Raw genomic sequence first — 72089 nt, 5'->3', positions numbered from 1 at the left:
TTTTTTTTCCCTTTTGGAAATCCAATAGTAAAATGAAGATGCATATGTATCTCTTTTTTATCTTAATCTAACTAACTACATTTACATAAAATAAATATCTAAAAAGATCTATTCTTACTACAAAATTTATGCTAAAGCCTTACCTAACACCATCTCAAAAAATAGTGTATTCCACTATCAAATAAGCTTAATAATTACTTCAATAGCAAGGTTTTGATTGACGATTGTAGTGATATGAATTATTTTTTATACTAAGAGATCGAAGGTGCAAATGACTCACAATAGACAAGTCTAAGGGGATGAGGATATTCCTTAGGCCACAAAGGTATAACAATATCAAGTGGAATCGACTAGATGTCTCACTAGTACTAGAAAAAGCCAATTTTCAATTCCCTTGATTACAAAAAAAAATTACTTTATTTTGCTTCTATTCTTTAAAATATGGTTATTTTTCTCTCTTCTCTCTAGTAAGGAAAGACAAAAAATGGTAACAAAAATAACTAATATATCATAAATGTTTAATTTTTTAGTTTCATCCAAACACCATTATAAAAAATTCCTAGAAAATACACCAATACTATTACATATTAGCATGAACGACCATAAATAATAATAATTATCATTATCATTATCATTAGTGATATTCTCATAACAGTTTTGGTACCAATATAAACTTTCTTCATATATGTGTGTGATTAACACAATTTCTATATGAGTCTTTTGCTTTTAACTTGAGTTTTTGGAATCTAATATTAAATTGTTTTAGTTGAAAAAATAAATAACTTCCCTTTCATAAATAATTACATGATATTGATGTTGCTATGTCATTCATTAAAATTCATCTAAAATGACTAATATGAAGGGTGCTCTTCATATTATTTTTTAAAATTAAAATGTTAAATATAATAAATTATTAATACACAATATGATTTTATTTCACGGTATCTATTAATCAATTAAATCCTCTCAACCCTCGATGTAATTGATTTTATAGACATTATTCTTTATACTTATTTGTAAATACTATGGAAATGTTGGTTATATAGAAGGAATATATTTGGCTAATTTACATAAATAAATTTGATAATAACTTAATCTATTCATTTTCTTGGAATGATATGGGAAATAACATATGAGTATTTTGGACTTCTTGCTATGCAAGGATTTTTTAAGTGGTCAACTGTAGATGGTGGATAGATTAGAGGAAAGTGATAGAGGTCATTATTGCAACTTTCCCAAATTCTCCCAAATTTCTCACGCGGAGGAATCCCATTGAAAGAGAGAATAATTGGCGAGAATTGCTATCTTGGGTGAAAAGATAAGCTTAATCGAGAAAAATGTTAAGCTAGGTGAAAAGATAATAATAAACATAGATGGAGAGAACATACTCTCTTCGGTAGAGTTTCCAAGAAATAGGACAAGCATTTTCATCTTAAGAAAATGGATAGATATTTTAGAGGAGAAGAGAGGGGAACATAAGAAAAGAGAGAGAATTATCAAAGGGGATGTTCCAAGGGATTTAACGCTACATTTTCTAACACTAGTTTCTATAGTGGACTTGTTAGAGGTGTTGGAGAATGTAGTAGGGTAGTTATTAGTTCAAATCCTCCTTAACCTTAATAAATTCTTGTGAAATTTAGTTTCCTTCTTATGGTTCTTTATGAGATATTTTAATCAAATAATTATGAAGAGAAAAAATATTAAGGACAATGGACACAGGTATTAGGCTCAAAGCCAGGGAAAAACCCCTCCAAGGGGAAAGTTAGAAAGAATCTCTTCTCTTCTTATATAATCTGCTTCAAATGAAAAAACCAAGACCTAAAACCCTAAACCAAGTCCTCCTCCAAGCCCCAAGTCAAACTTCCAACAAAACCCTTGAAATAGGTCAAAGTCTTCCAATGTCAACAAGTCTCAACATCCTTCAAATCAACTCTAATCCAACTTTCTACCCTACAACTTTTCGATCGTGCAGAAACCCTAATGCCACACCTGGGGATAAATGTTATATCTCCTTCCTTTGTTCTATATTTATTCTTCTGTTGGAGACTTTAGGCTACAATTCTTATCCTTTCAGCAACATGATTTTGGACCTGGAATTAGCTGTGCAATTTTAGACTTGTTGTGTCAGGTCTAGAACCGTAGATCCTTCACACATTTGAGAGTATATGACCCAAAAATATATTTTCCTTTTTCCTCTTGACTTCTTCTTGCTTCCTTCACCTTCTGTTTAGTTTTCTTGATGTTTCTTACTGCAGATCAAACTTCTTGCTTGCGATGATCCAATTAGTGATGAAGGAGGATGATGCTTCTTGTATATATATCCTTTTCATAAGGTCAAATACCTTTCTCTAGGACAACTTGCCACTGACAGGGTTGACTTGTGCTTGGAGGCTCATAGGACTTTCGAGGCTCAAAATTAATATTTTTTTAATGTTACAACTTTCCCAATAGGGCCTCATATAATTGACAGGGACTCTTCCAACTTGAGAAAAAACATTCTTTGAACATGAAAAATCAAAGAAGTAGGAAGGACATGCTTGACCTACATGACCATCAAAATGGACCATGAAACCCATGCTTAAGTTAAAATTTTTCTTTCTTCTTTTCCTTGTAACATGAGATATACATAATGCTTTGAGTACATTGACAATTATGAAGACTAAAACTAGTTACATTATCCAACATTCCCTCTTCCCTCCGGATGTATTCATAAGCGTACAAGTTGTACAAGGTTATTCTCAAATTAAAGAGTTATCATAAGAAGAGTCAAATTGGTAAGACATAATTAAGAATCAATGATCATGATGATCATTGTCAACATATTAAGGTCTTAGCTTGCCATTCTCTTTCTTATACGAGAGAATAATGTTGGGAGGATTTGTCTGAAATACCACACTATCTATACAAGGAATATACCTAATCTGGACATTCATTAGGTATATCCTTTTCTGGATAGATTTTATCTTGGATCCCCAATCCTCAAAGAGTATCAATCCTCTTTAACCACTCTTGTCTTAGATACCTATCAAGTCCTCAAAGAGTGTTGGTCCATTCCCAATCTTGGATTGTTTTATTCATATTCTTATCCAGTCCTCTATTCTCCACTCTCCCTACATGGCCTTCACTTGGACATACAATTGTTAGTCCTATCCTAGTGCATTATGTTATGCCTCTATACTAATAGGTGTCATATATCATGATTGAATTGGTTTAACTCGGAAATATGTTCATACCTTTGCTTGTTGCAAATTTTTTCCATATTTGTTAAAATATCAAAAAAATTAAAAACGTAAAGAGGGTATGCCCTAAAAGAAAGTTCAAAGGGCAAAAAGAATAAAGAAAATGTCAAAAAATGAAAGAAAATGAAGCTCGAGAAAAAAATAAAAAAGACCATGAAAGTGAGCAAGTCAAAATTCCACTCCTATTTACTTTTTATGCATAATAATGATTGTGTGCAACTTGTTACTTAGGTGACAATCCATGGTAACCAAATAGTGTAATCTTGGTTAATCCATGTCTCAATTTCTTGTTTATAGAGATAGAGAATAAAATCTGACCAAACTATTTAATCTTGGCAGATAAGTAGATAGGTAGGGTGAATAAAAGGAGATCAACAGTTTAATTTGAACCCTTGGATGTAATAATGGTAGATTTAGATAGATTGCTATATGTAAAAGAAAAGAAAGTGTGATAAGGGTTTTCCCTTTTAAGTGCACCCTAATAAGAGAAGAAAAATGGTAGGATGTGTAGATAGGGTAAGTAGATGACGGTTTGTATGATGAATGATTAAGTTAAAAGCTTAAATCTTTTGCTTTCATCACTTGGACAAAACATGGATAACTGTAAAGAGAGCATATCAAGAATTCAATGTCAAATTAATTAACTTCCTCACTCATTTTCCCCTAATTTTTACTAATTTCCCCTAAGTACTAAAGGCACCTACAACCAGTTAGAGGGGCTTAGAGCATTTCTCTGACTTTTGGAGGGACGAGACCCTCATCCCACTAATTTGAAATTCCTAAAGTACTTAAGCACCCTACATCAATATTTCCCCTTCATAAAGTCATTCATCCCCTTTATAATGTTTTTCCTAAGTAAAATCCCTATTTTAACTTAGGAAAATTTAAACATTCTATATATAAAAGCCTCATATTCATTTAGACTAAGTCATAAATGTTATATTATGAAAATGCTTTCGGAAATGTTTAACTTAACATATTTCATATCCTACAAGGTCACATTAACTTTAACTCGTATTATTATTTAACTCCCAAGAAAACAAATCACCCCTTTCTTGTATTGCTATTTAAAATCTCAAAAATATGTATCCCACCCCAATGGTTTGAAAAATAACCATAATAAATATTGATAAATGGGACTAATTAGTCAACCTGTGATTAATTAAAAGCCCAAACCCCCTGCGATACTAATAAAGGATTAATTAATAATCCAGATTAATTACTGACTTATCGTCCAATCACATCACCCCCGATATGATTAAAGCATTTAATCGTGTCTAGGCCCCTGCATTTAACTCCCTGCCACTTTCCAATGCCGAGTACCATCTAATTAGATCTCCTAGATCTGATGGCCATCACTCATATCATGTGGGCCCTTCGATCGAAAGTTAAGCGCGCGATATGGGTGTTTTTCCAAAACTCACCGATGCAACATGTCAATCAATCAATGGAATTGCGCAACCCTCCTCCAAAACCACTTGCCTCCCAGAAGCGATGCAATGAAACCCTCTTAGTGCCTCCCATAAACGACAAAAGGTCCCGTCATTCAATTGATACCAACTATCATTGTCATTAACCCGCCAAAATATTCACTTATGCATAAAAACAAAAAAGATCATTTTTTTCCCTTTTTGTTCGAGAAAACGACCTCTACCTCCCATACACGCACAAAGTACATCCCAGTCCAGAAACTGAATTTTAACCTTCAACCGCCAACAGTTGCTGAACTCCAAAACTACTCTAGTCTACTATGCGCACTCGCAGAGTCATCACCATAGCCAATTGTCCCTTCGACCATCTGAAATAGTTATTTACCATACTTTATTCCCGAAAACCTTTTTGTGAACTGAACTTCCTCTAAATTGGTTTAGAAACCCAAAGTTTCATTACAATCTAGTCGCTAGCTTAGTCTCATTACTTCCTAGGACCTCTGCGTCAGCAATATATTGAAAATCCCCATTTTCATCCCTGAATACACAAGCACCAGGGATGGAAACCCAAGTTGCCCTAAACGTTGCTCTAATCACTACTCCTCATAGGGATTCGGACCACCTTCCCATAGCTGATAAGGATTTCCAAATTAAATACCTTACATTTGGTGACCCCTAAAGCTATACTGTAAGTACTGAGACAATTATCTAAATAAAGGCAATAAAATTGGTCTTTGGGAATCAAACCTCCCTAAATATGAATTTTCCATTGTCCATATCTTCCAAGATATTGTCCATCAATTCTATGAAAACTATAATCCCAATCTGGGAGCTGTGATGTCCCCCATCCAACAAATCCTTTTCATCATTACAACAAAATCTATCAACAACATGTTGCAACTGCAACCTGGCCAAGACCTTTCCCCCCTATCCATTGTTGATTTACTTGAGAAATCCTCAAAACTATCCAGCCCAGAGATCACTCAAGTCTAACAGACCTTCATGGAAGAGAGATACATAAAAAAGGACCCCCCTTCTTACATGACATGTGCTTTTACTGGCCTGGGTAGGGACATTATCTCCATGATTGCTTGCATTCTAGGTTTTACAACTGATGAGTGTGTAGATGAACTGACCTTTGTCTCCATGACTATCTTCACCCTTGGTCAGCCTCCTATTGCTAAATATGACTACGCTACATTCATAGTTGACAAGATGCATGACCAATTTAATTTGTCCTTGAATTAAAATTTGAATTAAAATCGAATTTAGTCTTAACAGCTACTTGGAGATAATTGATTAATTCATTTTAAATTAATTAGTTGGAGAAATTCAAGTTAGAATTCTTTTTGAAGTCATACAAGATTTATCCCTTAGATTAAGGAGATAATATTGAGTTATATTTTAGTTGTAATTAGTTAACTCAGTTTAATGAGTTAAGTCCAGTTAAATTAGTTCCAAACTTTTTGAGGAACTAATAGAGAGTTAATAGTCAGTTGATGTGTGCATGCACTCAACTAGTGCTAGTCTGGTTAATTGAAGATTACCTCATTAGAAACTCATGCATGTCTATTCTAAGAAAGACCCGGTTGAGATTAAAGCTAAGGATAGTGTACTATTAGTTGCATGTGTTTTCTCAAAGAGAAGACTCATATATGCAGTCAAGGATCATTCCTTGAGGAATCTGCAGTTCTCACAGTGTGTGTGATGAGAGATCATCCACTTGGTTGAAGGTGAATCATCCCAAAGGAACAACACAAGGAAATAGGAGCTTGGAGGACAGAGAAGAAGGCTTGAGAGAAGCCAAGAATGCCTGTGAGCATCTGTGAGGATTGTACCGAAAGCTGGCTAGCTATGAGAGCTAAGGCTTTGTATAATTCCTATGTATTTCCACCATGTGTGATAATACAAATATTGGGATTTTGAGCTGAGGCTTTCCGCAAAGTATATTCATGTGTATTTTGCATTGATTCTTCTTCTTCTGGTTATATTGTTCAGCTCGATCTTTAAGCATTTGCAAATTGATAGTAGAAATAGGTTATAGTATTATGCTTTGATTTATATTTTATTATCACGTTAACCTGCATCAACTTTTCTACACAAAATTGATATGGGAATTATGAGTTTGTAGTGTTGCTCCTCAAGTTATCGAATGCACTATTTGATTTTGTGTGCCTCGTGAATGGTATATTTTATAATTATTTATATGATTTTTTTTTTGGATGGTATCCTCATATATTCCAAATCTACGGAAGAGTATGAGCAACATTTAAGGATTGTGCTTAGGTACCTGGGGACATAATTTGCATGCCAAACTAAGTGCTCATCTTTTCAAAGAAAAATTCATTATTTGGGTCATATTACTTTAGAACAAGGCCTAGCAAAAGACATATCAAATATTAAAACAATTAAAGAGTTTCTTAGACCCAAAAAATGTGATAGAAGAAAGCTTTTTATTGGGTTTAACAATTAATATAGAATATTTATTAGAGGTTTCTTTGGGATAACCCATTCTATTACTTCCTTGCAAAGGAAAAGTGTAAAATTTGACTGGTCTCATAAATGTGAAGAGGTCGTTAAGGATTTAAAGGTGTTGGTAACAATTCCACCTATATTGAAGATATATAACCTAGATGAAGGCTTTCTCATGTCCACATATGCATTTAAATTCAAAGGACTTGGAGGAGTCTCATGCAGAATGATCATGTGACTTGATATGAATATGAGAAGCTCTAGGAGGATGAAAATAATTATGCTAGTCAAGGTTTCTACTTGGAAACCATTATACTGCCTTAGGGTGTGGACAAATTTTCTCATGGGAAAGAGATTTAGGTTACAAACTAAATATAATGGGTTCAAGAATTTTTTTGGACAACCACATTTAAATTCCAAACAAATTAGATGAATGTAATTTTTGGATGATTATGACTTAATTTTGCTTGGTTGATTCACTCAGTAGGATGGGGCATGCAGTGTATGCTACAAACATAAGCACATGAAAATGTAAATTAAAAATAAAAAAATTTGAGGCTTAGAAGTTGCAATAATGATACACGGAAATAAAAAGAATCTTATAGCAAGGTTAAGTGCAACCCAATTATAGGTATTATAAAATGGAAGACAATGGATTTGCTTTGTATAAAGGAAATATCTATGTACTGAATTACAAGGGCATAGAAAATTTAGTGTTGAGTGAAATGCAAAGAGAGACTTATCTTGGGAACCTTGTGTATCAAATTCCAATATCAATAGTCATAAAATAATACTGTTAGTTAGGTTCGAAGAGAGAAGTGGATGATTATATGGCCAGGAGATTGGAATGGAACAATATTAAAAACTCGGCATAGGCACCCAATGGGGCTAATATAACCACTACCCATTCCTAAGTGCAAATGGGAAATTGTTTCCATCAATTTCATTAAAAATCTGCCAAAAACAATAACTAAACTTGATTCTATCACGGTTATGGTTGATAGACTCAAAAAGGTTCCACACTCAATTTAAATGATGTCAACACATAAGGCAACCAATGTTGTTAAGATTAACATGTGGGAAATTTTCAACCTATATCGTGTTTCCAAGGCAATAATTTGAGATGGAAATACGAAGTTTACATCTAATTTTTAGATAGGTTTATTTAAGGGATTTAGGAGTGGTTTAAATTTTAGTACAACCTACCATCTAAATTTATATGGTCAAATGGAAAGAGTAAATCAGGTTACTAAATATATGTGATCTACGTGATGGAAAAATCATCAAAATGGGAAAAACATTTTCACCTAGTGGAGTTTGCATATAATGAGGTGTATCATCATATTTGAAGATGATCATATTTGAAGACTTGTATGGGAGGAAACGAAGAAGCCAACGAGTTAGGATAGTATAGTTTCTAGCACCATTATTGGTCTAGATTTACTAAGTAAAATCGAAGAGAGATGTTGGCTTCAGGGGGGCTGACCCAGGTTTAACACTAATTAGCCAAACAAATCCCTACACTACTGGCTCTTTAAACATCGGTCTGCACAGCACGGACCAAAGTCTCACCTGAAGCAATATGAGGGGATGTTGGAACCAAGTTTCCGCACCCTTGAGATGGTTGTGATGGCATTTGATCTGTTCTATCCCTACCTTTGTGCAACCCTAACCTGGGGCTGAGGTACTTCTGCACTACTATGGTAGTGTTTCGTGCAAATTCCACAATTATCTTAAGTGTTTGCTTATCTAGTCAAATACTTAAAGTTATCACCATGGACACAGATATTTGTGATTGCATTCAATTATTCAATGTAATTACATTCATTTGTGCACCATTCATAATAGAGGAACTTCATACACAATAATATCCAAACCCATCAATAGAACAAATACACAGATATTGTAGAATAACTCCTTTTATTAATATCTTTCAAGTATTACAGACCTTGTTTGTGTTGCAAACATAGTTGCAGGGGTCTGCACACTCAGCTACAGACTTCTACCCTAGGCCTCTATGCAAATAGCTGCAGAGCCTCTACCTACGCTACAACCCAAGACTTAGACTTCCTGCTCTATTCTATGACTCTCTTCTTCTTGTTTTCGTTCCTCTAACTACTTAGAGCTTAGCTCTATTTATACAATCCCATGGTCTGTGGACCATGTGTGGATATTATATAGCCGACATTACATTTCCAAAATAAGGGTGGACAAACCTATGACTCGTTAACACCTATGCGTTCCACGATCAGAAAATGTGGAGAATTTACACTTGGATTACAAAATTTGACCAAAATATGGGCTTTTAGCCTCAAAACTATCCTTGGGAGATCCTTTGCCCAACAGGCCCCCAACACAAACATCATGACTCACCCTCGAGTCACTCTGCAAGTGCAGAGATCTTAGCGCGAAGACCTCCCAGCTCTGTTTGGATGACCGCAACCTTGGTAGTGCACTGAGCAATCTCTTGCTGAAATTATTACACTCTCCGCTCCGTAACTACCGCTGAACTGCCACCCTACATCTTCTGTTGAGTTCCCTGTAGTGTCACAAGATTTCCTTCAGTGGAAGTTGTGATCATATATGCCTCGTCTATCCATGGTTGTAGGTGCGCTTTTAGGACCACTTCTTTGTGTCGAGCGACATCCACTTGTTCCTTAAGCGCCTTTGCCTCCTGCATCCATGCAAGCCTCTATGTAAGGGTGACCATCTGCGTGGTCCCTTTGACCTCGTCATATCTTTGTTGTAGCTTGCGCGGCTCTGTCTCCAAGCGCTCTACATTTGGGTCCTCCTGCAGGGTGGTCAAGACCTCGAATGACTGTTCAAAAATTCAAGTGAAATCTACTACTACACTATTGACCATCTCTATTGTTGTTGTAACAGCGGTGGCACATTGTTCCCTAAATTCTGGCGGAGTTGAAGGCTGATCCCTCAGCTACAATTCTGTGATTTGCAGGTTCAGCTTCAGCTAAATCCTGTCCATCTCCATTGAAGAGTCATGCACCCCTGTGGCCAACATGGGGATGTGCACATCAACCAGTTCTTCTGCCTGAGTTTCCAACTCCAGGACCATTCAGCAGGCTTCCTCCACTACCCACATGATTTTCTTATTCTTCTTTGGTCTTGGTGCCCTGGGTCATTTAGGGACTTCGACTACCACTTTAGCACTCTTTGGGGCAACTTATACTACCTCAATTTCTTACGCGGCTTCCTTGGTTGTTACAACTTCTATGTCCATGGCTTCTATGGGTGTCAACATCATTCTATTTAGGAGGTCCTCCATCTTCTTTGGCAATCTCTCAAACGGTGAACTTTCTCTCGAAGCCTCAAAATTCGCATGGTCCATACACACATGATAGCACGACAACTGAATTTTTAAAATGTTAAGTGCTTTCCATTAGATAGCCAATTGTAATTTATAGGGCCTTTTGAATTCAAATCTGACTGATTCCCCCATATTCGGCCCATTAATGCTAGATTGGTGGTAGATTTTCAACAATCTAATCCCTAAATTTTGCCTTAAGTGCCTGCCACCCACTCCATTTGGCCACAATATGACCATCAAATCGTGAACATTAAATTTAACATACACTTTCCAAAAGACCTGCACGCTATTTACATGAGTAGCACAACTACCTTCGCACTGTTGCAGACCCAGTGACACGTCCTTGCTTCGCACACACTTCCAATCATGCAGCTCCGTAACTCAGGCGGTGTAGATTATAGTCCTGCGCTTCCTTTCAACTGCATGGAGCGCTAAAACTTTGCTATTCTGATCTAGTCACCTGGCTGGATCGCCGGTGTGTGGCTTCAAGAAAATTCCATTTACCTTTCCTGGGTCATTACGACTTCCACCCGATAGACAAGCCTAAAAGCGGTTTGTTCCATCAACTTCTTGTTTTTCGTTCGATAAGCCCACAATACTGCAGGTATGTGTAGGTCCCAATCACTTCACTGATCATTGTAAACCTTGGTCAGCAAATTTTTAAGCACTTTGTTGAACGCCTCCACTATCCCGTTAGCCTATGGGTGATAAGGTGTTCTCTCCTAGTGATATACCTGAAATTCTTTTGTCAGTGCGCTAATCATTTCATTCAGAAAGTGCATACCTCGAACACTCCTCAAAATATTTGGACATCCAAATTGCATTAGTATATTCTCAAACAAGAACTTTGTAGCCATCTCACCTGTGCAATCCTTCATAGGTTGTACCTCCACCCATCGTGTCAAATACTCCATCGCGTTGATGATATACCGTGCACCTGTCTTCTTTCCTTGCAGCTGAATGGGTCCCACAAAATCTATTGCCCATTTCTCGAATGGTTGTAATGTTATTTGTGGATTCAAAGGTAGTTCATCCCTAGATGATGGCCTACCAATTCTTTGACACACATCACATGCTTTGTAGTAGGCTTTTGAATCTTGATGGAGGGTTGGCCACCACAACCCTATGCATAAAATCTTATGTGCGGTTTCTCTTCCTACATAATATCCTCCCATAGAACCTCCATGATTGTCCATGGGGATGTTTCTTCTCTCGAACTTCGGCATATATCTTTGCCATATCTCATCAAACCCCATTTTGTATATATGCCTAACAATGACGGAAAAATCTACCGCGTGCACCACTAATTCCTTCTTTTGCTGGAGAGAGTATCCTTTTGGTGCAGTTCCTATTGTTAGGAACTGTATTATATCCTCAAAATGACCATCCATGACATGCACTGCAAATAGATGCACATCATGCAATCCTTCTTCCTAGTTAGTAGGTTATTCCCCTATTTTGATGTGCGAGAGATGGTCTAGTCCCATGTTCAATTGTCCAAGCTTCACAACAACTTCAAAATCATACTCTTAGAACAAGAAGAGCCATCTATAGATTTAGCCCCTCAACACAGGCTTATTGACGTGGTACTTCAGCACAGAGTGATTCGTATACATCTTAAAATGGCCTCCTAGCAGGTAGTGTCAGTACTTCTGGAGCGCATACACCATAGATAGCCCCTCACATTCAGTGGTAGAATAGGTCTTCTCGACTCTGGATAATTTGTAGCTTTCGAACGTGATAGGATGCTCAAAGCCTTCTCCCCCATCGTGTGTCAATATTACCCCCAACACTATACATGATGCGTCGACATGTACACGAAACTCTTTCTTCCAATTCGGGAATATTAGAATCACGTGGTAACCATCTTTTCTTTCAATACATCCAAGCTTTTCTTACAATGATCGTTTGAGTAGAATGTGACATCCTTCTTCAACAATTTTTCCATCGCCCTGGTGATATGGGCATAGATTTTTATAAACTTTCTGTAATATCCCATATGTCCCAAAGTAGCGCACAACTATTTCACACTCCTCGGCGCTTCCAAGTTTAGTATCACTGCGATCTTCGCAAGGTCTACCATCAGTCCTTGTCTGCAAACCACATGCCCCAATAGGTTACCAAAAGTAATGCAAGACAGACACTTCTTGAGATTAAGCGTGATCTGGTATCATCGACAGGTATCTAGCATCAGGTGCAAGCTTGCTACATGGAAGTTAACCAGCCCAAATACAGTCCAGTCATCAAAATATACCTCTAGGAACTTATGAATAAATTCCTTGAATGCCACAATAACTATATGCAAAAATATGGTATGCACATCCTTCAATTCAAATGGCATTATAGTGTATTTAAAACAACCCCACTCAGTTGTGAAGGTTGTGTTGCTCCTATCTTCTAGTGTGATTTGATCTGGTGGTACCCAAAGAACCCATCAGTGAAGGAATATGCTTCCTGGCCACCTACATTGTCCAACACTTCATCCGTAAATGGAGTCGGGAAAGGATCATGCACACAAGCATCATTCAGTTTTCTGGGATCCACGCATATCATTATCTCATCCTTCTACATTTCCTCTTACACCACCATAGGGCTTACCCAATCAGATTCTTCCATAGGAACAATGATGCCTGCCACCATCATATTTTATAGCTCTAAGCTGAGCTTCTCCTTGTATTTCGGATTTAGGTGGTAAGGTGTCTACTTAACTAGCTTTGCGTCAGGCTTTAATGTGATCTTCACCACTCTTCTTCGATTATTCCTTTCAAATTAGTAAACCTGGTAGGGAATAATTCCTGGTATTCACAGAGCAATTGAATGACCTTATCCACTATCGTGTCATCCCAGTAGTCTCCAATCTTCATGAATTTGGGTTCCGCCTCTATACCAATGTTAACTTGTTTTATTTTCACTATCACGGTTATATCAAGGTTCTCAATCTGCAGTCCTTGAAACTCACAGTGGCCTTTTGTTTCCGAAATGTTAATCTTTCGTGGATCCTCATCCTCATCTTCAGCAGTTACATTATAAAATTCAAGCACATGACTTGGCTGAGTAGCCCATTCAAGCTAAATTAGCTCTGAAGGATCCTGTGGTATCCTAAAGATGGCTTCTTGCACCTCTTGTAGCACTTCATCAATACTGTCAAACTCATCATCAAAACTAAATTTCATCATGAATCCTTTGCGTAGGATATCCCACTCACTTGTCACATGGCATAGCTCTGTTTGTATATACCAATTCATTGGGATAACATCCAGGGTATGACAAAATAGGTGCACCCACTTAGGCTGGGGATTTTCTCCTTAATCCTACATCAATTTGGCAAGATGTGCGTGCGAATCATTCTACCCATCGTACTTGTCTATTAGTTGCACCTTAGGCTTCCCAAGTCATTTTCTCATCATCCTCCTACATTCACGCCAATCATCAAAGCTTCCCTTATACGTACCCCACCATCTTGTGGGCATAGCGCACATTGCCCAGTCCAAGGCCTAGAAGTACTGCTTTTCTGGTATCTCCCTTTCAAATGCATCCAAAAAGATATCTAACTCATTTAGACCATCATAAATAGGTAGGTTTATTGCCTTTGATGACACACAGTGCAACGACCAGGTCATCATGTTGCAATTCAGCGTAGTTACTTTGTGTAACTGGTTCTACCAACATTCTATTTCCTCATTGGAGTGTGAGGTGCAAGAACCCTAGGGATCCCATGTAATCCATACTTAAATTCAAAAAGAGTCAAGGGATCTCTACTTGAATGGTTCATGATGCACAATAATTTCTAAGGTTTTGCAAACGGGGTAGCAAGCTAAGTGGGCTTGATTATGGGGAAAACTCCACAGTTAAGCGCGCTTGAGCCAGAGGAGTTTTGGGATGGGTGACCTCTTGTGAAGTCCTGGTTACCAGGTGCAAGCCCCGGAAGTGATGATTGATGCTATGTGATTCATTTCACTAGTTTCAATCCCACTTCTTCACCCCTTTGAGCATCAGCCGATGCAATGAGTGCTAAGTGAACTATTCAAAAATCCTGAGAAATTAGTCAGTTACGACTACCTCTCATGGAAATGGTCATACGTGAATGACTTACTTAACGCAGTTGAATCCCAAAATGATATCTAATATAATGCACTGTAAAAACCCCCATACTTAAATCCATCCATCCGCGATGGGATTCACTGAATCTTGGTTTCACGCTATTATCTTATAGATGCAGTCCAGATCATCGTCACTCTCATAATGACAGACTGGTTTCGTATAGTGCAATCCTTCAGTAGGATCCAGGGGTATTAGTACACGCAGTGATTTATTCTCAAAGATCATCTTTCACTTCTTTAGATTGATTACCCTGTTTATATCAGTAGTCGAGTCGATTCCCAGGAGCACGGGGTAGGGATTGCTATCATTCACTATCTCTATAACTTCAAAATCCACCAGCTCACTTTCTCCCTCAATGTCCATGGTCATCCCCTGCAGCCGACCCATGGGGATGATTTTCTGCTGATTCACTATCCTTAGCTGAATCGGAGACATTTTTAGCGTAGGTCTCCCCATTTGCTCCCAAGTTTTCTTTACCATAACATTCGCATTTGACCCAAAGTCCAAAATTACCTGATCCATTTCATAGTCTCTTATTTGTGCGATCAGTCTCATCTCCCATCCCGTCCTCGTTTTATGCTTGCCAATTTCACGTGCTACGCACAGCTCACCTAGCACGGTCCTAACACATCTATTCATGAGTTCTTGTAACCCTTTCACAGCCTTACTGTCATGCAATAACTTCATACAAGTTTCCAGGAATGTTGTGAGCATAGTAGGGTCCATCTCTGGCTCAAGCTTGTCCTTGCTTACTAAGGTGGAGGCCTCAGTGAAGCTCTTCTTAGCTGACATGAAGGTTTCACGAGTGCACTCCAAATCAAACTTAGCCTCTTTCATCGAGGTTTGACGAACCCATGTACTATATTTTGGCTATTTCCCCTTGTCATCTCCTATCGCGATCCCACTCCTGAGCACTATATTTACGTTGGGATCCTCCTCCCATGGCTCAGGCCTCATCATCTACAGGTTCTGAGTTGGTGGAGGTGGTAGCGCCCCTTTGTCTCATATCCTAGCTATTAGTGTAGGACAATCCTTCATTTTGTGATCAAATAGAGTGCAATATTTACACAATGGATGCGTGGGATTGGTGCACTCCTGAGCATAATGTCCCAATCCCCCAAAGTTATAACATATTAGCTATCCCTGACCTCTATTGGGTCCTCCTCTACCTCGGCCTCATCCGAGCCCCTGAAATCTTGTTCACGCCAACCTCACGCCATGGTTAGGGACTAGCATTTCAGCCTAAACCCTATAGGCCAGAGTTCTTTCCATCATCAATTCATAGCTCCTGCAAGTATGCTCATCATGTCCTACCAACCTACAAAAGTTGCAGAAAAATTCTTTTGGTGCTTGTGCATACTTCTGTAGCAAGTGATAGTTATCTGTGGCATGTGTTCCAACTACCTGATAGATAGCACACCATAATGCAGGCCTCATGTTAGGTCATGCTTCAGCTTCTTGCCTTAAAGGCATCGGTCCTCCCACTGCAAGGTAATTCGCAAAGACTAGGCCATGGTCTTTGTCATGACCATGACTCTTGCATTTAAAGCACCATACTTCCTCGTGTACTTCTGGTCAAACCATCCTGTCCTGCTTTAGGCCTTACATCTCAAGGCACAGATTCTTCGGCTATGTAAGGATCTGCTGAAATCCTAGATTAGGATCTTGCATCAGAGTCTCATGTAGTCTCATGGAAATATCCAAGGCCTCTGCCTAAGTTGTTATATTCTGCTATGACAACACACTCCTTAAGTGGGGTAGTAGCGAAGACACAAACCACTCACGATATTGTCTATCTATCAAATTCATGTTGGCTTCATGGATTGCACATTTCAACCTCTGATCTACCTCCCAAGGCGTCTCGTCTAGTCGTATCACAATCTGTTTGAATCCCACAATCGACTACATCTCAGATTTAGGCCTGCTAAATTCCCTATTTAGTGTTGCCTAGATGTTTGCTACTCCAGCATTCGGGTTATTATTAGATTACTTAATATACTAGGTTATCGTGCAATCTTGTAGAGCACTAACCAGTGTCGCCTTCTTTATGTGATCGTCTGTAATGCCTTGAGCTTCCCATATAACCCTCACAATGAACCAAAATTGGTCTGGGTCCACATTTCCCAAGCCTTTAAACAAAGGAAACTTCACTGTATTTGCCATACTAAACCGTGGTGGAGTTGGAGGTGGTACAAGTGAAGTTGGAGGCAATGGTGGTGAATTAGGAGGTGGTGTGGCCGGAGGTCATATTCACGGGAATCCTTGTCTTATTAACTGAATAGTGCTTCGTGGAGAAACCTTCCCTATCGCTTCTTCATCCCTTCGTTGAGGTCAAATCAAGGGGCTATACTCTGGACCATTATTTCCTTCGTTTTTGTAAATTTTTTTGCTTCGCGTAGTCCTGAACATTAAGGTAGCTGCATAACCCATTTATCACACAACAACATTTTAATCCAAGTATTCAAAGATTTTACGTACTTACCTCGCAGTCCTTTGAAAAAGCATCACTTTGCCTCACTATAGTTTTCTAAGGTGTCAACCGCGAATTCCATAACAAATCCTCCTATGACACAATCGAGCCAATGATCGATAGCGCATGTGATCTTATCCTTTGATGCTTCTAACCTTTGCACTAGCTCTGGGGTCCATACAATAGGACTGTTAAGTTTCCACCTTCCTTGTCTATTTGCTGGCTTCGTGATCCACTGGTATAGCTAAATAGAGAAAGAGCAGAAAAAGATCTCATGGATCTCTGTATATAGGTACTAGTCCAGCCAATATTCCTATGTCAATCACAGATTTCTGTTCTTATGTGCCATGAATTCATGGATTTTTCTATCCAACTAGTCTCCAATCTCCTTCTTAGTTGGATTCAAGTGATACGACATCACACATCTCTTGTGCAGATTCTGCTATTAGCAATGATACCATTTGTTGGCTTGAGGGAGCATGATCCAGGTTCAATGTTAATTAGCTAAATAAATCCCTACACTACTGACCCTTTCAACATCAGCTCGCAGAGCACGGACCAAAGTCTCACCCGAAGCAATATGGGGGGGATAATGGAACCAAGTTTTCACACCCTTGAAATAGTTTTGATGTTGTTTGATCTCTTATATCCCTACCTTCATGGAACCCTAACCTGGGGCTAAGGCACTATCATGCTACTATTGCAGTGTGTCATGCAGATTCCTCAATTATCCTAAGTGTTTTCTTATCTGGTCAAATACTTAAAGTTATCATCACGTAAGAAGATATTTACGATTGCGTTCAATTATCTAAATGTAATTGCATTCATTCGCAAACCATATAAGAGCAATAGAGGAACTTCATACACAAAAATATCCAAACCCATCAATAGAACAAATACACAGAAATTGCAAAATAACTCATTTTATTAAGATCTTTCAATTATTACAGACCCTATTTGCCCTTCACAGACAGTTGTAGAGGTCCATGTACTCAGTTGCAAACTCTTATCCTAGGCCTCTACGCACTCAACTACGGACTTCTATACTAGGCCTCTACACACTCAGCTGTAGAGCCTCTACCTACACTACAACCCAAGACTTAGACTTCCTACTCTAAGATATGACTCTCTTCTTCCTATTGTCGTTTCTCTAACTACTTAGAGCTTAACTCTATTTATACAATCACTTGGTCTGCGGACCATGGGTGGATCCTTTACAGCCGACATTACATTTCGAAAATAAGGGCGAAAAACCCTATGATTCTTTAACACCTACACACTCCGTGATCACAAAATGTGGAGACTTTACACTTGGATTACTAAATTTGACCAAAATATGGGCTTTTAGCCCCAAAACTATCATTGGGGGATCCCGCACCCAACAAGAAGGTAACAGAAAATAAATAGAATTTGAAGGCTTCCCAAGATATACATAAAAGTTACACAAATAAGAATAGGTCAAAAAGGGAATTTAAAACTGGAAACGATGTATTCTTGCAAGTGAAGTAAAGGAAAAACTCCTTGAAATTGGGTAGTTGTGAAAAGTTTGGATATGCCATTTCAACTTCTATATCCAATTTTGAGATACTCATTTATGTAACAAAGTGTATTTTGTATTTGATGTTATGGATGTGAATATGTATACATGATACTACATGGTTTTTCCTCCTCTTTCTTCTTAAAATACTTCTTGAGAACTCAAGAGGGATTTTGGGGTTCTGATGCATTGTGTTATAAAGCACACATTTGTAATTAGATCCTAAATTTATGCCTCATATTGTAAGATGTTGAAATTATGATTTTGTTCTCATTGATGGGTCTTGCAACTAATGCCCATGGATTATTTCAAATTATTTTAACTTACAAACATATGAACAAACTTATATTATGGTCACCAAATTATTTGATAAAGGTTATTCATGGAAAGGCTCACTTCTCTATGATGAATTGTCATTTAGTTGTTTATTGTTTCTCTCAATGCTTTACATGAGAGACTATCTTTACACATGGATGCTTACAACTTCATGCGTAATGTTTCTCGGAGAATAATAGTCACTATGTGTGATTGTATTATTTTCATGAGTTTCCACTAACATGGGGTGTTCTACAATGTCCCCTTTTGACAAGTGTTTGGTGGGAATATACTTGAGCTAGAATTTTTCTTGTGTCTCTTTCCTATGTTATTTTATGTCATGTAGTGTGGGGATAGACATTTTGATTTCCTCGGTGATTTGTCATTGTAACATTATAACATTGCTAGATATCACATTGGAGGATGTTGTATTTTATGATGTAAGTACGATCATCGATGTGTGTTATTTCTCATGTTTGAGATTACATTAGGGGCATTAAATAACCTTTCATGGTAAACTAACCCTTTTTAAACTTAATTATATAATAATCATGTATTATATTCTTGACGGTGATGCATCCTCATTACATGCTTAGGTTAAGCATAAATTTTTAATATTATCGTAATACCTTGGTGGGGCTATTCTAGGAGATATGACAAATTTTACATGGTATGTCACTTTAATGGAGTGAACTAACCCATTGGTACATATGTTGAGATAGATCATATTATTTTTTTGTTATTTTTCTTGAGTGTAGAGACCATCGCCTTAGATTTTAGAATTGGTTTGTTTCTGCAAATTTCGTTAGTGATATATGTATTTGAACAATATTTAAGGAATTGTAGCCACCTTCCATCGTATTTCATAATTTAGTTTGAGATCCTCCCACAATGGACAAAAAACCATTGATAATCTTGTACTTTGAGAACTTATAGAAGATCCCAAGGTTGACCAAGCTTTGCATGTGGAACATCTACTTTAAGTCACATGTGTGGGGAGGTTGGAACACTCTAGGACATACCTATGATGATATTTGAGCATTGATTATAATATTGTTGAACTAGCTATTTCCTTACAATGTTAGAAGGTTGTAAAGTATTTGAAATTGAGCATAAAATTTTTCAAAAAAATGTCATTAATATAGTCACAATCTTTAATGTATAGTTAAAGCATTGTGGAGAGTTATATATACATTACCTATGCATAAATCAAAATAATTCTTCAAAAAGCTTACACCTATAATACAATCACATTTTATACAAATATTTTTATCATTACACATATATTCATGTACCTCTTAATGTAATTTATAATTTTTTAATTAAAAAATGTTATAATATTTTGTTTTTATTAACTTAATTGGACACATCGATCTAACTATTATCTTCTTACAATTTAATATCATATAAAAAAAACTATTTAATAGAAAAAACTATGAAGAGGCAATAAACCAGAATTTCCAATCACAAAACATAATGGCCCCATATTAATTGAATCTTCTCCTTCTATGAGCGGTTGGAAGGATGATTAATAGTAAAAATTTTGCGGAAATGACAATTATCAATTATACTTTTATAATTCAATCATTTTCTGTCAATCATATAGAAAGCTTCCGAATGCTGGAATATTTACCATTTGGAATGTTGGAAGCTTCAAAAAATTTCCCCCTATTATGGACGAGTTGAGGTTTGTGACAGGTGATTTTCGTATCACGAGTTTTTCAAATTTATATAATTTTAAATATATATTTTTTTTAAATATAAATATATTTATTAAACTAATATTTTTTTATATAAGAGAAATTATATTTTATAATATTATAAAAATATTTTATAAAATATATATATGTTAGTGGGGTAAATTTATGTTTATGGGTTAAAGTTTAATTGGAAAAAAAATACACTTGCAAATCCTTGTGTATTCAAATGATTGGAAGTTCAATATGACATTTCCCACTAGCCAAAACAAAAGATAGTAGTAATATATATTCATGAATATTGTTCTTCTATTTTCATACAAAATGCTTTTAAATTAATTTTTGTATTTATAATTCTTTTTTAACATTTTATAAAGAAAGATATATACAGGAATCAAATTTGAAAAGACATTACTTCAATTTGAATGATTAAATTTTATCGAACACTGAGACATTGATAAATTAAAATAAGTTATTCTTTTATGTAAAAGAGAAGTTATTTAAAACTTCCATACATAAAATGATTGAGTTGAGATGCTCATTCTACAATTCAATATGAGGGAATGTGTAATTTAGGTTTGGAGTTGACGAAAAAACAAAAATAAAATATTCTCTAAATAGAAAAGCAATGTAAACTATAATAAAAAAGTAAAAATGAATATGCTATGCATGCTTAGTTACTTGTTTATAATTTGATCTAAGGAAATTAAATGTAAAAAAATCTATGTGAGATGCATAAGAGAAATGCAATTCTTTTTCAAATTTTGCACACTAAAAAAAGTTTGCATCTAAATAAATTTGATCCTTTAGATTTATGCTTAAGATGGATCTATAATAATTATTTTACAAATGAATTGTGAAAAATGAATTCTTATCTTATTATTATCTAAACCTTAATATTATTAAAGTAAATATATATATTCCTTAAATAATGAAAAATGTATCTTTTAATAATAATATAAATAATCCCCAGATGCGGGTGATGGCACGTCAGACAGGGACGAGCCACATGCCCAGCATGTGCCGCCCCGTGCTAACGATGCATAGTAATGGTTCACTGCCGCCGAGGTTTAATGTTCAGCCGCCCGAGCTCTTGGCATTCAATGCTACGCAGGGTGAAGCGATGTGGATGCAGGAAGCAGTTATGGAGGGCTCTTATCGAGGGAATGTTGCGAGATTTCACAGGGAAGGCGGATCACTGCAGGCTCATTTGCATGGTAAGGCCTGGGTGGTGCAGGCTTGGAAGGATTCTGGATGGGTGGGCGCTCTCCTCCCTCAATACGCAGCCACTGCAATCCGTCATTGCGACTCTGGTGAATGCCTCAGGTGGGAACAGATCTCCAAGAGCAATTGGAGTGAATTTGAGGCGAAAAGCGAAGACACTCACTCGGGCAAAGTCTGCTCCGTGTTTGTTATTCCTGTGCGTGGTCTTTGGGCAGTTGAGTTCTACCCTGCATCAATTCGGGTACTGCAATCCTTTGGCAGTCACAGCGGGGACTTCAAGCCCACGAGCTCGGTCCTCGAAGAAGTTGAAGGAGACGTGGAGTCTATGGCACGATTGCAGGAAAGACAACCGAGCAGAAGGGGACCGGGGCGAGGTGCATCTTCATGCCCCCCTGCAGCAGATGTGCACCATCACTGCTGCTGCTGCTACTGCCACAGGAGGGCGAGAGCCACCCCAATTCAGGCCAGTCAGTTCATGGAGGTCGGTAGCTCCAGTGGAGGAGAGCCCATGCTTCTAGCATTCGGCTCAGTCGTTTTCACCTTGGGCAGCTCGAAGGATAACGCAGGAATCAGTGCACATATCTCAGTTCTCTTTACTAAGGTTCCTGAGGAGAATGAAGATGGAAAGCTACCAGTTTCGGATAAGCTACTTCCAGAAGGCAATCGTGAGGAAAGTCCAGTGCTGCAGCCACCAATTGAAGAAGGAAATTCTGGGAAAGAGCCCAAGCAAGCCCCTCCCCAACCTCCAGAGCAGGAACCTCTGGCCACTGCAAAGGATCCTATGGAAATGTGGGCAGGCATCCCTGAAGGCCAAGGCTGGAGCTACATCATTGAGGAAGAGCTTGAAGATTAATCCCCAGAGGCACTCTCCGGCTTTCTCTTCTCTCTCTCGGCTATGGTCTACGTCAAAGGTCTCGGCGGGTATTTGGATTATGCTACGTTACTGTGTATGTATATTTTCAGTTCTTAATCATGTCATGTGTATGGCGGTCATGCGTCTGGGCAAGGTTTATCGTGAGTTTTTTGTTGGAAGCCCCTGCGTGGGCCGTATAGCTATTGTCTGAGCTCAATACTGTTTTATGTTCTGGTATAGCCGTGTCATTACTGTCTTATGTTTTGGTATGTTCTGGAAGTGTTTTGGTATGTTCTGGAGGTGCTGCCCCTGCGAGGGAGCATTTTGTGTCAAGCTAAGCTATCCAAGGTGCCACAGTTGGCCCTGGACGGCCTGTCTCTCTGCATGTAAAGTTTACTTGTAAATATAATATAATAGACTAGCTAGTTTTACCGAGAAAAAAAAAATAATAATATAAATAATAATAATAATAATATAAATGTATTAATAATTATATGCTAGATTAAATTCAAAAATATAAGGTTAACCACCCATTGGTTTAATATAAATACATATATGTTTTTTTAAACAATATTTAAAATAAATTTAAGGAAAATCTTATATATGATGAGAAAGTGAAAATAATTTTGTGCATGCAATGACCCATTGAGAATTTGAGGTAAATTTTTAAAATTCAAGCTTATAGGAAGATTGTGAAAATACTTCATTATTTTATTTATTTTAAAATAATCTAAATTAACAAGTGAATAGTATTCGGTGAGAATTACATAATTTGTAAACTATAATGACTACAATAAAAGTAATTAAACTATATGAATCTCTAATTTGTAAAATGAACATTATTTTTAATTTGCATTTCAATTTCTCTGATATAAAATAAACATCATAAATTTAATGTTTGGTTTTTACAACAAAAATGCCTATTCCACCTTCTAGTAACCAAATGATTTTTTTATATGATTTTTTTTTGCCTATTATATAAGTATGAAATCAAATCAATTAAGTTCTTTTGTTAATTTCTTTATATCACTTATTAGTTCTTATAGATTATATTATTTTGCTCATAAGATAAGGAATATTGATAAGTGTTGTTTATAAATCTAAAGAGCAAGAGGATGGGGTTGATTCAAATTGCAATCATCTCTCTTATGGAGAGAATATGAATCCACTAGAACTTTCACAATACACACTACTGAATCATAATTTTGATAAATATGTAATATATGCACCAATGAATTCAGTAACCATAAAAATGCAATAAAAAAAATGATAAGCTTCTTTTATAAACCGATCTTCCGTAATTTTAATATTTTTAAATAATTATTAAAATAAAAATCATATAAAAATAACAATGATTAGAATATATTATTAAAATTTTCCGAAGAAATGAAATTCTTTAAAATCATATCAAAATAATAATGATTAGAATATATTATTAAAATTTTCCTTACATTTTAAATTAAAAGAAGAAATGAAATTCTTTTCATTTGAAATTTTAAAGAAATGGATTTTTTTTTTATTTCAAATGTTTTGAAGTTGGACATGTAATTTTTTATTTAAACTTAAATTGGTATAGAAATTATAATATTCCCTTCTAGTGCAAGTCAAAGGGTTGATGGCCAAATGATGACTCCCATTTTAAATCTTAGTAAGGAAGTGATTAGGGATTAATGAAAGATAAAAATTTGTATAAAAATTAATTATATATTTGGTGGCCAAATGATGGCTCCCATTTTAAATCATAGTAACAAATTGATTAGGGATTAATGAAAGATAAAAATATTTAGATTTGTAGAATAAAACAAATGTCTTGCATTTAAAAGTTGTTCCAAATTCTTATAGAAATTATAATTTTTAGATACATATAATTCTGGTTATACTTTACAATGCGGTTGATTTCCAAATATGAGAATCAAGACATTTATGATAATGTTTTTATTAACCTTAACATTGTTGAAAATAGTGAAATATGTATTTAGATGATAAAATATTTATTTACATGACGGGAATGATGGGAATTAGACATATATTAAAACCCTAATATCTCATTGGGGAAGGGTCAACGTAGAGATGTGCAAATATGATTACATATAATTATTATTATCAAAACATGAAATTGTTTGTATTTTTCATCTAAGATAAGTTATAACAAACATACATTAAACTTCTGACATTCAATGATTGTTAAAGATATTGCTGAATAATAAACACAAGCTAATATTTAATGCTAAATATGTAGCGGCATTATTTCTCCTCAAAACTTTTTCAACATTGATTAGATCCAAACATGTAAGGCATTAAATACTTGTAACATAGTTAGCATTTTATTATTCCATAAAAACTTTACATTTACAAGTTTCTTTAGATTCAAACATTGAGGGCATTCAATACTCTATAACATAGTCACGTGTTTATTGTTCTGTACAACTTTTACAAGATCCTTATTTTCAGGAAAGGTACAACCGACATACTTCCCATTATTTCGATGATGTTACATGAGATATCCACCAATTAAATTTTCATCAACCTAACTTTACAAAATTCAAATATGGAGTGAAGTCAAATAATGCCACAAATTTGGCTCAATGACATCTTACATGGATTTCAAAATAGTCAATGACTCTAAGTAAGTTCTCCTCATATTTAACATCACCAAATAGCACATTAAACTTAAATAGCCCATTAAACACTCTCTCTCTCTCTCGTCCTCTTTCTCTAAGTTCAATGGTGAGCCGTGGGGCTTAAGTATTGGTTGATTTTGTTGGTATAGTTATCATGTGGATAGGTTGCGAATTTTTTTTATTTCTATATGTATTTTGGGTACCCTCTCCATGGTTGTATGGCTGTCTGGGTCATATGTATTTAGAAAATGTTTGTTATGTTTTTGCAGGACTATTGAATATGTTATAGGCCAATTCTGTCATTGGCATGAAATATGGGATAAGTCTTTGTCTTTGGCTTTAATGGGATTCAAGATTGTGCTGGTGTGATTGACTTGTGTAGTTTTCTAAAAAAAAGGATGCATATTCTATGGTTACTATTAAAATCTATATAAATTCATATAAACAAAAAATTATGTAGCAGAATTTTATTAATATTTATAATACAAAAAAAATCATCATTAGCACTTACAATTTTCAAATATTAGAATTCAAATAAGCAACTATATTTCTAATTAATTTACATATTTATTTTCATACTTTTTTAAATTTTATATATTTACATAATTTTTTATTAAAAATTATATATTAAATAATTATATAAAACTTATGTACTTCAAATTTTTATTTAATAATATTTTACTAAAATTTTATATTAAATAACTAAATTCCTTATTATCATTTATATATTTCTTCATTAAGAAATCTAAATATATTAATATTTTTTATAATAAATTATTAAATAAAAAATATTACAAAATTTTAATGTAAAATTTATAACAATTTCTTAGTATTATGTTGCTTTACCTTTGTTATAATAAAAAAATACACAAATTTTCCTTCTTTCAGTAATAAATCATGTATGGAAAAATACACTTTTCCACATGAATAGGGATTATATAATTTTAAGATTTCTAATTTTCGAGAAAAATAAATAATTTAAGTTGTATTTTTTTTCATACCAAGTCATGATAACTATGTGTAATGCCAACTATAATTTAAAATATTTCGTTCAGAATTGTATTAGAAATTATAAAAAATAAAAATTAAATATATATTCTTTTAAATATAAATATATTTAAAAAATTATGTATATATTATATAAATATAATGAATATTTTATAAATATAACAATCTTATTTAATAAAATATATATATCTGAAAAATAATAATAATTATTTTATAAATAAAAACCGTTCAAAAATCTTAACATATAGTTTTTATTAAAAAAATCTTGATTTCTTATAAGGATAATATATATATATTCATTCTGCACAATCCATTTAGCTTTTTGTTTCGTTTATGAAATTGTACATAGAGGTAAACAAAATAGTTTTGTTTCTGAGATTCCAGGTAGTGATCACAATATAGTACAAAACCGTGGGGAACTAACGATGTAAGAAGATCGCTTACATCAGTCATTATAAGGATTCTATCCGTGGCTTTTGTATAGCCACTACATGTTATGTACTACGGATGGTTCTAAACAAGGTTGGCCACAAATTCACATAAATTGGTTAGAGGCACTTGGCTAGATAGCTTTATTCTCTCGCTTTTCCATAATATGAACACAGTTATAACCATGGGTGGCCACAAATTCGCTCGAAACACGTAAATTGGCTTCACGCTCTTTAATCTCTCGCCTTTCCCATGCTCCAATCCCATGCTCCAACTGGCCTCCGTGGGTGGCAGCGGCCTCGAATACAGAGTTCGTATTTATACCCATGCGCGTTTAAGGCATGATACTCCTCTGGATGCCCGTTTTCATTTACGGAGCTTCCTCGTGCAGCCAAAAGCCTCGCTGTAATTTGACCTTGGAACAACTCACGCCCTAAAAAGAAAACTTGTTGAACAAGTTAGGAATTATCTAGTCTCCAGGCATATTCCGGCTTCTGCCATTTGTCATTACAGATAGCTATTACCTGGTATCGCTATTTCTGCTATATAATATATAGATTTGTGCTTCTCACAAATTAGGAATTGTGATAAGCATGATTGATTTTGACTGACGCCTTCTGAAACCTGCTTTGAGGTTCTTGTGATTTGTAGGTATTTCAGTTTCAATTGTTGAAGGTGGAAGAGTCCTCCTTCCGGTCAATATGAATCCGAACATCGCTTGGCCCAGTATGTTCAAGGCAAATCCCTCAAGATCTCAGAGTCAATGGGGTGAAGCTTCAAATCCTTCAGCGATTTCCGGCCAGAGACAATCTTGTGAAGGTAACCATGCAGTGTAACTCTAACCTCTCCTTCTATGTTTGTTATAGCATCATTGTGAAAACAATAATCAAAAGATTATTGTTGTGGCCGAAATCTTTCGAGATTAAAGCGCCCGCTCTTTCCTTTTCCACATCCTATAAATGGAGATCAAATATGGAGCCGTAAGAATACGATTTCAGCGAATGATAAATGCAGTATAACATTTTATGTCCCAAATTAAGCAATAGAGTTCGAACATTCTTTAGATGAATAAGAGAATGCCGTTGTAGCTACACACAAATCCTTTTATAGCAACCGGGTTTTGGTGGAATGAAATTTGATTTTTAGCTTCGAATAGGGAAATTTCGGGGTCAAACTAAACTCTGGATACGCATTTTGATCAAGCATAACTTGCTTTCGTGGTTTAAGTCTGCCAGTCAATAGAATTTCCCACTTCTTTCAAGGGTGAGCCGAATTAACGGGCCGACAAAACGCTTAATAATATGTGTTCACCTGAACATTGTTTTAAATCTGACTAGAATGTGTGGAACAAGTTCTGAAAGCTGTATTTTGTGCAGGCATATCATCAGAAAATAAGGAAAGGAGTCAGCAGGAATCAAAGCCCAGATAGAATCCAAAACCAGAACAGATCCGGGTTTTACAGTCCATCTTTAACTCTGGGGTGACAAACCCTACCCCAGAGGAAATTAAAAGAATCAGAGATCAGCTGCAAGAATTTGGAGAAATTCGGGACGCTAGTGTCTTCTACTGGTTCCAGAACAAAAAAGCCAGAACCAAGCAACGACAACGCCATCTTCACTCTGGAGAGACCTCTAAATCTGGCTCAGAAAATAGAAACACTGATCAGTCTAAAGAAATCATCAGGGTTTCTGACACGACAGCCAATTCGTTAGGCAGCGCGGGTGAAACCTACTCTTCTGTTGTGCGAGCTGCCCAGTTTTCCTATCATCAAGACGATTATCATTTACAAATGAATAGAGGAATAAGTAATGATCAATGCAGTTACACTAACGCAGTAGCAACTACAGCAGCAAGAGGAGGAATATTTAATGAAGGTACATGTATTGAAACCACCAAAACACTATTTTCATATGTACATTTGAATATGCCTCTCGCGTCAGCTTTTGAACAAACTTTGAAATCCTCTATATATATATATATAGATATATAACTTTGAAAGGCCTTCGAATTTTGTAGATTGGTTCCCTGATTATTTCTGTGACTACATATTTGTTTTTCGATACCATAACAAACACATAAAAGTTACTTGACAAATGCCATTTAGACAATTAATATTGTTCCTGTGATGTAATATACATACGTCTCAGAATATTTCTCTGCAGGGACTGGCGAGGAGTTGATGTACGGTCGCTCAATAACTGTAGTCATAAATAATGTTCCAGGTCAGGTTCCCGTGGGACCGATAAACGTTAAGGCTATGTTCGGGGAAAATGCAGTTTTGCTTCATTCCACAGGCCAGCCGATTTTACTGAACGAATGGGGGTTCACCATGGAATGTCTGCAGAATGGAGCTATGTATTACCTGGTATGCATAATGCCATACAGATTTTCATACTGCTATATTTTGAGAAGTTTTCAAAATATTTAACTTCACTGGTATGCTTTTAACATTGTTTATTCACTTTTCCAGGTATGAAACGGTATTCATCAATGTTGGTGTGGGTGTTGTTATCTTGGTTCGACTTGGAGTTGCGTATCGATACTCGTCAATGCTGGATTTCCATTCTTGATTCGATTTTGAATTGCATACTGTTCGTTATCTAGGATAGAGCAAATTCTAGGTTGACTCCTGGTATTATATTTGCATACATTGCATCTATAGGATTTGTCAAACTCTATGTCAGAGCTGGCTTTGTTTTAATATTCCTTGTTAATGTGTGGCCTTGTTATATTGTCCTTCGTTAGTCTGTTTATGATCACTGCACTTTTATCACCCCCTTCATTTCAATAAAAATGTGGAGATCACGGCACTTTTATCTACAATAAATATGGAAGTGGTTGTGGTGGAGATCACTTCACTTTCTATAAAATGGAAATTGTTTCGTCTTTTTATTTTATTCAATAAAAATATGGAGTCCACCGCAGTTCATTCTCCAATATGTTACGAATGTCTAGGTTGTTGTGCCGATATAAACTGAGGATTGTTATGTTATCTTTGAACCTGGATTGTTATGTTATCTTTGAATCATGTTTTTAGGTTGTTTTTTCGAGGGTCATTTTCTTCTGAATTTAATAATTGTATTGGATTTTACTTTATCAGAACTAGAATAGACTCTGATAAAAAAATACGATTTTGCAACCATATAAGTTATTATTTCCTTGAACGGAAAATAGTTACAATCACGAATACTTTTTATTTAACTAAATCGCACATCATCCTTTAAAAACCCAACTTCGTGAAAGGGAGTATTGAAACACGAAAGTTGTTTTAACATTGTGTTATAAGTATAAACTAAATTAAATGGAAATATGCAGTGAGTTTTGCATATTGCTAAAATGGATAAGATCAAACTTATAATTATGTTACTTTAAGATATCATATTTTTAATTTAATTATATATTTTTTTAAATTTGATATTTTTTAGTTAGGCTTTTCCGTTTTCTAAATAGAGTGGTTGTATTGTAGTTTTTTTAATATACAATAATTTATGAATAGATATATTGTTAAGGTATTTTTTTAGAAATAGATCCAATATATAATAGTAGTGGTTTGAATCCAACCAAAATCAATATAGCTAAAAAATCAATTGTTTTTAAGCAATAATTTTTTTGCAATGAATCTTTGATTATCTTGAACTACAATGAAGCTTAATATCTAATAGTAGTGGTTTGAATCCACCCAAAATCAGTATAGCTAGAAAAGGAATTGTTTTTAAGCAATAAATTTTTTGGAATGAATGCTTCATCATCCTCATCTACAATGAAACCTGTAAAAGCTATAATATTTCCATACTTCCTACTTCCTAATGATCAATATGGTTAAAGGAATTATTGATTTTCTATCTTCTATAATTGGCTAGTCTAGACCTTAAAAAACTACAATTTTTCCATACTTCCTACTTCCAAATCATGAATATGGTTAAAGGAATTATTGTTTTTTTCTTTTCTATAATTTTCTAGTCTAAGCATGATTTGCTTCTTATACTCTATTGTATAGATCACTCTATCAAAGATATTATCTTTCTTATGACATTTTTAAGCTAAGTTTCATTAATACATCTACTTGTAGTCTTATATCAAAAGATATAAAAGGAAAGTCTTGATGTGTTTTCTTATCTAGGTCAAAACAAGCTAAAAGTGATGATAATTCCTACCATGCATCATGGCTGTTTTTTGTTTAGAAGAAAAGTTGAATTTGAAACAAATGAGATGTTAAAAATTTTAACAATATCAAAGTGGTCCTCTAGCTTATCAATATCATTAAATATGAAAAAATATCTACATAAGCAAATGTTTCTTAGGACATTAATATAGATGAAATATAAATAAAATAGAGAGCACATTTGACTCATAATAACTTAACATCATTATAAATATGAATGAGGAAAACATCAAAAATATTTTTATATATTTGAAATTCACCCTTTTCTTTAAATCATGTAAAAGAGGTCCTTAGACAAGTGTTTTCAAAGCCGTCACCAAATAAGTGATTTAGGCTCTAGTTAGTTAGATTAAGATTTTCTTCAACATATTTTTCCTCCTTCTCCTATGGTTTCCCTAGGAGGATTCCCCTCCTATAGCACCATTATGTGTATAAAGTGAATGGCTAGTTCCCACTCAAATCTAGCAACCCCAAGTAGAACATGAAATGAGTCTCTCCTAGGCGTAGAGGGGCATCTACTCCTCATGTTCTAGTAATGACTTTTGTTGTAGCTACAAGAGACAACCCCCGGGTTGACGATAGGTTCAGTTCCTAGGACATCTTAGAGGAGTGCTTTAAGGATTTTTTGAGATTTGTGTTGCACTCCATATTAAATATAATTGGAAATAGATTGATTCATAACTTGGTTCAATCACCCTTCACCAAGGTAGACTTACACACACACACACACACACACACCCACACACACACATATATATATAGAGAGAGAGAGGCAAATATCGCTCATCCCAAGGATAAATGTCGTGATATGGTGGCCAACACACAATAAAATGCAGCTTAATAATTGTTGTTATAGTGAAAATGGAGAGAAAAAGAGAGAGAAAGTAAGGAAAGGAATTCAATGCAGAGGGATGGATGACACAAAATATTAAGCAATGATCCCAACAAAACTATGGAAGAATAAGGAGATGAAATGCAGAAAGTGTGGAGTGCATTTTAAGCTTTCTAGCTCTATATTTTCATGGGCACATCCTGTCACAAAATAACGTTGGTAGATCTGCGATCTCCCAGGTATTATTGGCTACAATATAAAACTAGTAAATTTGAAAGTGCACAAGTACCATTTCTATCATATAACATAAGTAAATATAAAAATTTGAGAATGAAAGCAGCAGCGTATTTACACAATTTTAGAGGAAGACAAACATACATGAAATGAAAAATAGAGGGCCACACATACTTCACATTACCCTATTTGTAACCACCAAATCTACTTCATTAATCCTTTTAAAACAAAGTCCATATCATAGATCCAAAAAATCTGCGATTTGTATAAGCATTAACTCCTCATGAATAAACCATTAAACCAAAATTTGAAACCTCTTTCTATACACAGAACTCAGAACACTTGCGAAAAGCAAATTTTAGACCTCTGGGAACAAGAATTGGGAACCTTTAGAATGAGTTTCTTCTCACTATTTATAATGAGAGGGGAAGCTTGAAAGAATAGTTACAAAATATGTCAGAAATGCCCCAGCTGTCTGATTGACTAACTATCTAGGCATGTGGAGGTTATGTTGGCCAAATGATTACAATAGATTTGATTTCTTCTTTAAAAAGAAAAAACTACCAAGTAAGAAAATAGGGGAAAACTTAATGATGGCCATGGTAAAATATCTCCTAGCCATTTCTTGTGATTGTCTCTAATTAGGCCACGTCTCTGCCATGGTGTTCCTCCACAGTTATTAACCGATACAACTATTTCTTTCCCCCTTAACTGCATGAATTCCCCACTTTCTCGTGCTGGAAGAAATCACCTACGATGGAATTAATGGTGCTCTGGAACATAACTATTGACCCATCAATCTGTACACACTTTAGACTATACCACCAAAACCCAATACATCTTGTAAGTTTTATAAAATATTGTTACAAAAACACAGAAATATGATTGCCCCACGCTCCTCTTTCTTAAGCTCATTTATCGTTTCTCAACCATGGGACCACTGCCTATGAACTTAGGCTCTATGCTTGGGTGTTAAATACTTTGGGCTCTTGTTAGTGGACTATCTCCCTTTGTAATTTATGCTTCGCCCTTGGTTTCATGGATTTTCATGACCAATTTCCACCACATATCGGTGCTCCTCTTCATCATAACTTTTCCAAATTTGAACTTATGTAGGAGTTATGATATTTGTATCCCCAATATGGTCCATAGCACTTAGGCACTATATATTCCCTGTACCCTTGGTTCACTATAGTTCCCATGACCAGGCACCATATAATATCATAACCCCCTTCATCAGAAGTTTTCAAAAAATGAATTAAAAAGGGTTATGATGCCACCATCCTCTAATATTCCACTTTAGCACTTAGGGGCTCTGCCAAGATCTGTGCGCTTGGTCGTTCTAGGTCTTTGTGACAAAGTGCTACAAAATATCGAAGCCCTCTTCATTAGAACTTTTTCTCAAATAGTTTTGATGTTTTCAACCCCTGATATGTAGATCTTCGAAGTGAAATCATGCTCATATCCTCATCTCCACATGGTGCCTCTTGGGTAGTGACACGTGTTGCCTAGTTTTTTTCCTTTGGCCCTCTAAAATGTTCAAATCGCTTGCCACATGTCCTTATCCCACAATGTCATGCTGACATAATATATTGTGTCAACTTCTCGCGAACAACTATCTGTTGCCATGTGTCTAGTTTTGAGGAGACAGAAGGGGTCCTTAGGGTCCTTTGTTTTGTGCTAGTTTCCTTGTACTTTCATGACCAGGTGACACCACATATCAGAGCCCATATTCATCGTAAATTTTCCAATTTGAACTTATGTAGGAGTTACGATATTTGTATCCTTGATGTGGCCCATCGGGCTCAAGTGCTAAATATTCCCTTGGCTTCAAGTTCTATGGATCTATGAGAAACATGAGACAATTTTTGTTGGAATCTCTCTTCATAGAGACTTTTTCCAAAAGATTTCTGACACTTTCAACCACTGTTATTCCTTGTTAACAGTTAGGTGCCCCAACTAGCTCTATGCCATTGGTCCCTTTGGTTTTCCATGACTGGGTGCTAGTAAATATCAAAGCCCCTCTCATCAGAAGCTTTTCAAAAGAAATAATAAGAGTTTCGATATGTCTTCCTGCTATTCTTCTTGATATCTGGCTCTGATGTGATTGGATCTAGAATTTCGACACTCCTCCTTAAATCATGACTTTCCTTTTCTCTTTGAAAATTAGGCTTTTGGTTTTGGCCTCTTCCTTGTGCTTTCAACCTCTGATATTTTTTCTCCTCTTTGGCATTTTTCAATTCATCTCCCCTTTTCTGGCCAACATTTGACATCACTTGACATGATTTGAAAAGTTAGAGTAGGTGACAACATTGCCTCTAACTTAGGACAATGCCTTGCTGGCAAGGTGATGAGAACTTGCGGACTAGTAGCCTCTTATCCATTAGGCATGTAGTCATTTTTTAAAGTATATAAAAACAGAACTGAAAACATCAAAAAATTACATAATTATTGGTATCTACAATGACTCACCATTATGTAGAGTGGCTGAATGTGGACCTTTTTTATTGTTGGAAGTAAAGCTCGAGAAACTGCCCATTCACAAGCATCTCAAGCATTTCACCATGTAAGTTTTTGAGTAAGAAAGTATTGTTCCCCTTTTCCTGAACAATATTGAAAGGTACAAACCATAAGGGACCGTATTTTCCATCTTTTCCTTTATCTCCTTGTCCAACATCCCACCTAAGCACCAAATCCACTCACTGTAAAGTTTTTTCTCTTACTTTTCTCTCAAACAAAGCTTTCATTTTTTCCTGATATTGAATAAGATTCCAAGTCAATTCCCCCTTGCTTTCTTGAAGTTCTACCAGCTTATTAATCCTGTTGGTTAGAGAATTTGGTTTTTCATCAATGTCCTATAGAATTGTGGCCAGTGGCATCGCTAATTGTATATGGAAAATTGCAGCTTTCATATACACTAATTGAAAAGGAGATTTTCCAGTTGACCTCTTGGTAGTAACTCTATTTACCCATAAAGAAAACTTTAGTTGTGAGTCCCTATTCTTGTGATTTTTTGATATTGTCTTCTTAAGAATCCTTACAAAGGTTTTATTTGATGACTCGACCAATCCATGTCCCTGTGGATAGTAGCTAGTGGAGTGAGCCACAATGATGTTATACTTCTAGCATAAACTCGAAATCTTGGCAGATTTAAAAAATTCAGCATTATCAATGATAATCTTTCTTGGGCAGCTGAACCTGATAAAGATATTCTTCTCCATGAATTTGATAACCATGACATCAATTGAATTTATAACTAGGACTACTTCCACCCACTTAGTGAAGTAATCGGTGGTCATGAGAATCCATTTGTGTGCATCTCTTGAGGATGGGTGGATTTACCCAATGAAGTCTAACCCCCACTCTCTAAAAGGTTCTTCAACAGGAATAGGGATTAAAGGAAAAGGTGATAATTTTTGCCTTTCAAAAAACATTTAGCACTTCTCACAGGCTCGAACACATGCGTGTACCTCACCTAATAGCTTGGGCTAGTAGAAACCTGCTTTGAGAATTTTATGGATTGTACCTCTCCAACTATAATGCCCCCCACACACACAATTATGGAATTCCATCACCTTAAGGATCTATTCTTCAACCAGGCGTAAAAGAAAAATCCCCAATAGGTCTTTCTAATCAATTTAGCCATTTAAAATGACAAACTTCTAGGCTTGTAAGCTCAAAGCTCTGTCTTTAAATTTATCAACACTGATTGGGAAACTCAGAAAAGTTAAATACTAAATTATATGTTTGTACCAATGAGACACGAGGTACTTCATTTGAATTTTTTGTGTTGTGGTATTGACCTTATTCTGCTCCTCTTCTCTTCAAATTTCTTCTTCCTTTGTCAACAAATTTATGCCTAATGCTTGGAAATTTACTTCAGATAGGATTTTAACTATCCGTTGTCCCTTGATGAGCTTAGTAGGCTTGATATCCATGTCATAATTCTGAATTTGAGCAATCCATTTTCCTCTTTTCCCATCATTTTCACCCTGAACTAAAATGTCTTTTACCGTAGTTGTAGGGACATAAGTTGTTATGTTTGATTGCAAAACATAAATTTTGAAATCCTTCAAGGCTTTGAGCAAGGCATATGCCCGCTTTTCCATAATTTTATATTTTATCTCAGCATTTTCCAACACCTCACTTAAGAATTCTATTGGCTGGTCATGGCCCTCACTATTTTTTTGCAACAAGACAACAACCATTGTGTGAGGAGAAGCAAAAGAAAAAGTGAAAAAATATTTTATAATCTAGATTGATTAACAGAGGAGATTCTGCAAAAGCATTTTTAATTTTGGAGAATGATTCACGAGACCCAAGAGTCCATTTCACTAATTTATCTTTCTTTAGAATTTGTATAATTTCTTTAATTATCTCAGCATAATTGGGTATGAACATCAAAAAGTTGATTCTGCCTAACAAAGGCTAGATTTCTTTCTTATTTCTCGGTAATGGGATGTTGTTAATGGATTTCACCCTCTTGGGATCTATTTTCGCCCCCTCTTTTGCCATGATGTGTCCTATAATCTTTCGCTAACTTAGAGCAAGCTGAGACTTCTTAGACTTAAAGACAAGCCATATTTTCTGCATTTCTCGAAAGTGAGACATAGATGTTCGATATGCTCCTCATCTGTTTTTGAAAAAATAGTGATGTCATCTATGTAAATTACCATGAACTTATATTTTTCTCCAACAAACACTATATCCATTTCCCTATGAAAAGTGGCTCCCACATTAATGAGGGCGAAGGGCATTTCTAACATATATAAACGTCCCCCAAGGTGTGGTGAATGCATTTTCCATTTGATCCTCAGGATGCACAACTACATGATTTTATCCAGAGAAACCATCCATCATAGAAGTACGAGCATAGCCCAACACCTTTTGAAGAATTTAGTCCATTTTAGGAAAATGATAATTATCCTTTAGTGAGGCCTCGTTCAAATTCCTAAAGTCGATACACAATCTTATTTCCCCATTCTTCTTCGTGATGAGAACTAGATTTTCCACCCAATCTTAATACCTTAGAGGTATGATAATTTTGTCTTGGAGAAAATTCCTCACCTTTTTCTCAATTGTTGTTAGTAATAAAGGGTTAATCTTCCTAAGCTTCTACTTGTGTGGTTTCACCTCAATTTTCAAAGGAATTTAATGTTGGATGATATTAGTATCCAATGTTTTTAAATCATCGTAAGACCAATAAAACACATCCATATACTCCTTAAAATGTTTCAGGTACTTTTTCTTGTATTATGTGGAAACTCCTTTGGCCAACTTCATTATCTGGGGATCTTGATCTAGACCAACATTGCAATATTCCACATGTTCTTCAAATTCTTGCTGAGTTGGCTTGGCAGCCATATCATTTGAGTTGAACAATCTTTCCACGTAAACCAATCCTCTGGAGATAGTATTACCTTTTAATTATAAATCTTGTGCCCTACAATGGTTTCTTCCCACTTGGCATATTGTTCATCTACTACTTTCTCTTTCTCCTGATCAATCTTCGAGCCTGAGAATTGTCCAACTACCTCCATGAAGTGTTTGATATGTTCCTCATCTTCAAACAACTACCAATACTTAACATTTTCTGGTATTGAAGGCATGTATCTGACTTCAATTTCATACCTCAGTAAGGGATTTTGAGGTGGTTTGAAGTTACTGGAAACTATAGCTAAGGAATCAACCATGCCCTTTTCAACTTGATTGTGGTCATCCATGTAAACTAAAATGTGGAAGGCCTTGCGGACCGTGTATAGTAAATGTTTTAAAACTTTTGCAATGTGGACATGGGGTACGCATGCCATGTTTTGAAGACCCTGATAAACTTTATTTTGATCCGCCTTGTGGTTAGGTTTTGAGACTTAGTTGTGAGCATATTTGCAAAGGAACATGTGGGTCATGCAAGAAATTACATCATCCCTTACTTAATCAATAATCATATTTGAATTTAGTAATGACACGCTCTTGGAATTTAAGGCCGAAGCAACATCTGAGACACCCAAGTCTGAGGAGCCCAGAATACCAAAGATATTAGCATGGTCATCGATGCCTAGGAAACCGAGACTCACGGAATGGAGAAAGATGGAATTAGGAATCTCAAGCAACGTTTGTTGGGAGGGCATATGTAATCTCTCCCATCTGGTCAACAATTCACTGGCTATGGTCAAGAAAATTTTAGCCAATGCTTCCAACCTAGCCAATCTATGCATGCCAACGACCTCGAGACATTGCTCATCCTGACCATCATGAACTAGTACAGTAGCAATTCATTGGCTATGGTCAAGAACTTGATGTCATGTATTTCTCTTTGGATTTTTTCACAAATATGTGAAAATGCTAGTTATAGTCTCAGATGAAATTTCTTCCATGAATGTCTTTCGTGAGCATGGTGTAGTAAATGGGGGAGGCATCACAAATGTAACACATTTCAGATTAACAAAGGTATTTTCGTACGATATGTTTTATAAATTTATATAACTTTAAATAGAAATCTTTTAAAATATAAAGATATTTATTAAGATAATAATTTTTTATTTCTGTGTAAAAAAATATTTATACTATTCTAAATATAATTTATATATAATATATATGTGATAATAGCTTAAATTTATGGATATTACTATTTTGATATAGAAATTATTTAAATTTTTTATATATAATGATATTTTGCAATTTATTTCCCATGGGGCTTTGGATTGACGGTGAATGGGTGCATTGTTAAGGCACTCTTTGCGATAGGTCACTGGTTCAAATCCCCCGTGGGTGCTAACCTACCAAAAAAGAAAAGATATTTTGCAATTTTTTTTTTTGGGTAGGTAAGCACCCACAGGGATTTGAACTAGTGACCTATCACAAGGAGTTCCTTAACAGTACACCCATTCACCATCAATCCAAAGCCCCGTGGGCATTTTGCAATTTATTAATTGTGGAAAAATTAATTGTTATTTTATTGCTCTCTAAACATAATCACTATTAAAACTTATAAATTGTTAAACACATACATGGCAACAACAACATAGGAAAGATAAGCAGAAGAGTTCACTTTTTATTAACAAATGATATACATTTATAGTACGTGGTGTGACCCTTGGATTCATATTCCAAGTGGTCCCTTGGACTCCTTTTCGTTCCTCAGCTTCCACACCAACCCTTAGAGGATTAGGTGTCCAACATTCCCCCCGTTAATCTGAAGGGTTATGTATGAGTCCAAGAACTCTTCCAACTCTGGCATGAAGCTCAAGTCTTCTGCTAGAGGAAGTGCTTCTGATGTTTTGAGGAGGGAAACCTTCAACCATGAAAGGGAGGTCTCACCCCGCATAAAAGGGAGAACTTCAACTTGAAAAGGGAAGTCTCAACCTGTTATGGTTTAAGGATGACCAACAACTCTTGAATGCTTAATGCAATTCTTGGGACTCTTCTGAACTGGCAAGAAGCCGAAGTCTTCTGCTAGAGGAAGTGTCCCTAATTCTTTGAAGAGGTATCACTGATTGAAGGCATGCTCAGGGGCATCTTTGTCTCTGGCTACAACTCTGAATCTAGTATGGCAGGTTGTGGCTCAGGCTTGCTTGATGTGACTTTGAAGCTTGTAGATGACCATCATTTTCCCCCTATCAGATACAAGGTGAGATGATGGAGACAACTCAACTATAAGACTGTTCAATACTCTAGAACATGTTCAGACATATGACTGAAATATATTCTTGGCTATTGATGCCCATTGCCAAGAAGTGATCCATCCAAGATGAATATTTGTTCTTGCAGGAGGTTTGTTTCTGAAGCATATGTTTGAAGAATGATTGGTTTTATGACAGTGCTTACATGGATGAAGATCAAAACAATGATCTCTCAGATGGCCAACTCGGTCACAATGTTGGCATTTTATAATCTGTTGCTGTGGAAGACAGGCAAAATCTGGAGCAGCTGGAGGTGAACTGTCATGAGGAGCATGTGAAGATGAACAATCCTGAAGAAATCCAGCCCTTTGAAATTGGATTGGTTTAGAGTAGTCTGGAATATGAAAGGACACATCCTTGTCATATCCAAGACCAGTTCTGTGCTTGTTGTGGACAAGCTCTTCCCAAGGTCTAATGACCGACTTGGGAAGTGCAGGCTGAATTTTTGCTTTTGCATGCAAATCTGTTGTTGCATTGGACACTGAATCTGAATTTGTAACATTATTGACTTGTTGTTTATGGGAGTCTGTTTCATTGTTCTAAACAGAAACAGGTTCAAAATGACGACACCATTGTTGTAATTCTGCTTGCTATAGCTGAGATTCAAGTTGCAAAAATTCAATCTTGTCATGTACATCTTGTAAACAACTGTGAATATAGGTGAGAAAATCCTTGCTGATTTTGATTGTATTATCCATAGTAGAGAGTATTAGATTGTCCAGTAACTCTAATATTGCACCAATTGGAGCCATTTTTTTTTAACTTCAAAAAAATAGTAAAACAATGAAGACCTCAATGCACTAAAAACTCCAATACAATGCCAATGGAAATTTTTCCTTTGATCGATGTTAGAATATTGTGTAAACAGGGTTGCTTGAATGAAACCCTGAATATTTTACGCTTTACTAACAACTCTATGGATTCTTCTACATACGTTTCTTTGTTGGACGCTTGCATTTGGGACAAAGCTTTACCAGAAGCCAAAATAGTACACGCTCACATTAATCAGATTGGAATTAAAGCATACAGTGGTTTACATAATGCACTTGTTAAAATGTATGTTATGTGTGAAAAGCTGGCAAACGCTCGCAATTTTTCCAATTGAATGCTTCAACGAGATGAGTGCTCGTGGACTCTTACGATGGAAGCCTATGCAAGGCATGGTTTTCCCGAGGAAGAATTGTCATTGCTTCACCAAATGAAACAAGCAGGTGTCCGAGCCAATAGCTTGACCTTAGCCATATATCGCACCACCAAAAGTTTAGTATTTCACATTCCATGCGTCCAATGAATGACATTAACATTGATTTGCATACCAATGTACCAATTTTGTCAAACCGATACTCCTCCTATCATTGAAACTAACAATCTCTGTGCAGACCATCAATCCAACATTTGTAAACTCTAGTTGGTTTATTGAGGATGCAATGTGAATGGCACATGTGCTAAGCACTGAAGTGAAAATGCATCTGGAAGCCCCTCAATCAAAACAGACATCCTATAGTTCCATGCAATGCATCCTTTCAACTCTACACATGCGTTTTGTACTGGTACCTCCTCTTGGTGCTTTGTGTGGGTGTTTCCTTTATTGCATACAACCCTCTCTTGGGAAATAAATGAAGCCCACGCAGAATTTCACACCAGGGTTCATCGACATGCTGATAAGGAATTGTGCAGGTGGAATATGGAACCTGATGACGAAATTAGAAGGCCCAGACAAGAGATTGCTTCAAATTATCAGAGTCACTTCACGTAGATTTTATGCAAACACAGAATGGCGCAGATGATCAAAGTAATGGTGGTGAAGAAATTGTTGATTAGGAACTCAGACCTTCTAATAATGAAATCGATCAGTTTCTTCGTGACCTTTTCACAACAATGGACTCATTTTGTGGTTGTGCCAGTTCTTCTCTCTATATTTATTATTCAAAAGATGAATCTCCACCACAACTCACATAGCCAAAAAATGTTGGACTTGAATGCGATGAACCAGGTGTCAAACCCGTGGCACGTATCATTCGCAGATGCTCGAGATTTTGTGGTCTTGAGCATAGGCCGTGGCACAACAATCGATTCATGCATTGGTTTTCTTATTAGATATCTCAAATACACAATTATTCAATAATCATTTCCCCTCAATTACAGTAGTTCCAATTTCCTGAATGCCTCTCTTGTTCAGGAAATCAATGCATTAATCTCATCGTAGGGCCTCGGTGTGAAGCATTGGCAAGATTTCTGAGATTTTCCTTTTTTCAGTGTCCCTTTTAGCGAACCCAAGAATGATGATGAATGTAAAAAATGGAATTGGAAGGATGTCTCAGTTATGTTCAATGTGGAGCTCTCTTTTATGCTGTGACAGAGGCATATAGTGAGAAAGGTCACAAGGGTGAGGGCAGGTGGATTGTTTAGTCTTAGCCCTAAATGTCATGGTTTCATAATGACAAAGAGGTTTGGTAAGAGGTAGCAGAGTCTTGTGTTAGAAATTGTTGTGATATCATAGCTTAGATAGGTATGCGTTGGATTTTTGGTACTCCACAAAACTAGTGCAATAGGAATATAGGAGTTGCAACTAATCAAAAAGACGTTGTCATTGGATGTATTTTAGTAGAGCATAGAGTTGAACGAATAATAACAGTAGCAACAAAAGAGTCGCAGTTTCTAGAAAATGCAGATGGGAGGGCCTAGTTCGGACGTTCTAGTACGCAAAAAAAGATTGTTGTTTGCTAGCTTGGAGTAAATAACATGGGAATGGAGGACGAATTTGCGACGACTTTTCTTTGATGATGGCTACACAGAGAAGAATGAAAAATAATTATTTGCGTGGAATTTTTATGATGGCTACATAGAGAGCATTTCGGAGGAGACCTGTGGATTTCGAAGGACAGAGAAACGACATCCAACAATGGAGACCTATGGATTTCAGAGGTCAGGGGAATATCAGGTAGGTTCTGTAGAGTTAACAGACTCTTAAAATACCCAGGCCTCTATTTTCATATTCATGGAATGCATGTTACATCCAGAATTGCAGAAGTGATAGTTATATGAATGTAGAGAAGTTACAAAGCATATATATATAAGACATGTGACCTTGCGTATGAGGGAAAATAGGTAGAGGTGTAGGACTGGCATGTAATAAAGGCCACAATAAACAAGTGGCTCACAGTTGAACAGGGTAGGAGATCGCCTACTCTGACACCATGTTAAACACATACATGGCAGCAACAACATAGGAAAGATAAACAGGAGAGTTCACATATTATTAACAAATGATATACATTTATAATACATGGTGTGACCCTTGGATTCATATTCCAAGTGGTTTCTTGGACTCCTTTTCGCTGTGTAGCTTCCACACCAACCCTTAGAGGATTAGGTGTCCAACATAAATCTATTTTAAAATAATTAATAATTACATCCTTTAATACTAATATAGAAGAATTAATAATTATATTCCATATCAACTTCAAAGAGAGTCGTTTTGAAAAAATTAGAAATCTTAATATAGAAATAATCGCAATCATATATTTAGTAACTGAAATCGAAGGTGACTATGTTTGTGAAATTTTAACAAATATTTGGAAATAAATTTGAAGAAGATATAAAAAAATATCGTGTTTATGGAGTGATCACATTGAAATATTAGATAATTATTCTGAAATACAAACTCATTTCATTATTGTAAAAATATTGTATGACGTTGTTGTTTAGACTTAAACAAAGTTACATGAAAATTGCATAACTGCAAATTTAAACATGGGTATAATAAATATTATTAATCTACATCCAACTCTAATTTGTAAAATGAACATTTCTTTTAGCTTTATATTTATAAATTTATAAATATTTTAATAAGACATGAATCATTTTTGACAAATAAATTATAATATTTCTAATATAAAGTTTTTAAATTTTTTAGTTTATACAGACATTCTATTAAACATTATACTAAGTTAGTCTATGACAATGGTTAGCTCTGGGATATTATATTCTTTTTCTTATGTAAGAAATTAATTAAATTGCATCATCTCTTACCATGATATTTCTATACATTAAGCACACAAAATATGTACATACCATTATTAAATGCAAGAATGTAAAGTAATTATGTTCAAAGCGAAGAAAAATATATTGGTAGGTATCTTTTATAAACCCAAGGAGCAAGAGGAGGGGTTGTGGATGAGAGAATTAACGACAACTGAGTATTTGTTTCCCATCCCCACTATTAAATTTCAGCTCTAATAAGTATGTTTAATATGTGCACAAATATTTCTATGGTTATAGGATTGTATTGGATAAAATGACAAACACTTTGTATAGACTGATATACAATAATATTAATTTTTAAAAATAATATTAATATTTATAAATGACTAATAAAATAAAAATCATATAAAAAATCATATAAAAGAAATGATTATTAGAATATATTTTAAAATAAATCTTTATCTTTTAATTTAAAGAGAAAATGAAATAATTTTCATTTCAAATTTAAAAAATAATTTTTATTTTAACTTTAGTTTTGATAGGAATTAATTATATGACCATCTTTTCTTAAGTCAGAAACTTTTTGATGGCAAATTAATGATTCTGCTTTCGAACCTTAATAACAAAGTGATAAGAAATAAATAAAAATTAAAAAAATTTAGATTTAAGAAAGGGAAAAAAATTATTACTTTCTAGATCTATACCAAAATACTTATAGAAATTATAAGTTTTAGATTTATATATTTTCATTATCTTTTATTATAAGATTTTATTTATAAATCTGAGAATCAAACCATTTATGATAAGGTATTTATCTAAATAGTGAAATATCTATTCATATGATAAAACTTTCACTTACATAATAAGAATTAGTGACATATTAAAACAATAATAACTAATATCTTATTGGTTAAGGAGATACTTGGATATGCACATAGATAATTACACATAACTAATATTATGAAATCATGTATAGATTTTTATTATGATGAGTGTAAGTTAGAACAAACCTATTTTAAAAAGTGAAGTTAAATGTATATGAAAACATTTAGTGAGTACTAGAAATTAGTTAAACTTTTACAATATTCTTAAATATGAAGTGTATGTTAGAACAAACATATTTTAAAAACTGAAGTTAAATGTACATGAGAATATTTAGTAGTAATACAAATTAGTGATAAAATATGTCATGCGCAATATGAGGCCCTTTAAACCTTTCCAATATTTTTAGATATGAAGAGAGAGCGCATTAAATATTGTAACATGGTCATTGTTTATTGTACATTAATAAATTTACAAGATCCCGATTTTCATGTAACCTACATTCGACAAACTTCTTATTATTTCAACAATCATAAGTGAGATAATGACCAATTAAATTTTTGGCCGAGTAACCCGACACATTGGGGATATGGAGTGACTTATTATAATATCCAAAAATGCATTCATTTGTTGGACTTTGGTGAGCTAATTGCTCTTTGTAACTTATTGCTTGTATTTCATAATAGAGTCCGTGTTTAGGAGGTTCTTACTTTCATGTAGGCTACATCTCACACACTTCTTATTATTTCAAGGACATTAATTGAGATAATGACCGATTAATGTTTTGGTGAAATAACTTGACCCAATGAAGATATGGTGTGAGGTATTATAATATTCACAAATGCACCTTTTTTTTGATGATTTGGCATAGTTAATGTGACTTAGTGACTTCTCTCTTGTATTTCAAAACACACAGACTCTTTATATTTTACAATACACAATAAATCTAATATAAATAATTTTAAGCAATAATTTTTTCTTTGTATTTATAATTATAAAAAAATCATTAGCAATTAGAATTCACAAATCATAAAATTCAAATAAACAATTATATTTCTAATTAATTTAAATATTTCTTTTACATATTTTTTATTTTATTTTATACCTATATATTAAATAATTATATAAATTTTGTATTTGAAAATTTCGTAAAATTCAATACTAAATAATTTAAATATAAAACATATATTTTTTATCCTATTCTTTAAATATTTCTTCAATAAAAAAGTCAAATATATTGAGATATTTAATGATATATTATTGAATTAAAAAAAAAACTATATCTTTTTTATTAAGCTACTTTCCTTTTACTTATAATAAATAAAATATGGTCAAATATAATAAGAACTTTTGATGATGTATCATTGAATAAAAAGAAAATATAATTTTAAAATATTAATTTTTATGGAAAATAGTAAAAACAATTTTTTTTATTAAATCATTTTCCTCTTTATTTAAAATAAATAAAATATAGAAGTATAGACTTTTTCTTTTTTATTTATAAAAAATAAATTAAAGAAACATACACATTTTCACAGTAATAAAGATTACTTAATTTATTGGAGAAATAAATAATTAAAATTTATTATTTTTTAATAATAAATCATTATAATTATATATAGAAAACGTAAAAAAATAATACTTTTAAATATATTTCTCAAATTCATTGATAATTATTATATTTAAAAATTATAAAAATATTGTCGAACACCTTTTAAATATATATATATTTATTTTTTTAAATTTTATATAAAAATAATAAACATTTTATAAAACTATTAATTTAATTTTCTATTCTCTTTTAAAAATAAAATCTCCGGAGCTTCCTCGTGCAGCCAAACGCCTCGCTGTAATTTAACTTTTAGTAAATAATCAAATTCAAAAATTCAATAACCTGGAATAACTCAAGCCCTAAAAAGATTACTTCTTGAAGAAGTTATTAACGGTCTAGTTTGCAGGCATATACCGGTTTCTGTCGTTTGTCATCGGATAGGTTATAGCTATCCAATGTCAATATATAGATTTGTGCTTCTCATGAATTAAGAATTGTGATGACCATCATTGATTTTGACTGACGCCCTTTGGTCAGTAGCAGTGGTTAATTTGAAACCTGCTTTGATGTTCTTGTGATTTGTAGGTAAAACCCTAAACCCTAAACCTGCTTTCAGTTTCAACTGTTGACCGTGGAAGAGTCGACACACATCTTCCCTTTCCTTCCGGGCAATATGAATCCAAACAGCTATTGGCGCAGTATGTTCAAGGTAAATCTCTCAACGTCTGAGAGTCAATGGCGTGAAGCTTCACCTACTTCAACGATTTCCAGCCAAAGACATTCTTATGAAGGTGACTATACACTGTAACTCCAACTTCCTCCTCCTTTGTTTGTGATGGCATCTTTATGATATCAACAATTAAAAGACATTGCTGGGGCCGAATCTGCTTTGGAGATTAATATGTTTATACGCATAGAAAGAATATAACTTCAGCCAGAGATAAATGCAGCATAACATTTTATGTCTCATATTCAGATGTGCAATTGTAATAGAGTTAAATAATATTTAGATGAATAAGAAAATCTTGATGTAGCTATAAACAAATCCTTTAATAGCAACTGGGTTTTGATGGAATGAAATTTGACTTTTAGCTTCGAGCAGGGAAATTTCACCGTCAAACGAAACCCTAGATATTCATTTTTATGAGGCATTACTTACTTTCGTGGTTTATGTCTACCTGTAAGTACAATTTCCCACTGCTTTCAAGGGTGAGCCGAATTAAAGCGGATATATAATAGTCAATAATATGAGTTCAGAGGAATATTATTTCAAATCTAATTAAAATATAAGGAACAATGCTCTGACAACTGTAATTTGTGCAGGTACATCATCAGAGAATGAGGAAAGGAGCCAACGGGAATCAAGGCCCAGATGGAATTCAAAACCAGAACAGATCGGGATCTTGGAGTTCATATTTAACTCTATGGTGACAAACCCTACCAGAGATGAAATAGAGAGATTCAAAGTTGAGCTGCAAGATTCAGAGTTCAGTTCGGGACGCTAGTGTCCTCTACTGGTTTCAGAACAGAAAGGCAAGAACCAAGCAACGGCAACGTCATCTTCACTCTGAAGAGGCCTCTAAATCTGGCTCAGAAAAGAGTAATACTGATCAGTCTAAAGAAATCGTGGGGGTTTCTGTCACAACAGCTAATTCGTTGGGTAACACTGGGGAAACATACTCTTCTGTTGTGGCAGCTGCTCAGTTTTCCACTCAACAGGACCATTATCATTTGCAAATAAATGAAGGAATCAGTAATGATCAATGCAGTTACACTGACGCAGTACCAGCTACGGCAACAAGAGGAGGAATATTTAACGAAGGTACATGTGCTGACACCACCAAAAAACTATTTTAATCCCCACCCTTGAACATGCCTCTCGTGTCAGTTTTTGAACACACTTTGAAATCCGATGTATATAAATATATAACCCTAATGAGCACAAACACCTAAAAGGCCTTTCAATTAGGCAGATTGGTGCCATGATTGTTTCTGTGACTATATATTTGTTTCTGGATAGTAGAACAAACACCTAAAAGTTGCTTGACATATGCCATTCATTCAGACATTTAATATTGTTCGTGTGGATGTAATATATATATCTGTCTAAAAATATTTCTCTGCAAGGACTGGCGACGAGTTGATTTACGGCTGCTCAATAACTGTAGTCATAAATAACGTTCCGCTTTGAGTCATAAATGTCAAGGCTATGTTCAGTGAAAATGCAATTTTGCTTCACTCCACAGGCCAGCCGATTTTACAAAATGAATGGGGTTCACCATGGAATGCCTGCAGCATGGAGCTATGTATTACCTGGTATGCCTCATGCCCATGCGGACTTTCATACCGCTATATTTTGAGAAGTTTTCAAACTATCTGTAGAAGTAACGTAAAATTTAACTTCACCGCTGTGATTTTAACATTTTTTATTCAACTTTCCAGATATGAAACGTTATTAATCAATGGCGGTGTTGCTGTCTTGGTTCGATTTGGAAATGCATAGCGCTATTTATCAGTCCTGGATTTCCAACCTTGGTTCGATTTTCAATTTCATACCGTTCGTTATTTACGATAGAGTAAATTCCATGTTTCTCTCACACAATCCATCTATCTGCATGGTTTCACTCGATGTGGATTCCTTTGTAAAATATGTTTGATATTCTATGTGTGATCTCTCAAATTTTCAAAATTTTACTTATTACCGAATTCACAAATTTCTTGTAGTTCATTAATCTTCATGCAAATCCCTCACATCAAACTCAAGTTGGGAATGTCCACCTCTCATGAAATCATGGAATTATGAATTTGATGATGTCAAAGACTATCTTTGTGTGAAAGAATCATACTCATCGAAGTTTTCCCTTAATTTCCAGCTCCTCGGTCTTCTTGTGAATATTTTATTGAAAATTTGTCCTCTCATCACACTAGAAATCTCCTTGTGTGATAATGAATGCACTAGTCGCGTGAATCAAGTTCTTCTCCATTAACCACGCTTCAACTAGTTTCATGCATTCTCAATGCTAGAATCATTTTAAAAATCTTTTAATGACTATGACGTTTGTAGAATTGGTCACCTATTGCACAAAGGTGACTACTCTGTCATATCTAGCTCGCAAGGGACTTGTTTGGATTGTTTAGAGAACTTGAAATATTGTTCAAGTTGATTTTTCTTTGTTTATTGTAAATTGGGAATCTAGTGTTACAATCAGCTCATCTTAACAATTCTCTCTCTTGGGTTACTAACATTCAGCTTATCATTTTCCCATCAACATATTCAATGACATTTTTCTCACACTATGTAATCTTCATTGTTCAATGTCGCTTTATTCAGATTTCTTTCAAGCATGTGAGGCACTTCAGCCTTTGCTGATGGTTATGGCAAGCCCTCACTATCTTGGCATTACTCCTAAGAATGATCAAATCTCTCTTTCCTTACAATATTCCCATCATGATCCCGCTTTTTGAATCAAAAATTCATTTTTTCCAAGATCACAAGGTTTTCAAGAGGGCCATCATGAATTTTATGATCAAATCACTCAATCGCTGGAAAAATCTTGTTGAAATCGTAATTTCAACGCAGCTGGAAACATTGCCAGAAACCGGTCAGCAAACCCGCCGGAGAGCTCTCGGGTCACTTTCCGGCGAAGGGAATCTCCGTATATTTGAACCCGAGAAAATTTGGAGCTGACACGTGGTTCACCCCTGACGTAAGCCAACGTAAGTTTCTCGGGTGCTAATGTTCAGCAGAAAATGGGTTTCTGATATCTTTCTCCACCGTCGGATTTACTCCATCGCTCTCCACCGTTGATCAACCAAAGCTGCATACGAGGTGCATTAAAAGGCTTGCGTGGATTAAATTTTTGAGTTTGATCGTCGTAGAAGAAGAGTTATGGAATTTAATATTGATACGTAGATTTAGGTGGCCTATTTAATATGGGTATGGGCACGTTTCAATATTTTTATATAGCACGTAAGTTTTGTATGTAAAAGGAATGGTACATTTAAAGATAGGTATGGTCGTTTTTTTATGTAATGTAATATTTAAAAGAGGGAGGTCGTATATTTGTTTTTGAGTGTGTTGACTTTTTTTTTGTATGTATGGCACACGGGAGGTAAAGACTGTGTGTGTTCGCAGCAGCGAGAGAGAACCAGTGGATGTATGCACAGCAGTGCACACGATATACTTGGTAATGTTTTGTGTGGCATTTTGAAAAACAGAGGAGTAAGAAAAACCATGTGTGGTTTTGCACAGCAGTGCATAAAGAAAATGGTGGAGCGAATTTTTGTAAGCCTGTGTAATTTTTTTTACAGCAGTAAACTTATGTAAACTTTTATTACAGCAGTAAGTTGTTTTTCACAGCAGTGAATATAAAAAGGATTTTACAGTGGTAAATCCCTCTCAGTAAAAGAGGATGAAGTTTGTATCAGTTTTTAATGAATAGAATGTTTTTAATGGTGGTGAAATACTCTGTCTCTCAGTGAATTTTTTTTTAATCTTACCTGAGCACAAAAGATCCTAGAAAGGTAGAAACAGAGCATTGCCTCGTGTGTTTGAATCTTGGTTTTTGGTATTTTCTCCATTGAAAAATACCCAACAATGGTATCAAAGCAGGCTTAGGCTCTTTAAGGAAGTTAAAGAAGCTGAAGGGAGAAGGTTGTTGCTGCAGCAAAACTTCTCAGGCAGACAGAAGACTCAGACAATGAAGGATTCAGGTATTCTTCATAACTATCTTGTTTGTTACTAAAGAGACAGTCAGTTTTTAAAAATACACAGTCAAGGAATGGCTAGCACAAGCACTGGTATGGGTATGTTTAATACCCAGCTCCCACAGTTTAATGGGAAGAACTATGACTACTGGTCAATAACTATGAAAGCCTTGCTTGCTTCCCAAGACTTATGGGAAATAGTTGAAGATGGTTTTGAAGAACCAGCAGATGAAACTGAGTTTAATAGATTAACTCCAGCAGAGAGAGATCAGCTGAAGAGCAATAGGAAGAAGGATTCAAAAGCCCGTGTGTTATTGTATCTAGCAGTAGACCAGAGTATATTTCCAAGGTTAGCAGCAGCTAAGACAGCAAATGAAGCATGGGAAACCCTCAAGACAGCCTATCAAGGCATGGAGAGAGTGAAGACAGCAAAACTACAATTGCTGAGGAAGGATTTTGAGAATCTGTGCATGAAGGAGTCAGATAACATTGACTCATTCTTCACTCATGTGATTGGTGTAATCACACAAATGAGAACTCATGGAGAAACCATTGAAGATAGAAGGATTGTGGAGAAAATATTGAGGGTTTTACCCTCAAGGTTTGATGCCATAGTTACCACCATTGAAGAGACAAAGGATCTCTCAAACTATTCAGTTGATGAGCTACATGCATCACTGATAACACATGAGCAGAGGTTGAGTAGGAATGAAAACTCATCTCTTGAGCAAGCCTTCAAGACCCAGATGTCCTTTGGAAGAGGAAGAGGTCAAGGAAGAGGAAACTGAAGAGGAAGAGGCAGAAGCCAGAACAGAGGTGGAAGGAACAGCCCATCAAATGCACAAGGAAGAGGCAGCAATACAAATCAGAACCAAGGCCAAGGCAGCAACCAACAAAGAGAACAGTATCATGCTCAAGGACAAAGGTATGATAAATCTAATGTTCAATGCTATTATTGCAAAAAGTATGGACATTATGCAAGTGATTGTAGAAAGAAACAGCATGATATGAACAGTAGACAAAATGCAAATGTTACAAGAGAAAACAGCAGTCAAAATAATGTGTTGTTAGCATGTAACATGGCTGAAACAAACAGTGAGGACATTTGGTTCTTAGACTCAGGTTGCAGCAACCATACGACAGGGAACATAGCTTTCTTTTCTGCCTTAGATCAGAATATGAAATCAGAAGTCACACTAGGAACTGATAGCAAAATTTCTGTTATGGGAAAAGGAGAGGTAAAAATATTTACAAAGCAAGGAGAAAAGAAAACCATAGCAGATGTCTACTATGTCCCTGGAATGAGATGTAACCTCTTGAGTATTGGACAGCTTGTCCATAAGGGGTACAATGTTTTCTTTAAAAATGATGTATGCACCATCATGGATATACCACCCAGCACAAGATGCATCGCTGAAGTGAAGATGACAAGGAACAGGATGTTCCCTCTCCGGATCAGGGCAGACTTGAAGAACAAGAAGGAAATGGCAGCAGTCACCCAAGAGGCCTTCCAAAGCGTGCCAAAGGATGAAAACTGGTTATGGCACTTGAGATTCGGGCATCTAAATTTTGGAGGTCTAAACTTGTTGAGTAGGAAAGGAATGGTAAGAGGATTACCATTGATAGAGAAGCCGGACAGCCTTTGTGAAGGTTGTATATTGGGCAAACAACATAGAGAAAGTTTTCCATCAGGGAAGAGCATAAGGGCAAAGGCACCCTTAGAGATTATCCATTTAGATTTGTGTGGACCAATGCAAGCTCCATCATTAGCTGGCAGCCTATATTTCTTGACATTCATTGATGATTTTACAAGAAAGACTTGGATATATTTCCTCAAGAACAAAAGTGAAGTCTTTGAGAAATTCCAAAATTTCAAAGCATTTGTGGAAAACCAAAGCGGGCTGCACATTAAAGTTTTGAGAACTGATAGAGGAGGTGAGTATATCTCCAAGGAATTCCTAAGATTTTGTAGGGAAAATGGAATTCACAAACAATTTACAGCAAGGTACACTCCGCAACAAAATGGAGTTGCTGAAAGGAAGAACAGGACCATCATGGATATGGCGAGGAGCATGTTGAAGGCAAAGCATTTGCCAAATGAGTATTGGGCTGAAGCTGTACATTGTGCAGTTTATATATTGAACAGGTGTCCTACAAAAGCAGTCATGAACAAAGTGCCAGAAGAGGCATGGAGTGGGAGAAAGCAAGGAGTCACCCACATGAGAGTTTTTGGGTGTGTGGCCTATGCACACATACCAGATCAGCTAAGGAGGAAGTTGGACAGCAAAGGGGATAAATGCATCTTCATTGGATACAGTGATGAATCCAAAGCCTACAGGCTATACATCCCATCTACCAAGAAGTTATTTGTAAGCAGGGATGTTCAATTCATTGAGGAAGAAACTTGGGATGGAAGCATAGAGAAAACAATGAATGTTAAGAACTATTTGTCTCATGATGAAGATGAAGAGGAGGTGGCTGAAATGCATCCCCAAACAGCAGCGCCAACACAAGGACAACAAGGGACACCATTGAGGATAAATGAAAGTGCTTCTCCAAGCACACCACAAGGAGGAAATTCAAGTGCATCTTCAAGCACTTGCACACCAAGTGAAAGAGGTAAGAAATTTAAAAATCTAAGTGACATTTATGATGAAGGAATGAATTCTTTGTTTGCCTTGTATTGTCATGTTGATGATCCTATTCATTTCAAAGATGCAATTAAAGATAGGAAATGGATAGAAGCTATGGATGAGGAGATGAATGCCATAGAGAGAAACAAAACATGGGATTTGGTTGATTTACCAAAAGGCAAAGAAGTCATTGGTGTGAAATGGGTCTATAAGACCAAGAGCAATGTTGAAGGCAAGATAGAAAGGCACAAGGCAAGGCTGGTTGTCAAAGGCTACAAGCAGCAGTATGGGAGAGATTATGAGGAGACTTTCGCACCGGTTGCAAGAATGGAAACCGTGAGAGCATTGCTGTCCATAGCAGCACAAAACAAATGGAAAGTCTACCAAATGGATGTGAAATTAGCATTCCTAAATGGAGTGTTAAAGGAAGAGGTTTATGTTGAACAGCCTCTTGGTTATGAGAAGAAAGGTGAAGAGCACAAAGTGTGCAAATTGAAGAAAGCTCTTTATGGGCTGAAGCAAGCACCAAGAGCATGGTACAACAGGATAGATTCATATCTATTGGATAATAAATTTGACAAATGTAAAGGAGAACCCACAGTCTACATCAAGGAAAAGGATGGTAAAATTTTAATTGTTGTCTTGTATGTAGATGATGTTATTTTCACTGGAAATGATATTTATCTTATTGAGAATTTTAAATCAGTCATGAAGGAGGAATTTGAAATGACTGACATGGGTTTCTTGAGATACTTCTTAGGCATAGAAGTAGATCAAAATGAAAAAGGAATTTTTATCTCACAAACAAGATATGTAAATCAAGTGTTGAGCAGATTTAACATGCAAGAATGCAAGGCAGCCATCACTCCCACAGTAATGGGATTAAAACTCAGCAGAGAGGACAGCAGCAAGGATTTTGATCCTAGTTTATACAAGAGTATTGTAGGCAGCCTTATGTATTTAACAGCTACTAGGCCTGACATTATGTATGCTGTTAGTTTGATTTCCAGATTCATGGAGAGGCCAAAGGAGGCACATTGGCAGGCAGCAAAGAGAATTTTGAGGTATGTGAAAGGTACCAAAATGTTTGGAATTTTATATAATGCCTCAGAACATTCAGATTTGGTTGGATACACTGACAGTGATTGGGTTGGAAGTGTAGATGATCAGAAGAGCACTTCCGGTTATGTTTTTAATATGGGTTCAGGAGCCATCTCATGGGCTTCTAAAAGCAGTCCATTGTAGCATTGTCTACAGCAGAGGCTGAATATGTGGCAGCTACAGCAGCAGCATGTCAAGCAGTGTGGATGAGAAGAATGTTAAGAAGCTTAGGCCAAGAGCAGGCAAAAGCGACAGTGATCTTTTGTGACAATAGCTCAGCTATTGCATTGTCAAAGAATTCAGTGTTTCATAAGAGAACGAAACACATTGATACAAGGTTTCACTACATCAGAGAATTGGTGAACAATGGAGAAATTGTCTTGGACCATTGCAGGACCCAAGAACAGGTAGCAGACATCTTGACAAAGCCATTGGATCAGAAAAGCTTTGAATTTTTGAGGAAGTGTCTGGGTATGACCGAATGCCCAGCTGTTGAAATTAAAGGGGAGTGTTGAAATCGTAATTTCAACGCAGCTGGAAACATTGCCAGAAACCAGTCAGCAAACCCGCCGGAGAGCTCTCGGGTCACTTTCCGGCGAAGGGAATCTCCGTATATTTGAACCCGAGAGAATCTGGAGCTGACACGTGGTTCACCCCTGACGTAAGCCAACGTAAGTTTCTCGGGTGCTAATGTTCAGCAGAAAATGGGTTTCTGATATCTTTCTCCACCGTCGGATTTACTCCATCGCTCTCCACCGTTGATCAACCAAAGCTGCATACGAGGTGCATTAAAAGGCTTGCGTGGATTAAATTTTTGAGTTTGATCGCCGTAGAAGAAGAGTTATGGAATTTAATATTGATGCGTAGATTTAGGTGGCCTATTTAATATGGGTATGGGCACGTTTCAATATTTTTATATAGCACGTAAGTTTTGTATGTAAAAGCAATGGTACATTTAAAGATAGGTATGGTCGTTTTTTTATGTAATGTAATATTTAAAAGAGGGAGGTCGTATATTTGTTTTTGAGTGTGTTGACTTTTTTTTTGTATGTATGGCACACGGGAGGTAAAGACTGTGTGTGTTCGCAGCAGCGAGAGAGAACCAATGGATGTATGCACAGCAGTGCACACGATATACTTGGTAATGTTTTGTGTGGCATTTTGAAAAACAAAGGAGTAAGAAAAACCATGTGTGGTTTTGCACGCAGTGCATAAAGAAAATGGTGGAGCGAATTTTTGTAAGCCTGTGTAATTTTTTTTACAGCAGTAAACTTATGTAAACTTTTATTACAGCAGTAAGTTGTTTTTCACAGCAGTGAATATAAAAAGGATTTTATAGTGGTAAATCCCTCTCAGTAAAAGAGGATGAAGTTTGTATCAGTTTTTAATGAATAGAATGTTTTTAATGGTGGTGAAATACTCTGTCTCTGAGTGAAATTTTTTTTAATCTTACCTGAGCACAGAAGATCCTGGAAAGGTAGAAACAGAGCATTGCCTCTGTGTGTTTGAATCTTGGTTTTTGGTATTTTATCCATTGAAAAATACCCAACAAATCTTACTTAGAAAGATTTGTTATAGACAACAAGATTCAATATTTCCCCACGCTTGCTAATAAGCTCCGGGTAGATAAAGACATATCTGTTAGAGGCTTCCACGGTTTGTTTAAAAATGGTATTCAGAAAAAAGGTAAGCATGTGGATTGGGTTAAAGTAGTGATTGTATCACATATTTCCCCCTACAGGAAGGACCTTTAATTTCTTATGTAGGTTTTTCAATTTTTTGTATCTTTTGTTACACATTGCTTTACACGTATTTTAATCATTCATATTCTTGTGGATGCAGGACAGGAATAATCATAGTGGCTTCACTAGAAATTTCATTTTACATGACCTAACCTTATAGATGTTAGGTTAAGAGTAGGATTAGTTGCATCATTAACTTTCCATTTCCTACACTCATTTTTCCCTCGTTCTTTGTATTCCATCCTCGTTTCCTTCTTCTGATTCTAAATCATGTTTTCTTTAGTTATTTTGTTATGTTGTCTTTTGGGTTTTCTTCTTAGTTGTATGTTTTGTTTCCTTTTCCTTTATTTTATTCCTTTTTGAGTTTTCCTTTTGGTTTTCATCATATGCAAATAAGTTTTCTTACTTACTTCTTTGTGGCTTCCAAGCCTCTGTGTGGCTAAAGTTCAAAGGGTATTGTGACACTTCAACATTTGCCCTATCCTATGTCCAACTTCCTTGCGATTAGTTGTATCTTTTGGCCAATGAAGATCTGAAGAAAATTATGATCCATCTTAAGGAGATTTTTATCCAACCATGAACCTGTGTCCAGTATGGAAACCTCATGCCTACACTTAGTTTTCTTCTTTGGTGTTTTCAATCTTATCCAACTAATAGAAATGGAGAAGGGGAAATATAAATGAGAAAACCTAAATCAGAGGTGGTTATATGCTTCTTTGAAGGAAAAACCTCTCCTTCTCTCAATAAGTCAGGATCCCTGTTCCGCCCCAAAATAAATAAGTGGTGATGGACAATGATCTTTTAAAAATAAATAAAGGTGAAAGAAGAGAAAGGCTTCCTTGCTAGAGAGGTGAAGAAGGAAACTCCACCAGGCTACTCTCCAAGCTTGTTGGCAATAGAGAAATGCATGTGTTCCTTAGTGACTCTACTCGGGTACTCTCCAGGCCTACTGGCAGTGGAGAAACACCAGAGATGAAAAACTATACTCTTAAAATTTTAAGCTCGCGAGCTAAACTACCCTTCCCAATTCGAAACATTGTGATTTGGATGAATATTATGAGGTGTTCAACTGAGAAGGTACAAAGGGCACCATGTTTTCCCATGGGGTAAGTATGGAAGCCAAAGTAATATACACAATGAAATAATACTTCTCGAAGGACCAATGCCTTGCACTAAAAATGAACCAAGATAGAGGATTTGGAATTTGGCCAGTGTGTCGCCAACTGTTGTACCAACTGCAACACCCTCCAAACTTTTGTCCTATAACTAAATTTTGGAGCCTATTGTGGATCCTATGATTAATTAGCCCTTAGTCACTTATTGGTAAGCTCATGATCTCAAGCTCCCTTCTTCGATCTTAAGGGTCGTTCACGCTTTTATCTTTATATAGTATGTGTCATCTTTGGGCATGGGGGTTATTGATTGTCATGCAAAGGGAATTTTGTTTTACTTTAAGGGAATATATGTGTGAGAATGGGTCATTCTCATCACATAGACATGTTTCACACTCATTTCATGCACCCTTTCACAAGTGTTGCCTTTACCTTCCCAAAGTCTATCATCGAAGTCGCACTTGTCATAAGCTGCCACAAAGGTTGTTGCATTAACATAAATATGTTTCTATATGTTCTAAATGGTATATATTATATAATAAAGTGTTAAATTGTGTGATCATATTCAAGTTCTATCACAGTTCACATTGGTTCCATTGATCCCAGACTTAGCCAAATTCAGGAGCTTTCCTAGTACCCTGGCCTCATCCAACTTTTCAGAACTGCACACTTCGCATCTGCAACCCTCAAACTTTTCCATTTCTAGTTGGAACTTCATAATGCATAGAAATCCCAACATCCCTTAGCACCCAAAACTATGTAGTGGTGTTATCAAGAAATCTAGTGTCCACTCGGATTTGCTAGTCCCACTAAGACTGGTAGCTATCTTAGAAACAAACAAACTAAAACCACTTTCGTTTTCCTTTATGAGAAGTATATAAGAGTGGAATGAAGGACACCAACCTTAGTCTTGCACTTGGTTCCTTGCTTGATTCCTCTCCTTTCTGAGAGATCCTTAACACTTCTCCTTCGTCTACCTAGCTTCAAAGGGCACCTGTGGGATCAAAGCAGCATAATACTATCAAAAAACTGAGATCTACAATCATAAACAATATAGGACTAGATGTATATTGACCACACAAATGCATATATCATAAAACATACAAGAATGTGGAGGAAAACTTGAATAGATTTATTAATAATTAAGAATAGCAAAGAGGATTACAACCAATTATTCTGACCCAACGTCATCCTCCAGCATGAAAGCCCTTCTTTCACCTCATGAAAAGCTTAGATCACCCAACACTATGATATTCCAACAAGAAACCAACAACACTTCCTTACAAGATACAAAATTCCAGCCTCCGGATCTCTGGGATGAGGGATCCATATATAGATGATTGTAGGGGGGTGAGTCAGCTTCTGGCATTCTGATTAGTGTCATCTCTCTGATAGTTCTTGATTCCACTTGGAGATTGATGATCTCTTACTCATACCTGAGCAAATTCAGAGAGGCAAGTGTCACAGGAGAAGTTTCTGGAAGATTCCATGATCATCCACCTCGCATACTGCCTCTGCCATTTGTCCACTCTCACCCATCGCACCCCATAGAAGGGCTTTTCAGTATGTATCGCACCTCTCATGTGCATTAGGTGGGATACATCGCACTTTGACCATGGAGCAGGTGAGATGGTCCAGTTTTGACCAATTCTGAGCAGTTTTTCATGGAGAAATTTTGGGAGATGATGTAATCAGCTGACCTTGTTCTTTTACAGTATGGAACAACACTTTTAGGGACTTAGGAGCCCTTGGTTTATGGACATGTCTGATTGGGGTTGTAGTGCCCAAAAATGTCTATAACAGTTGCCCCCTAAAGCATGAGGTCATTAATCTTTTGATGTCGGGTGAAATGCTTTATCATGAGAATCTGAAGTTTTTCCAAGCTGGAAGGCGACCTGTAATAAGATAAAATACAATACATTATCTTCATAATATTTTTCATGATCTAGCTGAGGCGGGAATTCCCATGCTCAGCTTTATAAATTTATTTTCATGTACATAAGACAGACAACCGTCTGTGCAGGAGACTGATGATTCTAATAGAGTCATCATCCTTTGATTTGGATGATCATCTGTGTAGCAGCAATGTACATTTGATGTCTTTATTTTCCTAAGTATATCACAGCCCAGATGGATGAAAGTAGATCCAGGGTCTTCAAACTCGTTCAATCTTCACTCGGAGTAGAATTCGATCCATGTGAAAGATGTTCTGGAGTCGAACATGGAAAGACATCGCCTGATTACTAGCCAATGATGTAAGTTGTTAACAGGCACGAGAGGAATCGCCGATAATGATGATGACCCTCAAGGTACTATAGTACAATTTGCATGGTGTGAATAAGGGACTTGGCATTGAACACCACGCAAAATCTTTCGGTTGAAGGCCATTGATGTAAACCTGTCACCGGAAGTGAGAAACTTGCCATTGAGGCATGCAAGCTTCAAAGTACTGAAAGGGTTGTTCCTAAGTCGACTTCTTGGATAATGAGCTGATGTCGACAAGAAGTGACTCACCGTAGGAGGGCCTTAATGAATCCCACATCTACGACACGGAACGGAGTAAATGATTTTGGAGGTGAAAACGGTCTGATGATACAGGGTTCAGGGTGGCGGTCATGAAAGAATGGAGCGTGAATGTATTGTAGCAGATGAGACACAGGTGAATTCTCTGAGTGACTTCTCTTGAACATATCGGCGACAATGACATGATGGATTGGTAGCGTTAACCCCAAATGTGGATGGTGTGACGGACCAATGGTGATATGACCAGTGAACGGAACAACCCAACCTGACTCGGATGCAGAGTGAAAGTGTCATGTTCAAGAGCGACTTACTACCAATAAAGTTTCTTCAAGTTTTCTTCCCAATTCTTCCCCAGTCATTGCTGACCAGTACCTCTTTATTTTTTTCAAGCTTGATGAGGATAACATATGCTTATTCTATAATTTTCCCTTCAGGCAAACCCGTCGCTATATTTTAACGAGCCTAGCGACAGTGAAAATCATTCTTGTCTGTATGGACAAGTTTGTCGCTATTCGGTTTAAATGAGTTTAACGACAAAGATAACTTGGTCCTTTTTAATTTTAGAGAGTCTGAAAAGGGACGTAAAGGAAACTCCAATAATCCTTTTTTGTCATGTAATCTCTTAAGTCTGAAAAAGTATAAAATAATACGAAAGGGATGAATTTTCGGTAATTTTAACGAGCCGAACAAGACTTGAAGCGCTCGATATTTTTGTGTAATAATCCCTCAGGTCCAAAAATATAAAAATCTAGAAAAGGGATAGCACTTCCGGTCACTTTAACGAGCTGGAGAGGCCAATCGCTCGGCAATATTTTCAAATTTTACGAGTCAGGTGAAAAGAGCTTAAAGGAGACTCATTTTTTAGGAACGAGTGATAATTTTAGGTAGCAACTAATTCCAGGTGAGGTTTGGAATTTTCCAATCATGGCAGTGTCACAAGGATGGCTCACAGGATCACTCTTCGTAGCTATTCCTAAAAAGGGGTAAACAATCAGATGGAGGTGAATGATCGACTAAACAGAGTGGGGGTGATGATGAGAACACGACCAAGGCTCAAAAGCTGATGATAATGCATTCACAATGGTTATTTACCGGAAATTGGTTCATTTTTTAATGAGCTTAAACTCCGGGGGAACATTTACTCATTGCTTATGTTTAATTTTTAACGAGCTTGAAGTCCACATAAAAACTGCTAGTGATAATGGTCATTGATTAAATTTCACTGTTAATCACTTTGTTCTTCCAAAGGTTGTACCGCCTGTTCAATTTCTTCATCAAACCGATTAGAAATGGACAATATATGATTCAAAAATGAGTTAAAACACTAATATTTTACTCGAATTACGTGAAAAGTAATTTAAAAGTGGTTTTTTACCCCTCATTTTACCATTTCATTTGAACTTTGGTTTGTTGGAGCTCTAGAAGTGCTTTTCCCCCTTGATTTTCACCAGCTGATTTTGGGAGATTCTGTGGATGATTCTTGGCGACATCAGGACCAGGTAGGAGCTAAACCTAAGCTCTTCAGTTGCATTCCTTCCTTTTTGAATTCTGTGTATGTTTCCCTATTTTTCTGAGCCTTTGGGGTTTGAAAAATTCACCCTGGCTCCATCGTACCCTTTGTATATCGAAAGGTGCGATGCATCCTAGCTTGGCCATTGGCCAATTAGGATGCATCCCACCCAGTACACTGCTAGGGGTGCGATGGGCACGAGAAGGGAAGTTTTTGCACTGTTTTCTCATGGAATTTTTTTCTATTTTTTGCCAAATCAGGATCCTAACTCTTCTCTTGTTTGTTTTGCAGAGATTTATCGGAGCAAAATGGTTGTTACATGGTGTGAACACGAGCATGAAGATGAGGACATGCTTGCTCTACATGATCTGGTTACGGTAACTGCACTGCGGAACTGTGGCATGTTCAAGTTTTTCCGCATTTCTAGCATGAGGCAACAAATCAACTTGTTGCAATATTTTCTCAATGCATGGGATCCTACCAGCTAGGTGTTTCATATCAGAGGCAAATATATCCCCTTGACCATCGTGGACATCTATTTTTTGACCAGTTTATCGAGGTGTGATGCCCCTCTTTCACTATCAGTTTCCGCCCGTGGGGGCGAATCCGTGAGAGATTTATATTCACTGGTTTTGCAAAGAGGGATCTCAGCCGAGTAGGGACGGCAAGATCAACATCCGAGATGTCGATGACCGGTCCTTGAGGACCATTCTATTCACTTTTACTAGACTAGCTGGTAGTGCGGCTCCTCACGTAGCTAACAGGTCCTATATGCAGTACGCCTTGGAATTCCTTGAACCAAAGGTGTTCAACTAGTGTGACACGGTATTCCCTATGATGAAAGAGGAACTGACCAAGGTAAAAAATGGAAAATTGAAGAAATTCGGTTATGGTTCTATTTTGACCACTTTCGCGTTGGAAAAGATCCCACTGATGCAGCCGCAGTACATCTCACTTGGCTTACCTCTACCGACTGAGCCACGGATGCAGAGATGGGTCAGCCTTATGGCCCGACATGATGGTTAGTCCCAGGTTTCATTTGCTGATACCTTTTTCCAGTGGTTCAACATTCAGGAGATGGCTTTTTCCAAGTATCCATATGCTGGTATGGATTTCCAGGGTGACCCGGATTTGGTGTTGCCGGCTAGTGAGCATTGGGGTGTTGTTGGTAAATTCTCTGACCTTATCTATATTCATCATTTCTTTTAATAATGTTCTTGTGCATTATTCTATTAGGACTAATCAAAACTCATGTGCTCATGCAGATGTTGGACCAGTTCAGCCGGTAGTATGTTTGAGAGTACCAGCTGCTGCTCCAGCAAGAGAGGCTATGGGGAGAGCTATCCTCCGCGACCTTGATGTGGCTGAGACTCTTTCAGCATTGTAGGATCAGGTCGAGGGCCTCACTCTTGGTATTCCAGACGTGAGGACCAACGAGCTGCCCCTGAGGTTGCAGCGACATATTACTGGCATGCCGAGTCAATGGACTAGGCTTTTACGCATGATTGCACAGGCGGTGACTTGTTATCACCAGCATCATTAGACTAGGGTGCTCCCTAGAATTTTGAGTTTTGGGTCATTTGACTGATTTTGTCCTGGTTACAGAACATTATGTATCCATAAACAGTTATATATATATATTTTATTTTCGGAGTTTTATTTTGGTTGAGTTATGTGATCTTGATGTAAGTATTTGATGAAATGCTTCTTTTATAAATGTTGCAAATGTCTATCTAACACATAATTTGCCAATGAGTCTGTTAATGTGTTTAAGTTTCTGGACATATGTTGATATTGATTAAAATCAAATTGCCTTTCCAAAATCTTGACCCTTAGGAACATGCGATAGATAGCTGGATTCTGTACGGAGTAAATGCGAGTGAGCTATAGGATGACAAGTTGTGAGTCTAGCCTGACGACTAGTTGGCATATGCCACGTGTAATGGCATCAGAGAGGAGCTCTATCAACACATTGTATTCAGCAATATTGTTCGTTGACCGACCAATACATACCCCTCTGAAACTCACGAACTCGCCGCTTGGATCGAAAATGGCCCAGGTCGCAGAAGATAGGTTCCGCGAACTACGACTTGCTCCGTCGGTATATCCAACAAATGATTCCAATAGGTTTGACATCTGCAACAAATGTAAAAGCGGATCACTTAACCAAAACAGTTACCCTTAGCGAAAACAAAAATGTAACAAAAGCATAGGGGTTACTATCTTGAGTCAAGCATAGTAACACTTAAGGTACAACCCGTTGCGAGGTTGCACCAGTGGAATCCCATCATAATCTACTAACTCGTAGGCTCCTTTTGCTAATACACATTTGACAATATAGGGGCCCATCCATAAGGATTTGAACTTACCTGCTCCCAATTTGTCGGATTCCTGGTCATAAAGTAAGACCAGGTCACCTTTTGAGAAGACACGGGGTTTGACATTCTTGTCGAATTGCGCCTTGACTCATTTCTTATGGGCTTCATTAGCCAAAGTGGCATCACGACGGGTTTCATCCAATTGGATTAGTTCCAAGAAACGAGCCTCTTCTTCAGAAGTTCCGGGGAGAAGGTCGACTGCGAGTTTGAGGAACAAGATTTCACACTGACTTGGTAAGATTGCTTCTAGGCCATACACCAATTGAAAGGGTGTAAACCCGGTTGAATTCCTCACCGATGTCCGGTACGCCCACAAGGCTGAATACAGGATCAGGTGCCAACTCCTTTTGTGGACTCTAATCATCCTTTGCAGCATCTGTTTCAAGACCTTGTTGATCGCCTCAACTTGTCCGTTAGCCTGTAGATAATGCGGAGTAGAGTTGTCGTGGGACAGCCCTAACTTGGTAGCCAACTCCACCATCATGTGATTGCGAAAATGCGATCCATGATCTATGACTATGGCCTATGGAACGCCGAATCTAGATACTACATGATTGAAAAAGAAGAGGGCAGTCGTTTCACCACTGTTGTTTAATGTAGGCATCGCCTCAGCCCATTTGGTAAAATAGTCTACTGTGACTATGATATACCCATGCCCCTCGGCCGAGGTGGGGTTACATGTCATGAAATCTATGCCCCATTTGGAAAATGGTCCAATAGCAACTACTGGTTGCAGAGGTGTGGGTGGTAGTCTGGTTTTTTGATCAAAGATTTGACATGCATGGCAACTTCTGACTACGGTTATGTAATCTTTGAACATTGTTGGCTAGAAGTATCTTGCTCATAAAATCTTTTGCGTCGTAGCGTAACCAGATTGATGCCCCCCACACACATCTGAATGGAAATCATTTAGGAGTTTTTCAGCCTCCTCGTGGGTGAGGCACCTCCTCAGAACTATATCGACACCATGACGGTAAAGTGTATCATCGACGATCATGTAGTCTTTTGCTTGGTATCGAATGCATCGTTGTTCCGAGCGGGAGGTATTAGACCTATATGTTTGGGTTTGGAGACAGATTATTATGTCTCCATACCATGGATTGCTTGAAGATATCAGAAACAAAGATTCGTCCATGATTGCTTATTCTGATGTTACATCGTTGGACGACGATGGGAGATCGCATAGTAACTTCGCGAAAACCAGGGATTTTTTTGATTTGGATTTTACAAATTCCAGATCAAAATCTTGTAGAATTGCTATCCATTTTGAATATTTTCCCCCTAGCAACTGTCGCGACGATATGTAAGTCATGGTGTTGCAATCTGACAGAATGGTAGTTTTTCGAAAGAGGATATAGTGTCAAAATCTTTGTATCACTTAAACAGCTGCGAGGGCTAGCTTTTCAACGTAGGAGTACTTGCTTTCTGTATCATTTAATTTTCTACTTAAATAATATATAGGATATTCAATTCCATTGTCTTCTTGAACTAAAACCATTGCGATGGTTGTATCTGCTGCAACTAGATACAGGTTAAATTCTTTTTGATAATCAGGAGCGTACACTAATCATGCTTTTATTAGGGATTCCTTTAAAGAATCAAAGGAAGCTTGTGCGACCTGATCCCATACGAAGGGTACTTCTTTTTTTAATAAACAAGTATAACCTTTACAATGTTCAGCGTAATTTGGAATGAACCTCCTCAGAAAGTTTGCTTTCCCTTAGAGTTTCTGAATCTGAAGCAAATTTGAAGGTGGAGGTAAATTAATGATTGCCTCAACCTTCCATGGGTCGAGACGAATCCCGTCCTTTGAGACAACAAAACCAAGTAAATGACCAGAATTGACACAGAATACACATTTGTGTGGATTGAGTCGTATCTTGTAGTGTCGGCAACGTAGAAATATCGCTCTCAAATGTTGCGGATGATCGGTCCGCTTTCGTGAATGAGCCGGAAGATCATCGAGATACAGTTGAACAATGTTTTTGATGTCGTGGAAGGCATAATTCATTGCCCTCTAAAATGTTGCCCCTGTGTTCTTTAAACCAAAGCGTAGCTTGCGATATGCAAATGTGTCCCACGAAAAAATAAATGCAGTCTTTGACTGGTCCTATGGGTGGATATTTATTTGATTATACCTGGAAAATCCATCCATAAATGAGAAGATTTCGCATCCGGCGCATTCATCAATTATCTGGTCAATGAAGGGTGTAGGGTAGTTGTCTTTCGAAAAATCTTGATTTACATCCCTATAATCGACGCACACTCTAATCGTTCCTTATTTTCTCATTACAATAACAATATTTGATACCCAATCGGTCAAAGGAACTGGGTAAATAAAACCAGCATGGAGAAGTTTTTCAACTTCCGGCTTGATGGCAACGGCTTTCTTGGGGTGCACCTGCCCTAGCCACTGTCATATTCACATCTGGATACATCTTAATTTCATGTTCAACTATGCTCGAGTCAATGCCTGGAATTTCATCATACGACCAAGCAAAGAAATCTCTGAATTCGTGAAAAAGAGCATTATATATTTCCAGTTCTGAAGGAGAACAAGATTTGCCGACATGAATATTCTCTACAACATCTGTTTTGGTCGAGATATTTATGGCGATAGTCTCTTCAATATTGGACAAGTTTCGCTCGGAATCCACCATGTTTACAGTATTTGATAGAAAGTCAAAAACTGATGGATGATGAAGGTCACTAGGAGTATCTTCTTTGTAATCCAGAAGATGGGAACGATGGTTGTAATCTTCCCATGGTGCCCCGTCAATCATCATTGACTGAACAATTCCTTTGTCTGTATAATGTACTTGCGACCAAGGATTTGAAGGAGTACCATATTCCTTAGACCTATCTATCCAAACACTTGATGAGCATTGACTTGGGTTTGCCTCCCATGCTAGAAACATTGATTGATACAAGATTTCTATTGGGCTTGGAGGCAATACCTGCAGATGATCCATGTTAATATCGTTTTCAGATATCTTTTGAATGGAAGATATCATATTGTAGGTTCCCACCGTTGCCACTTTCACCATATTTATTAGAAGCGGTAGGGCAAAAGTCCCCATTAATATAGGGTCTTTTAGTAGGCCTACTCCAATATTTTGAAGCGAGTGAGGGCTTTCGTTGATCATCGGAATGCTTCTCATAACGTGTGAACTGTTGGGGAGAAATGTCTGTTGGTCGACGATTGTAATTCCTCCTTGAAAGGGAAATGCAATCTTCCTGAAATAGTTCGAAACAACCGCTACCATAGCATATATCCAGGGCCTTCCCAGTAGTATGTTGTAATCAAGGTTTCCATCAATTACTTCAACATCTATTTCTACTATTTTGCCCCCCAGTTTGACTTGCAAGTTACTTAAAATCCCATATGGGGTGTATGTTCATCCATCAAATGCTTTTAATGTTGTCGATGATCACGACAAGGGTGGAGATCCTAAAGTTTTCCAGCAACTCATCGACATAATACACGTAGATGCCCCTTCATCAATAATTGTTCGATGAACCGTTTTGTTGAGGGCTTTCACTTGAATGAGGTAAGATAGTTGAGCTGGTAACTGAGGGTCATATCCTTTGTGATTAAAGGACACAAGATTGGAATCCGTTGGGTCAATCCCACCTATTGCTGATAATAAAGCCTGCTTTTCGGAGCGGCAATTTTGCAGTACTTCAAGTGTCGACATAGCGGATGGAAATTGGGCCAGATCCTCCACTATATTATAATGCTGTGCTACTCTGGCACGAGGATTAAATGTATATTTGTGTACTACTCCCTTTAGCGGATTTATCGTTAGTTTAGGAATGATGGGTGGCACAACTTCGGTCAAAGTTGTTGTCGAACTACTGGGTTGATCATTAGCCTTGTTGTCCAACCGCTGTGGATTCCCGTAATCTTTATTCCTTATCGATATCAAAGCATCATTTTGCTGCTTTGAAACTGACAACATTAGCACTTGGGACGGGGAAGCATTGTCACTAGCAACCAGATTTGTTCTTGGATTTGGAAACGAATCAGTCAATACTACTGAGGTTTTTGAATTCTTGAAGAATTTTCTAAGCTCAGCTTTATATGGAAATTCTCTTGTCCGATGATCCTCATCACATATTAGGCATGGACTTTTTGGTTTCCTATCTCTAGAAGGGTTTGCAGAAGATTTTTCAGGGGACAACTCCTCCTGTTTTTTCTTCTTCCCTTTCTTTTTCTTTTTGTCTCCTGGTTGCTTGGTTTCTTTGCCTTTGTCAGTTGATACAACATTTACTTCGAAGGTGAGAAGCTCTTCATTTTCATTTTGACTTGAAACCGTACGAGCCTTTTTCGACTTGGCCTTTACGGTTCTCGTGCTGGTCATTCCTATCACGTCGTCCCCAGAATGAGAGTCCTTGTTTGATTTAGGAGATGGAGGAACAAAAAATTCTGATCTAGGAGCATCAGGGATTTTATCGTAGAGCGTGCCAGACTGAGTATAGATCAAGTCTAGATATTGCACACGAGCAATTACTTGCTCTTTAGTGATGACTCCTCCCTTTGCCACATCTTCTGTAATAGAAGGTAACAATGACTTAATAAACCATTCAGCCAACAACTGATCAGGAACATATGTTTTTACCATTCTACAATGACATCACCACTCATGAATATGATCAGATATGTGAGTGGCCGTTGTTTGCTTGAAATTGGTAAGAAGCTCTGTTCCCGTTTCGCACCTTATGGGTAACTGAAAATGGGTTAAAAAGGTTGTGGCTAAGGCACTGAAGTTATCAAACGAAGCTCTAGGCAATTTGATATACCATTTTGCTGCCGAACCAGTTAACATTCGATGAAAAAGGTGATGCCTGATCGAATCATCATTTAGAGTGTTAGATGAATACCACAAGTGAAAGGTCATCACATGATTCGATGGGCCTTCACCCGGATTTCCATTAAATTTAGGAATATCTGACTGAAGTTTGTGAGGAATCGCTAGCCACCAAGGGGCGTAAGCGATTGGATCGTTCGTTAGCCGGTTTAGATCTAGTAACTCTAAAGTTTCCACGAAGGGCAACTGTTGATTCAGGTTTAGCGAAGCGTACCCAGGATAAGATGGGATTGCCTGAGCAGTGGGTCTTTGCACACTAGCATAGTGCATTTGATGTTGATAACTTTGATAAGGTTGATGGGCATAACCATTATGAAATGGTTGATATTGCCCATTTTGAATATAGGGCTTCCCATTACTTGCAAAGACTTGGTGCTCAAATCCTTGGTAAACTTGTTGGAATTGTGGTTATTGATATTGCACCAGCCATGGTTGTGAGACCATGTGTTGTTGCCCAATACTAGCCATTTGACCGAGATGAGGGGTAATGCTACCCATTTGAGCCTGGGTCACTCCAGTTAAGGAGCCACTAATCGATGATTGTGGTGGCATTGCAGGGACAAGGGACTATTGGATTGAGACCTGAGAGACTTGAGGTTGGCATACAACTAGTAACGCTTGTACTTGTGACACCGTCACAATAGCTGTTGTAGTGGGAATATTTGACATGGGCATACTTTGTTGCATTGAGTATACAACTCTTGGTTGTTGAGGCAGTATAGGCATCCAACTACTAGATGTAATTCTAGCATAACTTGAATTCTGTTGTGAACTCTCGTATGTTTGACCTCCTGGAGGAGAAAATGAAAGGGCATATTGCCCCCCATATGGCGGTAATTTGGTGCTTAAGGGAATTATTTTCCTTTGAGGACCGGACTACCAAAATTGACATTGCGAAGGATCAATTTGCTGAACCTCAACATAAGAGATTCCAGATATTATTCCAGACGAACAAACAAGAATAGACTATATTGTCAAAACAGCCCTTGGATGGATCCCATCCAGTGATTGAGAGCTAGTAGCGACAGATGGTATGCCGGTGAACATTGTTGGAGTAGCAGCAGAAGTTCTGCCGCTTCTGTGTTAGATGACATAGTCCTAGATGTCGACGATTGTTTAGACATATCTAGTCTATCCAAAAGGGTTCCTAGCGATTCTACAAGAACTTTCGATAATGGTAGATTAATTTCTGATGAAGAAGGATATAGAGTGACCCCTACTCCAAATTGTGATGGAGTACTAGATGGTGGATCCTCTACAATATCTTCTATAGCAATCAAACTGGGTGGAAGAGGTAGACGCCAGGTCCGTAAAATATTTTTGGCGCTGAAGAAGGTATAGATTCTGTAGCGACTGATGTTTGGGGAACAACACCTTCCGAATCAGCTATGGATTGAGCCGGTTCAAGTATAGAAGTGTTTACCTTCACACTAGGATCAGTTCTACTATCCTCTTTTGGACGCTGAACTTCTTCTGTAAAGGCAGGGGTACCAGAAATGTTTGGAGTAACCGGAGTCTCCGAGGGTGTTGGAACACTTGTTCCAACCTGACCAGGGGACTTTGATCCAGTTAAACGAGTTCGCTTTGTCTAGAAAAATTTGATTCTGGGGACAAAGACGATTGACTCGTAAGTCTCCGCAAATGATGGGGTTTCAATTGAATTTCTTCCACGATTGCGGATTACTCGATCAACTAAAAATAAAAGGGAAAATGTTTCTTAATTAAATGAATTTTAGACGCTTTGACACAACTTGTTTTTTCAATTTTTAAGAGTCGAGAAAAAACAAAAGATGACTCTAGTCGCCTTCGATTTTTAATAAGCCTGAAGCGACAAGTGCTCAGATGGACCTTTTAAGGAGTTTGAAAAGGAACGAAAGAGACTGCTCTGAAAATCTAGACAGAGGGATTACCAAATCAATCGCAAAACTGCAGAATACTTTTTACGGTATGGCAATCAATCTTCCCGAATGTTGTGTTTACTGCATTGCGATCGATAGGGTGGCAGACACAGCTTCCTATGGATAAAGGATATAGCCTATTGTGGTCTCCCAATATATACTCGGCGATATGTGGGAGCACAAGTCCATATTGGCACTTGTCGTCTCAAAGAGGAGGAATCACCCAACCAACAGTGAAAGCGACAGTTACCAGCCTTTACGACGCCGGAATACGTCTCTAGCCTAGACTTCTAGATGTTGTGCGTTAGGTTCCAAAGCATTTTTAGATTCATTTAATTTATTTTACAGTTGATATTTCTTAAGAAATTTTCCTTTCAGGTTCACCACATGATGTAGATGTACAATTCCTAAAATGCAATCTAAGATGATAAACAATCATTTAATCTTCTTTTTGCAATGAAAATCCTAGATACTAAAGAAAGAGAGATGATATTCTTTCAACATAGAGTAGAGAGCACACACTAGATGCACTGTCCTAAATCAAACCAACAAGCAGTCTAAATGCAAATGCACATGCATGTATTTTTTTTTAGCTTTCTTAATGTGTGAATGACAACAAGAATGCTAAGTACAAATTTGAATTATCTTTTCGAAGTAACAGTACTAACAGATTTCTCTTCAAAAATGAAAGGAAGATAATGACGACACTTTACTATTTTGAATTGAAAACTTCTTTCGACAATTTAAAAACTACTAATTCAAATCAAATACAAGAATAATTGTATAATCGACCATCAAGAACAATAGAATTATTTTCTTCGACTGAAAACGACACTTGCGACACTTTCAAATCAAAAGATGACAATTCGACTATGCTATTACTTTGTAAAAGAGAACTAAAAATGGCGAAAAATACATAAAAAAAATTCATAGTTCTTTGCACAATGGAGGCGAAATGATGGAAAGGAAGGGGGTTTCCACAATGGTATACTGATCACAGACAGCAAAACTCCAGAATAGAGCTGAAAAGAGTGAAGAAAAATGAAAACCTGGAGGCAAAATTGGTCGTTTCTGATAATCGCACCTGTAACACAAGGAAACAGGGATGCATCCCACCTACTGCACATGGGAAGTGCGATGCATCCATATTTCCTTGAAGAGAGGGTGCGATGGTACCAGGACGAGACTTTACTTGGCTCTTGGTCACAGTTGGCAGCGCATTTCAGGGATTTAGGCCGAGCAAATGATGTACAGTAAATAGCAATCACAGGGGCTGATCTAATGAGGTTACTAGAGACACCACTAGGGCAATTAGAAAGTTTGCAAATCAATTGTTCAATTTATAAAAAAAACGCAGAGATAGACTGAAGCAGCATTGATCAACTTTGCACTTGCATAGCAAATGCAGTTCGAAGGCTAGCTGGCTTGACTTCAGGCTTCGTCTATAAGTTTATGAAACAAACAAATATAAACAAACAAACAATCTATTCGCTCCCCAATGGAGTTGCCATTTTGATATTGGGAAATCTAGTGTCCACTCGGATCTACTAGTCCCACTAAGACTGGTAGCTATCTTAGAAACAAACAAACTAAAATCGCTTTCATTTTCCTTTATGAGAAGTAGATAA

The 72089-nt window shown here is 36.6% G+C and overlaps 2 pseudogenes; both read left to right on the top strand.

The window, feature by feature from the left end:
* Positions 1 to 27422: 27422 nt before the first annotated feature.
* On the top strand, positions 27423 to 29197 carry LOC149213529 (WUSCHEL-related homeobox 8-like; annotated as a pseudogene).
* A 17462-nt stretch (positions 29198 to 46659) lies between these two features.
* Positions 46660 to 48164, top strand: LOC149213528 (WUSCHEL-related homeobox 9-like; annotated as a pseudogene).
* Positions 48165 to 72089: the final 23925 nt, after the last annotated feature.

The sequence above is a fragment of the Pinus tabuliformis genome, chromosome 1_1 (genome assembly GCF_031772625.1).
Source record: "Pinus tabuliformis cultivar Carrire ecotype Pingquan chromosome 1_1, CPIR1, whole genome shotgun sequence".
In the NCBI taxonomy this organism is placed as follows: domain Eukaryota; kingdom Viridiplantae; phylum Streptophyta; class Pinopsida; order Pinales; family Pinaceae; genus Pinus; species Pinus tabuliformis.
The sequence above is the reverse complement of the archived record's forward strand: the minus strand, read 5'-3'. Positions and strand labels throughout refer to the sequence as shown.